At 42.2% G+C, this 72,089-nt stretch overlaps 1 protein-coding gene across 1 annotated transcript; it reads right to left on the reverse strand.

Moving 5' to 3' along the window:
• Nucleotides 1-19,216: 19,216 nt before the first annotated feature.
• Nucleotides 19,217-57,075, reverse strand: ADAMTS15 (ADAM metallopeptidase with thrombospondin type 1 motif 15). Its single transcript, XM_027835268.1, has 8 exons — nt 55,635-57,075; nt 37,393-37,525; nt 36,407-36,574; nt 32,545-32,828; nt 28,723-28,900; nt 27,843-28,024; nt 27,537-27,712; nt 19,217-23,104 (listed from the first exon to the last, which is right to left on the reverse strand). Exons 1-8 carry the CDS (start codon nt 56,589-56,591, stop codon nt 22,330-22,332), a joined length of 2,853 nt encoding a protein of 950 aa, XP_027691069.1. The 5' UTR covers nt 56,592-57,075; the 3' UTR covers nt 19,217-22,329.
• Nucleotides 57,076-72,089: the final 15,014 nt, after the last annotated feature.

A 72,089-nucleotide genomic window follows, 5' to 3' on the forward strand; every position in this document is an offset into this window, starting at 1 on the left:
AATTCCAGTGACTCTCTTGCCTCCACAAACAAATATAATCCTGTTTGGCTTTTAAAGCCTTTCATAACCTGGTCCCTTCTTAACTCTTCCAGTCTTCATCAACTCACTCCCCGTCCTCTCCGCAGCTGCCTCCCCCCAACCCACTGCATACTCTGGCCTCCAGTCAAAACGATCTCCTTTGTGTACTTCACACATGAAACTCTATCTTCCCACCCCAGGCATTTTCATTGACAGCATACTCCTCATTTCTGCCTCCTGCTTCCCTGACTTCCTTCCTTCCTTCCTTCAATTCCTCAGCTAATGTCCCAACTTTTACGAGAAGCTTTTCTCAGTCTGCCTTAATCTTAGTCCGACTTCCCTTGGAGATTATCTCCAATTTATTCTTTACATATCTTATTTGTACCTAGCTCCTAGTAAACAGAGAATGGTTTTGTTGTTGTTCGTTTGTTTTGTTTTGTTTTGCCTTTTTTTGTATCCCCAGTGCTTAGTAGAGTGCCTGGCACATAGTAAATGCTTAATAAATGCCTGTTGACCTGAATTGATCCTATAGTCCTGTAAGATTTAAGAAGCAGCTAAGAGTGTATTGGAGATCTTCTCATTATTAAACATGCAGCTTCCATTTTCATTCACAGATTGGGTCCCCAGAAGATGGACAACACCTCAGGTTCAAGATTGAGTGCCCACTTTTAACACTACAGTTCATAATTCACCCACCCCATTGTATTTCCTATTAATAATTAGCCAATAGACATAACTGACTCTCAAAAGAGGCATTTGTGAAAATGGCAGAGTATAACAGTAGCTACAAAACATTTCCCCACACACCTGAATTATACTCTCGCATAAACGCAGAGTCCATAGAAAGAGTGGGCTCAAACTTAGAGCACAATGATAGTGAGGCACACGTGTAAGATACATATTTTTAGGGCCTGGAAGCCTTTGATCTCTTCAGAGTCCTCACATAGCTCTAATTGGTTGCAGCATCTCAGCTTGATAGGTTGATCTACTGAGTTCCAAGGGTCTGTTCCTCTCCATAGTTAACTCTTTTCTCTGCTGCCACTGGTTCTGTTCCTTGAAGGTCCTTGTCCTTGCACTCTCAAGTGACTACCTTTCTGTATCCATCTGTCTGTTTTCTCAATTATGTTTAAACTCTATCAAACCAAAGAATTACTGAACTGCTGGATGGGGCATTTCCCCTTCTGCTGCTAGATGTGGAAGAGGGGAAAGGAAATCCCTACCTCTTCCCACCCACACCATCAAGAGCAAATGAATTCCTTTCAAAGGACCAGGTTCTTCTACTACTGTCATGATCTGACACACTCTGTCTTGGGCTAAACTACTTAAAACCCGCAAAGATGCCCCTTTCTTTTTTTCTCACCAAATGAGGCTATTCCTTTTAATTCCATCAGAGAAAGGGGTTCACATTTCACAAATGGCTCACCAGGGGTATCTTCCATTTTAAAATTAGTTTAACATCTTGTTGCCACATTAAAATCTCATCATGGGGGCAGCTAAGTGGTGCAGTGGATAGAACACTAGCCCTGGAGTCAGGAGGACCTGAGTTCAAATCTAGCCTCAGACACTTGACACTTACTAGCTGTGTGACCTTGGGCAAGTCACTTAACCCTGATTGCCTCACCAAAAAAAAAAAAACCTCATCATGTGTGATTAAATCTTGTAACTACACCAACTCTGGTGGGGAAGGGAATCATACTGCCCTTATATACATGCACACATGCAGAAATGCATACATCAACTTTACCAACTAAGAAAGAACAGAACTAGCTAAGCTCTATCACTAGATAGAGCTAGACTTATGTGAAGGCTTAGATGGTGTTCCTATCAAGTTTTCAGATGACACAAAACTAGGAGGGATATTTACCATCTTGAAGGAGAAAATCAAGATTTTTAAAAAAAAGTCTCAGCATGCTAGAATGAAAGACTGATCTAATGAGGGAATAGTACAAGCCCATTGATTTTACCGATACAGAGAATTTACAAGAAAGGAGACTCCTTCTGCCAGTGCAGTGTAGGTCAGCTCCTTCTTAGAGAGTTAGGGAAGTGAGAGGTGTAGTGACTTGCTCAGAGTCCTACAACCAGCATGTGTCAGAGGACGGACATGAACCCAGATCTTCCTGGCTCCAAGGCCAGCTTTCTAACCACTGTGGAACACCACCTCTTTTGGGATAAAATAAAACAGAGATAAATGAAAGTCCTCCATTTGTATTTGAAACAGTTGCATAAATATAAGATGGAGGAGGCTTATTTAGAGAACAGCTTGTGTGAAAAAAATGGAAAGATTTTGGAAACTCAAAATGAGTCAGCAGTAAAGTCATAAAGAGGCACAGTTCAATATAATTTAAGAAGAAAAAATAAAACTCCCTAACAAGGAGAGCCATCCAAAATTAGAGTGAGTTGCCTTGAAAGGTAAAGTGTTCAGCCTCCCTAGAGGTCTTCTTCAATTAAAGGCCAGATGACCAGTTGTCAAGGTGTTTATGTATGAATTAGATCAGATAGCTTCTGAGGTCCCCTATTCACTACCACTCTGAAATTTAGTGACACATCCCCAATAAGCTGATTCTCAATTTTATCCTCATTCTCCTACCTCAATAATTTGTACCTTGAGCACATTCTTTCCTCAACCCAGTTTATTTAAGTCAATTCAATTCAACAAGCTGTATTAAAGGCTTCCTCTGTACAAAGCACTGGGCTAAACATTGAGTATGCAAAGATGAAAATGAATGCACAGATGAGTAAATAAAAATATGTAAAAAGTAAATACAAAGTAATTTGGTGATGGGTAGAACAATAACTAGGTGAAACAGGAAATATCTCAAATAGTACCTGACCTGAGCTTTAGAAGAAGCTATGGATTCCAAGAGACCACAGTGAATAGGGAGTGCAACCCAGCCAAAGGGATTGGCATGTAAAAGACTATTGAAATACTTCTCATCTTTCAAGTGTCAGCTCAGCGCTATTCGCTCCATGAAGTCTTCCCTGACACCTACATCTGAAATTGATCCCTCCTTAAATTTTCCCAAAATGCTTTGTCTGGGTCTCTCCTTTGTCTTTATTCCATCAGAGAAAAGGGTTCACCTTTCATAAATGGCTTACCAGAGGTAGCTTCCATCAAACTTACTTGTACATATGTCATATTCCTACTATTAGACTAAAAATTCCTTGAGCTCAGGAATCAACTCTTTTTTGAAATAATCTTTGTATCGCCAACACTGCGCCTTTCACAAAATAGACCTTTAATCAAAGTTATTGTTAGTTGGATGAGGGGGAATAAAAACCAACCAGTAACATTGTACCCCCCAACATAGCTCTGTCATGGATCTACTCCCATCCTTCACATACCCCTACACTTGAATTGTCCTTCCCATCCCCTCTCCTGTTTCATTTCACTTTATTGAAGATTTTGATAAATTCAAAGAGAACTATACCATTAGGACTCCTGTACAAGTGAGTGTCTTCCTGTTGGGGACTCAAGGCCCTGCACTTAAAAATGCCATCATATGATTGCCCAAAAGAGCAAGTTCAGAGAGTTACAGGATTCCCATATATTTAGTTTAAGTTAGGCAAGTGGTACAGTGGATAGAGCACTGGACTTGGAATCAGGGAGACTCATCTTCATGAGTTCAAATGTGGCCTCAAACACTTTACTAGCTGTATGACCTTGAGCAAGTCACTTAACCCTGTTTGCCTCAGTTCCTCATCTGTACAATGAATTGGAGGAGGAAATGGTGACCCACTCCAGTATCTTTGCCAAGAAAACCCCAAAATGAAGTCACAGAGAGTCAGATGTGACTGAACAACAACTTGGCCTCCTTGTTCCTCATTTACTGAGTTCTCTGTTTTGTTTTTTAGATCATAGCTGACCTTCTTTACAGAGACAAAATTAAATAAGTAAATAAATAAAATCATCCTGGTGCTCAGAGCTGGAAGAAAACTGAGAATCCTAGCCTGAATCCTCTTCTGTCTTTAATTTCTGTTTGGGAAGGGTCATCTTCTGGTTTCATTAAATAAGGCCTCTAAACATGTAGAGGCCAAATTGCCTGGAAAGTGATGTTATCCTAACAATTTGCTTGTTATCATTGCTAAAATCCCTCCAGGAATATTTCTTGGTGGAGAAATGCAAAGGCACAGCATCAGTGGAAAGTTTTCCAGAGCTGCTTTCAAGTAGTTTAAAAGGGAAAGAGATCTTCACTCATGCAAAAACTTGTTACTTATGTAGGTTATATTAGAATACTTGTTGTCTCTCACCTCACTACCGCAACCAAGAAAAGAACAACACACAAAATATTACTTTCATCACATCACTCTCCTATTCTAAAACCTTCAATGGCTCCCAACTGCCTTCAAAATAAAGTCAAAATTTATCAGCGAGGTTTTCAGAGTTTTCCATGATCTAGTTTGACCAAGCCCATGCAGGCTTATTTTCCCATAATTCCCAAAAGCAAACCTTCCCAGATGTCTAATCACTGCCTCTCAAACAGACCGTGTTCATCTTGTTCATACTAATTAATATCAATTCCCATCCCATACTTGCCCTCTATAGCCAATGCCCTCCCCTCTCTCTACTCATTCCACAAAGTATAGCTTATCTAACTTCCTCCATGAAGTCTTCCCTGATGTCTTCATTCCCATTTGTTCTCCACATCTCTGAATTTTTACTACATTGCCTTTACCACTCCACCTTTTTACTTAATTATATCTTGTATTGTTATCATTCAAGTAGTTCCTGAATATATAAACTATTTTTTTAGGTACAATGGTATAACCATAAGAGTAGGAATTTTGTCTTCTATTTTTATGGAACCCTACACCCTTATACAGGAAAACACTTACTGAAATTGAATTGAAAACACTAACCAGCAATTTTTATAAACATACATATGTGTGTATGTGTGACATATCACACACACACACACACACACACACAATGCCTTTGAACACACATCCTTGAATGTAAGCTTCTTAAAGGTAGTGATTATGTCACATTTTATCTTTGTATCAACAAGCACAGTGCCTTATACACTGTAGGAATTTAAATGTTTGTTGAATTGTCTGATGCTTAAGATGGAGTAGTAGTTAAAACTGAGACTGAAGTAATGACAGCTGTTCAGATGTCCAAAGAAAAGATTCCCTCTCAATTGCCTTCAAGCCTGAAGTCACCCTTAACTCAAAAAAAAAAAAAAAATCTGACTCCTTCCCCCAAGATTTGATACAATGAGAATGCAGTGGTTCAGGACACCACTGGGGGTCAGTGCAGAGCTCCAAAATGGTTTGGATTTCACCAATGCCTTACCAATAAATGTCCCAATATCAGTTCACAGGATATAAAATTGGAAGGAACTTTGAAGATCATCTAGTCAACCCCTTATTTTTCATATAAGGAAACTAAAACCAGAGAAGTTAAATGTTTAGATGTTAAATTACTTACCCAATCAACTTCACCCAGGAGTAGGTAGCAGAAATGGAATTCAAACCTAAATTATCTGACTCTAAACCCAGAATTATTTCCACTATGAAATCTACTTCTAGCAGTTCAATTGAATTCAATTCAATAAACATTTATTATTAAACATCTACTGTGAACAGATCACTGTAGTAGCTACTGGGAGAGATACAAAATTCAGATAAGATGAAGACCCTGTCCTCATGGACCTTATGGTGTAGTAACTATGATGCATGATAAGTGAATCAGAGGGACATTGGAACAAAATGCTCCATAAGGTCTTTGAACACTTTGGTTCTCATTTTAACCTAAGAAACACCAAAGGCAACACCCAAGCCACATATTGAATTTCCCTAAGACATTTTCTTAACTCACTCTTCAACCAGAGATTGACTAGAGATGGAGAAATTAAGAAGGTAAACTTCTCATGGAGAATTCTCCACATCAACTCCAAAAGAGTTTGGAAGTCACCAAGTCACGAAGTTATGTCTTTGCTGATTCCTCTCTGAGCTCGGACTGGGAACGACTCTTGGTAAACCCCTTAGGATTGAAATGCAGACTTCATAGAATCATAGTGCTAGAAAGCAGTCAAAAGACCTAGGATGTAATCCGATTCTGCTTCTCATTAGCTTGTATGAGCTTAAGCAAATAACTGCACCTGTCATAGTGGATAAATATAGTGGCAAACTTTTGGTCAAAAAGATCTGAGTTAATGGGCTGTCTACCCCATGCATGTGAAGACTTCCCATGGCAGATAGGTGGATAAGAACAATTTGTTTCATCAGCCATAAAGGCGGCTGAAACAGATGTTGTCCAACACTTAGAGCTTAGATATAAAAAATACCAAGGTCATCCGCTGCATTCCAGGCCATCACCAGTTGCCTTGACTTTTGTCCTGCCACTGGACTTCAATGACTCTGGAAGAGAAGGTGAGGCTGATAACTTTGTGCGATGCTGCCTTACTTAAATTCAATTCACAGGCAAGCTAAGACATCACCTGTGATGTTATTGGTCCTCTTCAAAAACGAAGGACAAACAACAGTTGTGTGATGGTGAACAAGTTATAACCTCAAAGAGATTTTTGGTGTCTCTATTTTATGTGTGCTGCCACTTCACAGGATCATTGGTAGGAAAACACTTGCGAATTGAGGGACTGAACTATATGATCCTCCAATTCTAACATTCTATGATTTGGAGACCTTAGAGATTATTATTCCAAGTCCTTCAATTTATAGATAAGAAAATTGAGGTCTAGGTCTAGAATCCTGATCCCTTGACTCCCAGTTTTCACTTTCCATCTCACCACAATGTCTCTAGTCCTTCCTAGAGACCCTTGCTCTACTCAGAAATGGTGTTTGAAGGAGAATAGCAAAATTATCATAGAGTTATTTGTTTCATAAAATACTGATATAGCACAATGACAAAAGTATGGCATGGTGGCCAAAAAAAATAAAAACAGTTAGGGTCTGAAGCTGCCTTGATAAGAATGTCCCACTGGTCACATCACATCTGGAGCAGTATATTCATTCGGAGTGACCCATTTTAGGAAGGACATTGGAAAGCTGCAGCCTGCTCAGGGGAGAATGACCAGGATTGGTGAGAGGATTGTAGAACAAGCCATATGAAGTTCATTTGAAGAAACTGGAACTCTCTACCCTAGAGAAGACTGAGTAGGGAAATGATAGTTGCATCTTTGTATGTGAAAGCCTGTCAAGTGGAAGACTTATTTTGCTTTTCCCCAGAAGGCAAAACTAGAAGCAGCAGGTGGAATTTGTAGAAGGCCAGATTTCAGCTCAATATAACAAAAAATTCTCTGATAATTAGAGCCATCCAAAAGTGGAACAGACTGCCTCTGGGGCTAGTGGTTTCTCTGTCACTGGAAGTCTTCAATGAGAGTAGAGATGAATATTTGTAACCTGCATTCTTCTCAACTCTAGATTCACGAGAATTATTGGTTTCGATGGAGGCTAATTTTGGAAATGTATGCCTCAGTTGGCTTAAGCTCCCATCTCAGCTCCCCTTGAAACCATTAAAATCATCTGTACTCACTTTGCACCTTACTAGGAGACCAGACAAGGAACATGCATTTTTAAACTATAATATTTAATGGAAATACTTAAATCCCTGCACGTGACATTCCTTCCTCCTCTCCTACATTCTTGCAAGGCCCTCACCAGAAATGCTCTTCCTCCTCACCTCCACCTCTTGGAATGCCTAGACCCCTTCAAGTCTCAGCTCAAGCATCACTTTCTATGGGAGGCCTTTCCTGATTCCTCCAATTGTGAGCACTTCTTTCCACAGAAATTGCTTTGTATTTACTTAGCTATATACATGTTGTAGCCCTCCAGTATAATGTAAACTTCCTGAGGGCAGGGACTTACTTTTTTAAATTTTGTTTTTAAAGTGCCAAAGCTACAGACATACTCTGTGTGTGTGTGTGTGTGTGTGTGTGTGTGTGTGTGTGTGTGTGTGTGTCTGGGTATGCTTTGTAGCATCCAGCACAACATCTGGCACATAATATGTGTTTAATAAATGCTTGTTATTGTTAACACCCACAACCTTATAAAGACAAACTCATCTCCAATTCTCACCAGAGTTTCCTGGGAAAGCAGCATTTCCTCTAAAACGAGGAAAGGACTCTCTTTTAAATCAACATAAGATGTGCATTTAGGCTTCAATGCAGACATCCTAGAACTTGAAAAATTGCTACAGCCACCTGATTGACTCATGCTCTCAGGTGGTGAAAGGTCTGGCATTTTTGCATGTGACTGGACTGAGTCTGAGCAGCTCCATCCATGAAGCAATTTTTTCTCCAATTGGAGCATTATTTTTTTTTCCTTGCTCTAACACTTGATCTTTTGTTCCTCTTCTGCAGAATGAGGGGATAGGAAAAGATAACCTCTAACATCCCTTTGACTTCTTGTTGACTTAGATGAAATCTGGGCTCTATTTTATTGCATTTCAGTTCAATCTAAAGTTCATGAAAACTTCAATAGTCTTACTTCCTCTGTAACCTGGGGCAAGTAAGTCTCCTCTCTTGGGCTTCAGTGCATTCCTCTTTAAATTCACGGAGTTGGACTAGCAGATCTCTAAGATTCTTTCCAGTTCTAACAGAATACTCTGGCTATTATTTGGTTTTGTTTTTATTCTAAAGGGAAGGAGAATTGATTTCTGCTTATTTCACTCAGCAGCTGATAATCTGAATTTTAAGTCTCTTTAGATAATTACAGCCCTGCTTAAAGTGAGTTTACTTGACTGGTAGAGGGTTTACCTGGAATGGTAATGAGAATTAAAAAATGAATCTTTGTTTCATGTCCAAAGATTGAGTTTTCTCAGTGAGCTGTTTTGAATTGTCCAGCTCTTGTCATACCTTTCTACATTGGGTGGAGAATATAATATAATAAGTGCTATAATAGCAAAACCTTACTTTTTATGGCAACTCCTGTAATAGTGCTTTCACATACCCACTTCTTTTTTTTTATTGTACAATATTTCTTTATTAAATTTTTTTTGTAAGCTCATGCTCATTTCTATTTTTAAAATTATTTATTTTTAATTTTTAACATTTACTTCCATAAGATTTAGAGTTTTAAATGTTCTCCCCCTCCCTCCTCAAGATGGCATACAATCTGATATAGGCTCTACACATACATTCCTATTAAACATATTTTCACATTAGTCATGTTGTAAAGAAGAATTAGAACCAATGTATCCTCATTTTACAATTGAGGGAAACTGAGGTTACATGATTTGCCCCTGGTCACACAGTATCAGAAGCCCCACTTGAACTTGGGTTTTCCAGTTCTTCCTGACTTTAGACCCAGAGCGCTACCCACTGCACTGCCTAGCTGCCTTTGAGAATACCCAGAGTCCATAAAGGATTCAGAGGAAAGAAAGGATACATTTGGCAGAGGGCATCAAGGAAAACTTCTCAGAGGAGGTGGCATTTGAGCCTGACGTGGAGTAGTTGGGCAGGACATGGGAGGCATGGATAAAAGGTGGGCTGTGCAGGTAGAAGGAATATCAGCTAAAGGCCAGGGCATGTACTCCAATGCCTTCTCCAAGTTTGTTTCCTGGTTCTGGAACTGGAGGATAAAGGTTTGAATCCCAGCTACCTTTGTGACCTTGGGCCAGTCCCTTGTGGGGCCTCAGTTCCTCCATCTCTTCATGTTCCACTCGAGTCTTGTATTTGAAAATCTTCTATTCAACTCTGGTCTTTTCATCAAGAATGCTTGAAAGTCCTCTATTTCATTGAATGACCATTTTTTCCCTTGCAGGAGTATACTCAGTTTTGCTGGGTAGGTGATTCTTGGTTGTAATCCTATCTCCTTTGCTCTCCAGAATATTATATTCCATGCTCTGTGGTCCCTTAATGTAGAAGCAACTAAATCTTATGTTATCCTGATTGTGTTTCCACAATACTTGAATTGTTTCTTTCTGACTGCTTGAAATATTTTCTCCTTGACCTGGGAACTCTGGAATTTGGCTACAATATTCCTAGGAGTTTTCCTTTGGGGATCTCTCAGGAGGAGATCAGTGGATTCTTTCAATTTCTATTTTGCCCTCTGGTTCTAAAATATCAGGACAGTTTTCCTTGATAATTTCTTGAAAGATGATGTCTAGGCTCTTTTTTTGATCATGGCTTTCAGATAGTCCAATAATTTTTAAATTCTCTCTCCTGGATCTGTTTTCCAGGTCAGTTGTTTTTCCAATGAGATATTTCACATTGTTTTCTAATTCTTCATTCTTTTGGATTTGTTTTACAGTGTCTTGATTTCTCATAAAGTCACTAGCTTCCAATTGCTCTATTCTAATTTTTAAGGAAGTATTTTCTTCAGTAATCTTTTGGACTTCCTTTTCCATTTGGACAATTTTGCTTTTTAGGGCATTCTTCTCTTCATTGGCTTTTTGGACCTCTTTTGCCATTTGGGTTAGGCTATTTTTTAAGGTGTTATTTTCTTCAGTATTTTTTTGGGTCTCCTTTAGCAAGCTGTTGACTTGTTTTTCATTATTTTCTTGCATCACTCTCAGTTTTTCCTCTCCTTCTCTTACTTGCTTCTCAAAATCCCTTTTGAGCTCTTCCAAGGCCTAGGACTGATTCATATTTTTCTTGGAGGCTTTGGATGTAGGAGCTTTGGCTTTGTTGTCTTCTTCTGGTTGTATGTTTTGATCTTCTTTGTCACCAAAGTAAGATAATATAATCTGACTCTTTTTGTGCTGCTTACTCATGATCCTGGCCAATTACTTGAGTTTTAAACTCTTTGTTAAGGTAAAAGTCTGCTTCCAATGTGGAGAGTGTACTGTCCCAAGCTTCGGGGATTTGTACAGCTGTTTTCAGAGATACTTCTAGGGACCTGTAAATTTTCAGTTCTTCCAAGGTGGTATGGTAAGGGGTGAGGTGTTTTCTCTCCACCGCCAGAACAAGCTCCACCACACCAGAATTCCTCCTCACCCAGGACCACCCCTCAGAACTGTGACCCAGATCCAAGCACCGGTAAAGCAAGAGATTCCTGCCTCAGCACTGGCAAAGAGATCCCTACAATCCCCCTCTGATCAGCCACTCGATTCCCCCTCAGTCTGTGGGCCAGAAGCTCAGGAAAAAACCGCAGCCCCAGGCCGCGCTCAGGACTTGCGGCTGAGACCTAGCTCCTCTCTCACCGCAGTAACAGACTTTTCCCACTGACCTTCTAAGTTGTCTTTGGCGTTTCTGGGTTGAAAAGTCTGGAAACCACTACAGCTGCCCGTGATTCAGTCCTCTGAGGCCTGCTCCAGGTTTGCTGCGGCCTACACGCCCACACCGAACTGCGCTCCTCTCCCCGCCCGGTGCAATATGCTTTTCTGATCAAACATCCAGGCTGTCTTTGGCTGGAAATTTGTTTCACTCTGTCTTTTTGTGGGTTCTGCTGCTTTAGAATTTGTTTAGAGCCATTTTTTATAGGTATTTGGAGGGCTTTGGGAGAGAGCTCAAGACAGTCACTGCTTTCCCTCTGCTGTCTTGGCTCCGCCCCCCAATTGGAGCATTCTTTGTCTTGTCACCCCTCCACAGGCTAAATGTTTCATCTCATTGCTCTATAGGTGTCTCAAGAATATGTCAGAACTCATAGGCCTCCTGGACACTATTACTGTCTATCCCTAAAGGATTGTAGATTTTCTTTTCTTCTCCCATCCTAACAGTTTTGGTTACCCTCCTGTTACAAGCATCCCTATGAGGCAGTATCTCCCTGAAAATCTCATCCTGAGAATTTCAACTGAACTTGTCCTTGAGGCCCAGAGGCTCAAAGCAATAAACCAAGAGTCTGAGCCTTCAATCAGACATGGCCCTATTACACCATTTACTAGGGATGATGTAGAGAGAATTCCTGTTTATGTATGAATTAGATTAGATAAGCTCTAATGTCTCTTCTAATAGAGATTTGTGACTCTGTGTTAGAGCAGCCTTGTGTTTGCCTGGTTTCCTATAAGGCAACCTGTACTTTTAAACTCTTTTTCCAGGACAGTGTCAAGAAAATAACAGCAATCTTTTCCTTTAGAAATTCTGCTTGTATAATAGTTTGGCAACATGGGGATTCCCCTGTGCCCTTTGCGACAGTTCATTCATTCTGATACAGTATATGTTCAAGAGAACTTATTTTTCTCTGCCCATCTCCAACATGCTCTTCCATTCAAGCCCAGTATATTAAAGCCTTGGATCCATTATGGGTAACATGTGTTGTTGAAGCACACATAGTCATAATACCCCATAACCCAATGATGCTGTCCCTGGAGTTAATATAACTTTGTTTAACATATGTTTCTGCTATTCCTATCCTGAGATATGTGCATTGAAATATATTATATACAATGCATGTATGACTGAAAGATACAGGGGGTATATTAAAAAATAAACCTCTTTATATGGCCTATGCTGAAATATATTTTAAATACCATGTAGTTGCTTTCACACTAACGTCTGTGGACAATCTTTCCACCTTCTCCCACCAATCTATTTTGTTTTTAGGCTCCGTTGCCCTTTATGATTGTGGCTTCTTGGTTCCAAGATATCCATAAAATGCTCAGTTTGGAGTGGAAGAGGGGAGTAAGATAATGTATTTATTGTCAGGACTTGAAGAGACTATTAGCCAAGAGGACAGAAGGTATTAACTGAAAAATCAGTAGCAACTAGTTTATTTCCCTGGCTTGAGGCAGAATCAAACTTTTAAATGCCAGTTCTCCCAACATAAAAATTTTTGAAAACCAGATTAATGTTGAAAGTATTGATATCTAATCTGTACTACCAGAAATGTCCAAGTCACCCTTCCTTGGATTCCTTTGCCTCAGAGGGATATTAGCATATTGCAAAGTACTTCTCATGGCTATGCCTCCAACCCACCACCAATAATCTCTCTCTAATCCTTTCATAACTGTAATATTGAAATTGCATCCCACTATGGGGTGAGCAAGCTAATATGAGTTAACAATACTAATATGACAACCAAAAAAAACCAATGGAAAGAACAATGGCTCTAGAATGAGAAGACATGGGTTCCAATCCCACTTCTGAAGCTTACTACCTGCGGGACCTCAGATATTGGCCTATGAGGTCCCTCCATATCTAGACCTATGACCTTATGTTACATTAAAAGAATAGTGAAGACTATAAAGCTGTGCATGCCTTTTGATCCAGCAATATCACCACTAGGTCTGTATCCCAAAGAGATGCAAAAAAAAGGGGAAAAGGACTTATTTGTACAAAAATATTTATAGCAGCTCTTTTTTTGTGATGACAAAGAACCAGAGATCAAGGGGATGTCCATCAATTGGGGAATGGCTGAACAAGTTGTGGTATAAGATAGTAATGGAATACTATTGTACTGCAAGAAATGACAAGCAGACTTACACGAACTGATTCAAAGTGAAGTGAGCAGAACCAGGAGAACATTGTACACAGTAACAGCAATATTGTGTGATGACCAACCATGAATGCCTTAGCCATTCTCAGTAATGTAATGATCCAATACAGTTTCAAAGGATTTATGATGAAAAAATGCTGTCTACCTCCAGAGAGAGAGAACTGATGGAAATTGCAGATTGAGGCATACTATTTTTCACTTTATTTTTTTCATGGGTTTGTTTTTGTTTTTTTTTGGTCTATGTTTTCTTTTATAACATGACTAATATGGAAATATATTTTGCATGATTGCACAGATATAACCTATATCAAATTGTTTTCCATCTCAAGGAGGGGGAAAAGGAGGTAGGAAGAGAATTTGGAACTCAAAAATTTTTTAAATGAATGTTAAAAATTGTTTTTACATTTAATTGGGGAAAATCCTGTTTTACTTGACCTTATCAGATCACATCTGGAAAGTGTTTGTTATAGAAAGGATATCAATAAACTGGAGTATATCCGAAGGAGGGCAACCAAGATAATGAAGGACAATGCTTTATGATGGTCTTAGCCTGGAAAACAGAAGATTTAGATGGGAAATGGGAAGAGGTAGGAGACAAGATAACTACCTTCAAGCATTTGAAGGGATATCATGAAGAAGGCCCATACTTGTTCTGCTTAACCCCGAAAGGGGGTTAAAAACAACGAGTGGAAGTTGTGAATTTATTCTTCATGTCAAGGGGAAATCTTCCTATTTATAGGTATATGAAAGTGAAATGGGCAGCCTTGGATACTAGTGGGTGTCCCCTTACTAGAAGTGTTCAGAGAGGCTGAATGACTAGTTGTCAGGTATGTCATGGAGGGGATTTTTGTCCTAGTAAAGGCTAGACTAGATGACCTCTGAAGTCCTTACCAACTGAGATTCAGAAATTGATTTTGAAGATTAGATTGCAAGCTCCTTGAGGGCAGGTACTGTCTTTTGCATTTTTTTTATCTCCAACATTTCGCACAGTATCTGGCACATAGTAAGTGCTTAATAAATGTTTGTTAATTGACTGACTGACTGACTCCTTCCATCTCCCAACCTAGATGTTCTTTAAGGTCCCATCCAGGTCTAGTATTTTATAGTTTTCAAATAACCTTTTAATAATAATAAATAAGGTTTAATTAAGAATAATAAGTTTATTAATCTTTTACCTTCTATATTGACTAAAGCTTTTTGAGGTTCAATCTTTTAGCTCTTCCCACCCTAATCACATCTGTGTGGTAACTAGTCAGTTTAGGCTTTGAATGTCATGCCCAAGGTCCTTAGGAGAAGCCCCAAAACGCAACAAACCAAGAGTGAACATTTCCTATTAAGAAAAGATTCAGGTAAAGTTTGGCTATTTTCTGTCAGCTGAAGGTGGATGGGAAAAAATGTTTTTTAAGAAGCAGGGAACATTGCATCCTCTGAAATAGCCAAGTAACCTTTCATGGCAGCCCAGGAACTGACAATAATAATGCTAGCCTTTCCCAGGAACATGGAATCCACTTCCTTCTAATCTATTGGTGGTGACCTTGGGCAAGTCAATTTTTAAAAATCATTCCAAACTTAAAAACATCAAACTAAATGAGCATTTCCATATGCAAAGTACAGTCAAAAAAAAGACAGTTGTCCGTGAAAGTATGACTCTCTATTACATATAGCTTGTTTTTCTTTTTAAGTATATAATAAATTCAACATGTAACTTTCTAAACTGTCCTGCTTGTCTGTGGATTTTCTGGCCTTCCTTCTGTTCTTTTTTGTGCATTTTTTGAGATTTCTTTAGCACCCTCTACACACCACCCCCCAACTTTGGGGCATACTCAGTTGTCATTTCGTGTAGTCTACAAGTACATGGAAAAACTATATGGAAGCTATTCATGTAGTTCACAACTAAATGGAAACTTGGAATGGACAGGTACTACGATGGAAGGGATCTCCCCCCAATATACACATTTCAGAGCATGTGCAGAGATCCTCTGACTAATTCCTGTCAACTGTGATAACTAAGGGGTTCCTACTATATAGTAACAAAAAAATCTTTTAATTGACTGCTAAACCAGGACTTGGTGTAGAGAATAAAGGAGTAACCTCCACTCCTCAGCCGTCCTGTTCCCTGGGTGGATTTTCAGTGAGGAAGAAGCTGGGTGCTTCTTTCCCCTACCCTGACATCATTTATCACTGAACAAATTATATCTCTGTTTCTTTTGTCTTTATTCTTTCCTGGTGTTAAGCAAACCAAGTATCCAGAAAAGAGAGTGTCCAAGTGATTGATGAGACCCAAATACCCATCAAAGCTCTCAGAGACGTCTCACTGGCAACTAGAACTGGTAGTAGCAGCAGCAGCAGCAGCCCAACAGTGTCTAGCTGAGCAAAGTAGTCATTGGTTCATCACCTGTACTACCCACTCCCCAAAGAGACCCTGGTAGGAACTCAATACCCCAAGGGTTGAGAGAGACCAAGGGAGTGTTACATTCTAACAACAATCCTTTCTTTCTTTTCCTTTCCTTTTTTTTTTTTTTTGGCAACACTATGATTAGCTCACCTTTTGCCTCTCTCACCCTCCTAGTTGGAAAAAAAAAAAGGAAAATCAAAGCCCTTTAAACAAATATGCACAGTTAAAAAAAATTTCCATGTTGGTTATATCTGAAAATACATTGCATTCTGCATCTTGAGTCCACCACCTGTCAACAGGTAGGTAAAATGTTTGATCATTGACCCTCTGGAGTCATGTTTGGTCATCGCATTGATAAGAGTTCTTAAGTTTTTCAAAGTTGTTTTTCTTTACAGCATTGTTGTTATTATATAAATTGTTCTGGTTTTGTTCACCTTGTTCTTCTTCAGTTCTCACAAGTATTTTGAGCAAATCATTCCACAACCTTGGGTTCCAGTTTTTTTCTCTGAAAAATGGGGAGGCTGTACTAGAAGTCATCTCTAAGGCCTCTCCCAGCTCTAAATCCTATTTTTCTTTGTCTTAAGAGATAGGCTAATTTCTCCCATTTATTATGACGGATACTTCCAGTGAAATCCCTCCCTGCTCTCTTGCCCAGGCTTCCACAACAGTAGATAGAGATGCAGGCAGATGCTCTATGAGATCATTTGATCTTCATGGACACCTCTGCTCCCTTAAAGGTAAAAGAGTTCCTTCCCAAAAATCATTGTTACATGTAGCCAAATAAATGGTCTGGTTGTGTTGCCAGCAGTTACCTGGTCTGCCCTCCTCTGGACCCAAAGCTTAAAGTCCTACACCACCACCCCTCCTAGTTAACTGGGCAGATGGCCCATGATCTGTGGAAGGATCTGTACTTTCCCTGAAGAAAAGGAAACAAGAGTGACCTGAGTCCCAAGAGAGTGACACCAGTGAGGTCATCTCACCCTATCAGAGCTGTTCATTGGAACTACATAGCACTAGCCCTACTCTGCCCAAATCTGCAAGGACTTTGTTGCAAGGACACTTCCTGCATCTTTTGTCTCCTTCTACCCTCTTTTCCTCCAAATCTGTGCTCTTTTGGAGACAAATCGGTCTGCCTGTTCCTTGGAATGCCTCTAGAAGCCAAGAACTCTTATCTCCTTCAGCATTCTGGTCTGCATTAGGAATGTGGTTTGCAAATAAACCCAGAAGAGAAGGAGACCTCAAAAACTGAAATGGAAGTATTTCCTGCGCAGAGGGGGGAGGAGGAAAGGGGCAGCAGAAGTCATCTGATTGTCTTGAGTGGGAGAGGATGGATGGATGGCTGTTGGGTTATTGGCACTGCAACTGGGTTTGCAACATAATTTGATTCTCTTGCAGTCACGTGCTTTGGAAAGTTAGAAGATCTTGTTTGAAACTATTTTTTGCTGCCATTGGCTCATGGGGGAGTCTCCAAAGAGGCCAAAAGGAAGACGCTTTGCTCTTCTAGCGCTTGTTGGTGGGACTTGAAGCACTGTGGCTGACTCATTCAGCAAGAACTGGGGAGGAGCCAACAAGAAATGGAGAGACTATTCGGGGTCACACACATTGCAGATTGGCGTGCCAACTCAGGCTGCTAAGCATGTTGCCAGGACTTGACTTGGCCACAAGAGCACTATCGAGGGAGGAAAAAAAAAAGCCTTTTTTGCAATCACCAAATCTACATCTCTCCTGGGGCAAAGGAAGCATCCCCCACTGGAGTATGAATTACAGAGCAAATTGTTCCTGCCTCCTTCCAAGATCCAGCCATGATTAGGAAACTTCTCTCTGCTCCTGGAGTGATTTCAAAACAAGGCCTTCTCATCTGTTTGAGATGGTCTGAGTATTATCCTGCCTGGAGGCATGGAGATGATCTACTCAAAAACCTCAAGATCTCTTTCCAGGCCTAGGATTATCCAGTTACTACGGTGATATTTTCCAAAGCACCCTCCCCCCTAAAAAAAAAAAATCAGGGTACATGGAATGACAAAGGCTATTACTTTGGCAAAACCTAAATTATAATATAATTATTAGCAACTTAATTAAATGTTATTAATATTTAATAATATTAAATTATATTATTTAATATAATATTAAACTGTTGATTTTATATAATTAATATATAACATTAACTATGTGTGTTAATAATAGCTAACATACATAGCACTTTTAAAGTTTACAAAGCATTTTACATAGATGATCTTATTTCATCCTCACAATGACTCTGTGAGGTAAGTGCTTCTTATTCCCATTTAACAGACAAGGAATCAGTGTAGAAGTTAAGTCACTCATCCAGGGCCAAAGACCTATTAAAAGTCTGCGACAGTATTCCAACTCGGGTCTACATCACCCTGAGTTTGGCACACCCCACAACATCACCTAGCTGGCCTAGTAAATGGCCACGGTCAGAGCAGTACATACGGCCATCAGGCCCACAGTACTATGACTACATCGATGAAGGACCTTATAGCCTCTGTTTTTGAAGGCTCCCTCTCACAAAAGGCCAAAGAAACCCTGGTCTCTTGTGTCTGATGGCTAGGAATAAGAAAATGAGCCTGAGCCCTCAGATGCTGGAGTTTAGGAGCAGGAATTGGAGCCCAAACTGTGATTTTAAAACAAATTACTACATTTGCCTGTTGAACTTCCCAGAGATGTCTTTTCAGATACTTTATTTCGGTGTGGGAATGACCTTGAGTTTCCAAAGGCTATGTAAAAGGAAGCTCTAGCAGCTTCTGCCACCACCTGATAGTAACCACTGCAGCAATAGACCTTTTCTGCTATCTGGAGACTGGCTTAGCTGAGTACAAAAGGCTCATCCATAAGTTAGCTATGGGTGATGAAATTTTTCATCATGGTAACTCCTTAAAATAAACGAATATATAACATATACACATACATATATACAAACAAGGTATATGTGCATATGTACACATGCATATATACACACACGTACATGTTTTTATATAAATGTTGTTTGTTTTTTTTTGCTGAATCAAAGGGTTTTCTTGGTTGTTTTGTTTTTCAGAGTCACCTAGTTAACCAGTATGAACCAGAATAGAATCTATATATTTTTCCTAACCCCTCTTAACGTACTAGTGCCTTGCCTTCTACTGATTACCTCCAATTTATCCTGTCCATAGTCATGCATAGTTTTTTGTGCATTTTTGTACAGTTTTGTTGCATAGTTCTTTGCATGCTGTCTTCCCTATTAGACCATGAGGTCTTGACAATAGAGACTATTTTTCCTTTTTTTGTAGCCCTGGCACTTTTAGCCTAGCGCATAGTAGGTACTTCATAAATGCTTATTGACTGATTGATTTTTTAAAATATGCTATACTAGAACTAAATTAGAACATCAACATATTCTCCCAACTGAATAGATCCTTCATTCAGCTTTGGGAAATGTCTAATGAAGAGATAAAAACAGTGAGACCGGGCAAAGATTTTAAATCCTTACAACTTTATTAGGAGTGGCTGTTCACAATTCATTAGCCAACTCCCAGGTATACACAGTATACATAGCCCAGCCAGTACCTAGGCTCTGCTGTCCTTCTGCAGTACGCAGGGCGTAAACAAAGCAAACTTACCACACACACAAACACACACACATACCCCACCCCCCCCCAAAGGGAACAAAAACAAAAACAAATTCCACAAGTGACAGTAACAAGTTCCGGTATTTTGGGGGAGCCGGTCATCAGGTGGAGGAACACAAACAGCCCCTTAGGATGCCCCCTTGCAACCTCCACCCTGTCCCACAGCACAAGGTCAGTAAGGTGAGTGCTAGGGTAAGGCTCCTACAGTCAGTGCACAGGAAGGAGAAAAGGGATGAGACCGAGCTAAACCCAATTCCTATTTGTCTCCAAACCAATGGAAAAAAACTTGGCTTTTTGAGGGGCCCTCCTAGACCTGATCTCCAAAAATCTGTCTCAAGTTCAATCTCTGCTCAGTCCTGGAAGACATAGTTTGATTAGTGGAATGTTCATAGTCAAGGGCAACTTCTAAATAAGCTACCTTGGTCATATTTTTTTTAGTAAGAAAGAAGAAAAAATACCAACAACTAGGGAAAAAAAACTTCTGGATCTGGTTTGTGTCAGGAACAAGAAAGTATGTTCCTCCTTAAAGACCCACATGAAGTGAAAGATAGTAAGGATTCTCCTTCTAAGAGGTCAGTCACCCTGGTGAAAGCCTCATCCATGCCCCTGCCTCTTCTTCACAGCACCCACTCCACCCCTGACTCCTAGTGAGATGCACTAAGAATGAAGTGTCCTGCTCTGTCATTTAAGTCTCCATCTCAGTTCTTGTACTCCTTGTCCCCATTAAAGGTCTCTACTTTTCATCACCCAATCGGTCATGGATATTTTTCCCCTCCTAAAGGAATTCTACCCTTCAGTTCAAGCCCTAAGGAGAGGCTAGAGGGGAGGAGTTCATTTAGTGGTTGATTGATTGGTTGGAGGAATCAAAATCCTCTCCCTAGGAACCCCACCTTCTTTAATCCCATTTGGGGAACCCCACTACTTGGATCTGGATCTCAACTCTAAGGAGCTCATCACTGAGCAATCAGACATAGGAGACCCTATAACTTGTACTGGGATGACTTTATTCTGTAGGAGAATGCTATGTAGTTAGGAATAAGCTTCCATCCCTAACACCACAGTCTTCTCTCTAACCCACAGTCAGCCAAGTCTCTTTAGGGCCCGGGGAACCATGGAATATAAGCATAGTTTCTATTTCCCCGGCATAGGTCACCTGAGCCATCTGATTTGTAGACTCTGAATTCAGCTGAAATGCCTTCCCTCAAGGCTACAAACATTCTTAATTAAAAAAAAAAAGTCAGGGGAATTCATGTTGTGGGTTCAGATTGGACTAGATGGCTTCTCAGGGATCTGTCAACTCTGAAATTCTATCATGGGTGAAACTACAAGCTTCATGATATTATCCTCTAAGGAAACCTGGATTGGGGTTAGGGAGGGATCCTGTCTCAAAACTGGGAGGCCTGCCTGGTGAAAGGTTCTGACATTTCCCCCAAAGACATCCACTCATCTTCATGGTCCATACAGCATGACCTTCTGAGAAGGGCACTCAGCTCCGGGATAGTAGGGTCACCACTGCCTAGTGTGTGGTAAGGAGGTGGAAGAAAGGAGAATAGGGGTACCCAGAAAGCAAAACCTGAGGTAGAATTAACCCCATTTAACAGGTGGGGAAACTGAGGTCCAGGGAGGCAAATAAACATACCAAAGGCCACACAGCAGTCTTGATATCAGGGAAAGCACCTCAATGCTCAGCACCTTGCCCTAAGCGCTCTCTGGTTCTGACCAGTGGGCCACACCATCCGTCCTCTGAGGCATCACCGTCTCCAGGGATATGAAGCTATGGTCACGCTGAGGGCAGTTTGGGCTAACAGAGAAGGTGAAGCTAGGTACCCTTTGTGGGCCCCTCTGGAGAGAAAGGGCCATTCACTCTGGGGGAATAGCACCTTTTCTGGGTGAGACCCAGAAGAATCTTAAAGCAAAGAGATCCCGGAGATACATATAGGCCAGCCTCCAACCCCAGTGACAGCAGCTTCCTGTCTGGAATTTACCCCTTAGGTTTCCTTCCACTGGCCATTGGCTCTGGTACAATTTCCAGGATCCTGAAGCTGATTTTCTTTTTTCAGCCCAATCCCTCTTTCATGAGGATCTAGACTTTCTCAACTTCCATATTCTCATGCTATTCTCAACACAAAGGACTTTTCATCCCTACAAAGCTATAGAGGTTATTCCTCAAAGATGACTTCCACACCCCACCCACAGCTCCAAATGAATACAATACTTTATAAACCCGGAGGGTTTGAGAGGAGGGGAATGTTTTGGGGGACCATGAAGGAGTAAGGAAAGTTGGGAGATTCCCTGAAGACTCCCTCTATATCCCCATCCCCCCATGATGAAAATGACCTCACCATTATGGTATCTAATTATTTCCCCCTTTCCCTTAAGGTCTCCTTATCCTGCAAAGTTTTGAGTTTGTTGGGTTAGGGTTTTTGTTTTTTTGGTTTTTTTTCCCATTACCAGTCAGAAAAGAAAAGGGAAGTGGGTTGCAAGCACCGTGAAAACCTGCATTGTTCAGAGATGGTGCAAGAGCCCTCAGGGCCCCCTGAGGGTGCCAGGCTGCCAGCCTTGGCTCTTCCCGCAGCCTGCGGCCTCCTTTGAGGGAGTGCCACAGTACCTGAAGTTCTGCCCTGGAGATGCCCATTCTCCAGGTCTCTTTTTAAACTGGGCTCCAATCCTTCCAAGCCCAGTATGCTCTTCTCTCAGGTTCTCCCACCTATCCCCCCCGCACCTGGGCACTGGAGGAGCCTGGCACGAGGTAGACTGTGAGTTTAGTACCACTCTGCTCAAGTGAGGGAGGGTGAGGAAAACCTCTCACCCCTGTTCAATAGTCCTTAGCTCCTGGATGTGAGCTGGGTCCTGAGGTGACCCCCCTGGCCAGTGCCCACCGTGCCAGCTGACCAGAATGCTGATGGCCCTAATGTGAGGGTGGGGAGAGTGAGGGGGTGGCAGAAAGAGCCTGATTCAACATGGTCTCAGGGTGCAGAAATCCAACTCCTGGGGTTTCCGACGAAGGTTGCATTGGTCTCTGGCCAGCAGCCGTCCCCCATGGCCTAGACACCTCAGTGGTCGTCTCTTAAATCCCCGGCCACAGCTCTTGGAGCAGGGAGACCAGGCACCTGTCTCCCAAGTTGGACAGGGCTCCCCACAGGGCCTTGTCTCTGTTGGCCTCTGGACCGTGTCACAGGCAGAAGCAGCAAGATGTCCTGGGGAGCCCCGGCAATCCACCACACGTTTCTGCAGTCCACTCCCGCAGCTTACAGAGCAGCTCCCCCAGCTGCCCACCACCCAACGAGCTGAAGGCCTGTTATCCTGTTGTTCCACCTGGTTAGAGAGACTGAGGACGCTGTTGTTGAGCACAGAAAATCCCCGGTTGTCCTTGCGATAGGCAGACTTGTCCTCCCGGGGTTCCTTGGGTAGATAGAAAGAGTATCGGATGCGAGGTGGGGTCATCTTGCCAACAGAGAGTACCTCCACAGTTAAAGGTTCCAGGATGGGCCTTGATGCCTGCAACCTCTCTACTGCTGTGCTGGTCCCGCTGTAACGGACCAGGCTGCCCTTCACCATTAGGTCCCGTTCCACAGCAGACACCACAAAGTGCCCATTGAGCAGGTACTTGCCTTGCCCATTCTTCAGGGCCAAGTAGTTGTCATCACTGATCAAGCCTTGGTAACCCCGCTGGCGGATGTCAATGCTTGAGGCTCCTGCTGGAATAGCCACCACAAAGTTATAGCCATGCCTGTGTGAGAAAAAAAAAGAGAGAGATAGAGAAAGAACAGGAGTTAGAGATAAGCTTTGATAGGGTCAGGGTTCACAGAATCACTCAATTTAACAGTTGGAGGGAGCCTCAGAAGCAGTCTAATCCAACCCATACATGGAAGGAATCCCCACTGTAATCCACCTGACAACTGGTTTGTCCAACTTCTGTTTAATTCAGGTCAATTCTGAAGAAAAAATTCAGACCACTTCACAGACTTGACCTCAGAGCCCATCCAGTCCATCCTATACTAGAACACTGTACCCAATAGGTAATCAAGCCTTTTCTTAAAGAGCTCCATTAAAGGGAAACCTAACAGCCTATAGTAGACATTTCCAATTTTGGATAATTCTCATTTAAATTAAGCTTTGTTCATGACCAAAGGCTGCATGATATGATGAAGTCAGGAAAATCTGGGATCAGCTTCCATCTCTGACACATTATATATGGCGGGCCCCCTGGCAACTCTAAGACTATAAATTGCAGATAAGACATAAATTGCTGATCTGCATTGGTGGAGGCAATTTTAAACAGAGGCTTTGCTCCATACCAATGATATCATAAGTCTCAACAAAAGAAAAAAATTATTCAGGATATAGTAAAAAGAACCTTGAACTTTGAGTCAGGAGACCTGAGTTCAAAATCTAGCTCCAACACTTTGGAATATAGGATTTGGAGCTCAGAGATTACTTCTTAGCTGTGTGACTATGAACAAGTCCTCCAGCCTTTCTGAGCCTCAATTCCTTCATCTGTAACTGAGATAATAATATTTGCACTACCTACCTCATAGGGTTGTTGTAAGAATCAAATGTGATAATGTGTAATTTGCAAATCTTAAAGGGTCATTTATGTAAATGATGTTACAAATGAATTGACAAGCATTTATTAAGCACCAGCTCTGTACCTGGTATTATGATATCCCTAAATTGAGGCAGCATGGCATGGTGGATAGAAAGTGGGTCTCAAAGTAAAGAAGACCTGGGTTCAAATCCCACTTCTGACATTACTTGTCTGTGTAATTCTGATCAAGTCACTTAATCTTGAAATGCTCTAGGCACCTATCTAAAACTGTAAGTTGCAGAGAAGGTCCCATCATGCATTGGTATAAAAAAAAGCATGGACCCAATCCACATTCACCTATTCCTATGATTTTTTGTTGTTGTTGTTGTTGTTCAGTTGTTTCAGTTATGTCCAGCTCTTCTGACCCAATTTGGGGTTTTTTTTGCAGAGACATTGGAGTGCTTTGCCATTTCCTTCTCCAGCTAATTTTACAGATTAGGAAGCTGAGACAAACAGGGTTAAGTGACTTGCCCAGGTCACATAACTAGTAAATATCTGAGGCTGGATTTGAACTCAGGAGAATGAGTCTTCCTGATTTCAAGACCCAGAGCTTTATCCACTATGCCACCTAGCTGCCCTATTCCTATGATCACTTGCCTCTTTGTAAAGATAGCTAGGTTGGAAGCATCCCTAACCCTACAGCCTTCCCAAACTAACCAGTCCTAAACTGACCAGTCATTGCAACAATCACACCCCAGCATTCATTACTATCACCTCTTCATATCTATGCTGATGATCTGAAGCTTGCATTACACAGAATTTTGGATAATTAAATATTAATTTTCCATTTGTTTTGACTTACAGTTTTTGTTGTGGGGCGGGGGGGATCAGTTGGTTTGGATATTGTTGTTTCTGCAACCCTGGATTTACCTTCTTGACTGTGGCTTGGTTAGTCTAAGACTAAAAGGCATTTGTAGTTGCAGAACCAAGTATCAACTAGGGAAGATGATTCACAGGCAGAATTTCTCATGGCTAAATCATGCCAGAGACCATCCTTGAGATGGATAATTTCCATGCAGGTCAGTCTATGTAACTCCCTATGGTTCTTGTTTGTGTATTGCTTGCTACATATATGGTTTGGCCCTGTTAGCTTCCTGAATACAGCAACCAAATGTCCTCTCACTTCAAGTCTGCACACAGAGAGGGCTCAGTCCGAAGGGCAATTGAGTCACCTCTCAGAGAGACTCAGCCAGGGGTAGCCCTCCAAGACCTAAGTTCTCAGTGTCAATGTATTCCTTGTCAACCTTTGTGTCCCTCCCCTTGTCAAAAAACAGAAAACAAAAACAAAAACAGAGTTTGATAGCAAAAGGGGAGAGACTGTCAAAGAACAGACTTTTTCCCAGACTTGAACTTGAGATAAGTAACTGTTCTTGGCATTAGTGTATTCACTTGAACACAGAAGGCAGGCCCTCTAGACTCTAGAGGTTCTCAAAGTGAGTGATACCACCCCCTAGGGAAGTACAGAAATGATCCAGGGGGTGTTAGTAGCCTTGGGTGCAATTGGGGGGTGTTGAATAAAAATAAGAAGGTAATAGAAGCATAAGGAAAGAAGAGAAGAAAATTTTGAAAAACTGTTCATACATGTTTCATCTGTTGTATAACAGAGTTAAAGTCATAGTGATTACAAGATTTTCCAAATAAACACACAAAATGCACATTATATCCTATCAATGGTCAAGTCCACCAACAGGTCTTAACAAGCAAGTGTTGGCAGGAGAGCAAGTTGTACATTGTGGGAAGTCCAGCATACATCAGCAGGAATGTGTATGTAATGACTTGTTTACAATATGATACTCTATGGTTACATGATGCAATATTGCATCATCAAAATTTCAATGCAGAAAAACCCCACAAATCTACAATAAATTATTAAATTTAAGATGTATCATTTTTTTTAAAATATATTTTATATGTTTGTGAAATTATGCAAATTTTTAAAAAACCATTAAAGGGTTAAAGAAAGTAGATTTTCAGGGGGGCACTGAGTAATTTTTTTTTTGAAAAGGGGTAGGTAGGCCGAATAAGCTTGGGAACCTCTGCCCCAGAGAACTGGAGTCAACAGGCTCCATACGTCCAAGATCTTAGAGGAAACCAGGGATTCAAGTCACAGTTTTCTAGGCAATGAAAATCCACATCACTCATTGGTCCCTATTCCAAAGCTACTCTTCCAATTCATATCCACTCTCTTACATCAAACCTTCCCCCAAACCTGAAGAAATGTCAAGAAGCCTAGGAGAAAGACCGGAGCCTTTATAAGAGGACACACCCTCTGTCCTATGTCACCTGTGTGCTCACCTTATCTCCCAATGTGCCTTGTTTGGTTTTTGTTTGTTTTTTAATCACATGAAGCACCCACAATAGTACCTTGCAAATAGTAGGCATTCAATAAATACTTGTGAAATTTACGTCAGAGATTTGGGGATAAGGGAAGCACTACGTGCTAGGCAGCGAGGTGGCAAAGTATGTATACAGAACGCTCGACATGGAATCCAGAAGACTTGAGTCCATAACTTGCCTCAGACTTTGCTAGCTGTTTAACCTGGTCGAGTGCTTTAACCTCTTTCAGTTTCCTTATCCATAAAATGGGCATGATAATAGCACCTATCTCACAGGGCCATCATGAGGTTCAAATGAACGCTTTGTAAATTTTAAAGTGCTATACAAATGCTGCTATTATTATTGTTATGGCTTGGGGTATTGGGTAGGGTCTGGAATCTGTCTCAGTCATTCTAGAGCTCCTTAATTCACAGCTGAGGTACAGGAAGAGAGAGGGGGAAAGTGCTTCTCTTCTTTACTACCCCCTCCAATAGCCGCTACCTTTCCAGGCCTAAAATTCACATACTAGAGGGACTTTGGGAAATCAGGCACATTCATGCATTCTTGGTAGAGTGATGAATTGGTACAGCTATTTTGAAAAGCAGTTTGGAAATATGTCCCCAAAGTTACTAAACTGCATACTCGTTGACCCGGTGGTATCACTACTAGGCCTATACCCCAAAGAAATCAAAGAGAAAAAGATGTTATAGATACCAAAATATTTATAGCAACTCATTTTGTGGTGGCAAAAAACTGAAAACTAAGAGGAGCAAGAGGGATTAACTGGGGAATGGCTGAACAAAGTATGATGTATAAATGTAACAGAACAATATGGCATAAGAAAGGATGGAGATGATTTCAGAGAAATCTGGCAAGACTTGAATAAACTGATGAAAAATAAAGTGAGCAGAACCAGGAGAACAATATCATAAAAACAAACAATTTAAAAAGATCTAAGATTTCTGTGTCAGCCACAAATCTAAAGGACTGATAATGAAGTATGCTACCCACCTCCTGACAGAGAGAGGTGATAAACTCAGGGTACAGAATACATTTTTGGACATGGCCAACACGGGATTTTATTTTTTCGCTTGACTACGCATTTTTGTTGCAGGGATTTTGTTGCCATTATTTTTCCCCCAGTGGGCCCATGGGATTTTGGAGGAAGAGAAAATAAATGTTCGTTACAAAATAAAAAAACTTTAAATTAGAATTGTCGATTATAGCCTTATTATATTCAAACCAACAAAAAACTCACATGGGTTTCGTGAAGAGTCCTGTGACCCTCTTGCAGCTCTTATTGTCTCCCCCGCACACTCCACATTTGTCAAATTTCTTCTTGGAGCCCAAATTCCCGTCACAGCCTGCCTTGATGCATTTGCCCTGGACACAAACTGAAGTGGAATCCGGAGTGCACGGGGTACCATCCACCACCTACGGAGTCGCCATGGGGAGGGAAGAAGAGAGAGAGAGAGAGACACGTGGATGAGCCGGCACATCCCCTCAGCTTTTCTCTATAGAAAGCCACCCTTGTCGTTATCTCCCCTCTCCAGTCTCCACTCACCTTGGGCGCAAGCACGTAGAAGTAGCCAGTGCCGCTGGCTCGGCAGATGAGCTTGCATTTGTCCCGAGGCGAGATGCCCGAGTACTTGGGCACCCAGGCCATGGTGAGGGTGAGCCGATTGGTGCTATGGTTGTAGCCATTGAAAGCCTCACACTGCTCCTCCCGGAAGCTCTTGCCAGAGACTAGGGTGGGGGAAGCAAATGCAGGAGTCTCAGAAAGAGGTCTGGATGGGATAGGAGGGCAGGCCGAGACTCCTAGGGGATTTTTAGCCGTGGGAAATTCATTCTTTGCATTCAGCCTTCCCTATCATTCTCCCCCATTTGACAGAAAACTAAAACCGAGTCTAAGAGAACTGATATAAACTAACCCAAAAATATTTGGGAAAGAGATGAATTAGATTCCCCAGGGTCACTCTTCCTAATTCTCCAGGTCCAGATGCCGCTAGAATTTCCATCTTCACATCCAATGTGGTGGTCCTTTCCAACAGTCTCTCTTCTACTACAAGAATATGGAAACCTTAGTGCCCTTAACTAAGAGAGGTTCTGGCATTGCCCTCCACAGAACTTTTAAAAGTAGGCCAGATTTGGTGACTCACTATGTAGCGGAGGGAGAGGGACAGATTTGCGAATGAAGGGGGTGAAAAATAAAAGACATCATTTTTTAAAATTTAAGTAGGCCGGAGACCCTTCATGCTCAGTATAGAAGCCCTCTTCCCAGAGGCAGGAGAAGGGATATCAGAAGAACCCTTTGAGCATTGCCAATTGTAGGGTCGACATCTTGGATAGAGTCATTTTAATGCTTTGGTTTTAATGTTTTAGAGGATGAGCATCCAGACCCAACTCCCACCTTCCCAAGACAGGATATCCCGGCTCCTCAGTACCTGAGCTGGGGCATGTCTCCAGGTTACAGGATCGATATTTGACTCTCACTCCCTCACAATATTTGCCCCCATTGGCAGGTGCAGGGTTGCTACACTCCCGTCGGGCCAACTGCACACCTCCACCACAGGTCCGCGAGCAGGGGCCATAAGGTTCCCATTTGGCCCAGGAACCATCCACCTGGAAAGACCAAGACTGCTTAGTATCTGTGAAATTCCTTGACTCAACAACCTACCAGTGCATTTATCCTGAAGTAAAGCGATATTAGTTTTTAGACTCCACTGGTTCAAAATTTCCTAGAATTCCCATGTGCTGGGCTGGAAGAAGGCGTCTGCTCAGGCCAACTCAAACAAGATTGTTAAATTTTCAGTGTGAATATTTGCACCTCAGAAATCAGCAAATGCTACAAATCAGAGCTTCATTTATTGTTTTGTTGATTATCTAGGCTTCAAAAAGTGATAGGGGGCAGTTAGATAGTGGATAGTGCAGTAGATAGAGCATCAGCCCTGGAGTCAGGAGGACCTGAGTTCAAACCTGGCCTCAGACATTTTTTATTAGCTGTGTGACCCTGGGCAAATCACTTAACCCTGATTGCTTCAAAGAAAAGTGAGGGAGAAAATGTTAATAATGCAAATTAAACTTAAAAATATGTCCTGCATACTTTTTTTTTTCCAGAGAGTCAGTTGTGAAAACATTTACCAGCACATTCCTGGTTAGAAGTTATCTTTGCACTCTCTATAGAAAAAAAAAAAAAAAGGTTAGCTAAGCAAATTAAGAATGTAACCTTGGCAAATGACTACGCTTTTTAAAAACTAAAACCAACATCACATTCATAGGCTTGAATACAAACTGCCAATAGTTATATCATGTCCTGTCTTTCCTAATATTCTCCTTTTCCCCCATTAACATTCTGTCTTAAAGTAGGTGCCCATCAATTGGGAAATTGCTGAATAAATGGTGACAGAAGAATATAATGGATGACTGTGCTGCAAGAACATATATATGAAGAATTAAGGGAAACTTAAGAGGATTTGTACGAACTGATACAATGTAAAGTAAGTGGAAACAGAAGAACAATTTATACAATGACCACAACAGTGTAAAGGGAAACAACATTTAAACTCATTAGAACTCCAAAAAATGCAGTGACCAATAGAGACTGCAGTGAACTGTTGACAAAACAGGCCTGCCTCCTCTCAGTGGAGAGGTTGTAAACTACAGATGTGGGATGAAGGATACATTGTCAGACAAGCTTAACCTGTTGATTTATTTTGCATAGTTATATTTTTATTCTCCTAGGATTGACACTGATGTAAAAGGAGAAAAAATAGTGTGACCTTATGAATCTAAAAGTACTTCTCTAAATAGATTAAATATTTTAATTATAACACTAAGTCAACCCGGCCTCCTTGCCCCACACCATCTGGGTTAAGTTGCTAGATTGTACCATATAGTCTAATCCACTAATGGATGGGATTAGTGATACTGACAATATTTAGCTTCCCACACTCCTAAAATCATTTCAACTTTGAGCTAGATTATGGAATGAGGGTTTGATTTTGTTTAGGGCCCAGCGAGAAAGGAAATAGTAAATTTAGCCTCCAAATCATGTTTCCTGGCATTTTAATATTTTCAAATGAGTTTGCAATCCCTGAGCACATACCATCTGACCAACACTGCGCTAGCCTGGAATGTAAAATATTATACAAAAATAGAAAGTACTCTGATTTCATCAGAATAGGGAAGTCCTGGAATGGGATCATTTTGCTCTTATGAAGATTATAGCCTGTCTGTGACTTATAAGGCAATGTCCTAAGGAATGATCTGAGGCACACAGAGGATCAAGTGACTCGTCCAAAGTCACAGAGCTAGCAAGTATAAGATGCGTGATTGAAAACCACTTCTTCCTAACCCCAAGCCCAATACTCTTTCTACCCTGCCGAGCTGTCTCTCTTCGGCTTAAATTATATGTAATAGATCCTAGGATCAGAAAGTTAGAGCTGGAAGGGGCCTCAAAGATCATATCATTCAACTTAAAGAAATTTCTTAAATAACATAACAGCAGCCACCCCTTGAAGACCCCCCAGGGAGGGAGATCCTGCCACCTCAGAAACAACACATTCCCAGGAACTCCAATGTAGTAAGGGTCACATGTTTATCTGGCAACCTAGACTCCCACCCCAGCTCAGATAAGGAGAAGCCAGAAGCCAGCTATCCTGGGAGTGGAGGGGGAAGTGGGGAAGAGGATTGAGGCTAAGGAGAACTAACTGTTAGGAAGTAGGTTCTTACGTGGAGCTAAAACGTGCCTTTCATCGACATGTATTAGCTGTTTACCTGACCTCCTAGGGCCAAGCAAAACAACCCTAATCCCTCTTCTACATGACGTGACTTTCCCCACCCGAAGAGAAAGGCTTCAACCTTTTTGTGTGCTTATTCAACATATTTATTCTATTCCTCTCTCTGTCCTTCGGCAAACACACCTCTCACTCAGACTACAAACCCCGAAGAGGGCAGGGCTATGTCTAAATCGCTCTGTATAACTTCCAGGTCAATATAAGCAACTGGTCCCTAAGTGTTTTTGGTGAACAAGCCTCACTCTCCCATCAAATAGAGCCAAGCCCTCACTCAGTAACCCAGAAGGGTGTCCTAACATGACAAAGAAGAGAGTGGATTCATTGTGGGGCTTCCCTTGGGGGTCATGAAGTCCTTTACTAGCCAGAGACATGAAGCGAATGAGGTGGTGACTTACAAGCAAGGTAATGTTCTGATCTGAAAGGTTGGAGCAGGATTGCAAAGGGTGGAGGGGAATTCCAGGTCAGTAAAAATCAATTATGACCTTTGGTTCTGGGTTCAGCAAACCTACTGAGATTCATTCAGGTTTTTTACTCATAGCTCAATTTAAGTTCCTGTCACTAGCAGCCTACTAAACTGGAAGCTCCTTGAGGACAGACCCACAGCTGGTATAGTTTTGTACAGCACAGCACAGCACCCAGGAGAGTGTGTGGCACCTAATAAGTGTTTAATAAATATTTATTCATTGAATTATGAATGAATGAATGAATCCCAACTTGATGACATTAATGGGGAAAGAGCATCCCTGAAGGGTTATAGGTCAAGCTTAGGGTTCCTCAAGGTAGAAAGATAAGACTCAGAAATATGAGGTCCTAACACCTACTCCCTCTGGAAGGTTCTTTTGTCAAGTCATTCAATAAAACCCATTAAGTTCCTTCATCTCCTCTCCCTACTCCTTAAAAGTTAAGAAGCAGAGAGGAATAGATAGATAGATATAGATATAGATAGATAGAAGAACTGAGGTCCAGAGAAAAAATACACTATCCCTAAGGTCATACAATGAATTAGTAGAAGAAATAGAATCTAGGTCCCCCAGTTCTCATATGGGGACCCTTGTTTCTTCCTAGACACTGGATCCCTACAGAAGGGAATTACACCTTCTGGGGAGATGGGAGAAAAAAGAACAAAGTAAGAAGTACACAGCAGAGAACAAAAGAAAACTTACAAGGAAGCAAAGAAAAGGTGGGCAGCTCTCAACACAATGCATAGTATTTATTATATAGGCTTTCTTGAAATGGAAATTTATTGCTGTATATTCTGAACCCTCTCTCAACATTCTGCTATGCATATGGTAATACTTTTTTTCTTATTTTGTAACATTTTAGTATTAAGTTTGTTTCCTTTTTCTTTTCTTATTTTGTATTTAAGTTTAAAATTAAAAAACTTACAAATAAAAAAGGAGGGAAAAGAAGGTACCCCACCCTTCCCCCACTCACTGGCATCCCCAGCAAAGAGCAGGCTATGGTACTCACCCTGTACTTACTGATGTTATGCCTCTCCACACATGCCCCCTTCAGGCAAAACTTGCCATCTCCACACCCAGTGCCATCTGCCCAGGGAAAGTGGCGGGTCTGGCAAACCATCTGGCCCTTTGCCTTGCCCGTGCACCACAGCTTGGTACAGTACTGCATGTAGGGGCAAGGTTTGGAGCCCACACCGAAGGCTAGCTCGCACTGCTGGTTCAGGGTGTAGCTGGATCCTGGTAGATCTTCAGGCAGTGAAATGGGCTTGCTGGGTTGGTCCAAGAGGCAGTCACCTGTGGAGAGCCAAGGGGATTGAGAAGAGGGGAGGTGAGAAAGGCCAGGGCTGCTGGATGCTTGGGATGAATTAGCGGCAGTCAAGGGCTACTTCCCAAAAGAGGAAGAGGCAAAAAGAGTTTTCCGCCCCTACACCCTTTATATTTAAAAATCTAGAAACAAAAGTTGTTATTAGAGCTCTTTTAGTCCATTACCCTGCCTCCATTCAACCTGTTCCTGGGACACGCTTTCACTATCAAAGCACTCTCTTTCCTATCATATCATTCTGGCCTCATAATCATATGAGGTATAGAGGATAGGAACAGTTCTAACCATATTATAGACAAGGAAGCCAAAGTCTTACAAAGGTGAGATTTAGTGTTTTACCAAGAGAGATGGCAAGTGAAGTGCTTGTCATTGTTGTTATTCTGTTGTTTCAGTCATGTCTGACTCTTCATGACCTCATTTGGGGTTTTCTTGGCAAAGATCCTGGAGTGGTTTGCTATTTCCTTCTCCAGCTCATTTTACAGATGAGGAAACTGAGGCAAGCAGGGTTAAGTGACTTGCCCAGCATCACACAGCTAGTAAGTGTCTGAAGTCGGATTTGAATTCAGGAAGATGAGTCTTCCTGATTCTAAGACTCAGCACTCTATCTTCTGTGCCACATAGCTGCCTCAGTAAAGCCCTTAACTAGAGCTATAAGTCAATTCTCCTAACTCAGGATCCCAGAATCTGAGAGTTGGAATAATAGCTAGCATTCACAGAGCACTTGAAGGTTTGCAAAGCACACATTTGATCTTTCAGTAGTTGGGATATAGTTTATCTAGGTCTGGTGAGTTGAACACATCAAGAGCAGCAAGGAGTTCAATCACCCTACTTATCTCAGGTATTAAGTCCCTATTGGCTATTTCTGCTCTGTCCTTTGCAATCCAAAGATTATCCTTCTTTGCAGAGAAAACAGAAACAAAATATAGAGTAGAACAACTCTGCTTTCACTCTATCATCTGTTATCATTATCACATATACACCTAAATAGCTATCCTATCCCTTCTTTGACCTTCCTTTTTCTCCCAAATATAGCTTTAAACTTTTTTATTGTTCTTAGTATCCCTCACCAGTCTCAGCTCATTACAAGCTTTAGCAATTCTGTCACAATTCTAATAGGATCATGTTGTTGTTCAGTTATTTCAGTCATGTCAGACTCTTCATGACCCCATGTGGGGTTTTCTTGGCAAAGAAACTGGAGTGGTTTGCCATTTACTTTTTTTTTTTTTTTTTTTTTTTGCTTTTTAGTGAGGCAATCAGGGTTAAGTGACTTGCCCAGGGTCACACAGCCAGTAAGTGCCATGTGTCTGAGACTAGATTTGAGACTAGAGACTAGAACTCATGTCTTCCTGACTTCAAGGCCAGAGCTCTATCCACTGCACCACCTAGCTGCCCCAGCCATTTCCTTTTCCAGCTCATTTTGCAAATAAAGAAACTGAGGCAAACAGGATTAAGCAACTTGCCCAGATTCACACAGATAGTAAGTTTCTGAGGCCAGATTTGAACTCAGGGAAATGAGTCTTCTTGACTCCAGGTCTGGTGCTCTATCCACCTAGCCACCCTAACTGCCCTAGATGCTCTACCAGGAGCATACTACACTTTCATATTTATCCCCATTACCTATCCTTGCTTCCATCTTCTGGACATTTTTTTAAAATCTAAGTTGATCAGAGAGTTCTTTGTGCATCCACATTGGATTCTGTAGACAATTCCCTCTTTTTTTTCTCGTTGGAATTGCTTCTTCTTATGTCTTCAGAATTTTATCTTGAGAGCTTCCCATTACTCATGGGCTAATTTCCACTGTAGAATTTTAGTTAATGGCATCCTTCTTCTTATCTTTTCTCCGAATCCTTTGAGATCTGCTCTCTCAGAAATGTCGGGTACATATCACACTATTCTTGGCTTCCTTTTCTCTATCACAAATTAAAAAATAAAATGGTAGTTTCCCCCTAGGTTTTCATCATTTTCACCCCAGTACCTCATAACTTTTTGATGGTCAGAATCAAATCCAGAATAAAATTTCCTTTTGTTGGTACCTCTACCTTCTAAAGGATAGAATTCTACTTAAGGCAAGATGAGAAACTATTAGCTGCTCTGCTTTTGGTAGAGAGAGAACTCCAACAGATAAGCAGATAATTAAAGTCTCCCACCATCGATACGTCAGGCCTCTGTGCCAAGCTTGTGCTGTATCTTCCATACTCTTCATCTATTTCCTTTCTGTCCAGGTGAGCTGTAGTATATTCAGATGACAACATTGCTCCTGCTTTGGCCACTAATGATCTTCACCATGCCTCCTTCCAACCACTTCCTTGGTTTCTAGATTTCTTCACATGAGCATAACTTTTTAATATATAATGCTATTCCACATCCTGGCATCCCACACAGAGACACACACTTGCCCTGTTCTTCTGAACTGTGTCTCTCCCCCCAGAGCTCTATCCCAGTCATTGGGCCTATTCCAGCAAGTCTCAGCGGTACTTGTGGTAAAATCTGCCACCTTATATTAAGATCTCTAGTTCAACTTTCTTGTAAGCCATACTTTTGCCATCTCTGTAGAGCCCAAGGATTTTTATTCCTGGCTCCTATTTTTATTTGTTTACTTTTTTCTTTCATTATTTTATTTTTCTACCTGGTCCCTATTTTTTATTTTAACTTTTATAAACATCTGTGTGTTTACTGCTGTTATTCATCCTACATCATAACTACTCCCTCTAGCAAGGTGAACACACGTAAATTATTTTCTTCTCCTGATTCCTGGGAAGATCTTTTATAAGAGATTCCATCATAAAGAAGAGCTTTCTTCTTGCAAAAGAAACTATCCTGGGCTATTACTAGGAACTAATTAAGTCTTGAACTCTGTCTCCAGAACAGAGGCACAATATACCAAAAGATGACTGACCACTGCCTAAAATCATACAATCGTAGATCTAGGGTGGACCTCAGAGAACATCTCGTCCAACTCCACTTTACAGATGAAGAAGCAGAGGCCCGAAGAGATTCAGCAACTTGCCAAGGTCATCCAGGTAGTAAGAGTCAGGGGTAGGATTTGAACCCAGGTCCTCATATTGCAAAAGGGGTGCAGTGGATACAGTGGTGGGCCTAGAGTCAGGAAGACTCCTCTTCCTGAGTTCAAATCTGGCCTCAGACATTTACTAGCTATGTAACCCTGGGCAAGTCACTAAACCCTGTTTGTCTCAGTTTCCTCATCTGTAAAATGAACTGGAGAAGGAAATAGCAAATCACTCCAATATATCTGCCAAGGAAACCCCAAGTAGGGTCACAAAGAGTCAGACACGACTGAAAAATGACTGAACATACCTCTTACTCCAAAGATGGTGTTCTTTTCACTGTTCCCTAACACCTACTACTATTGTCCAAAGCCCACAGTTGGGGATCAGAACTCTGGTCCAACAAGCTATCTAGTAACAATAATAGCTCCTATTTATATGGCATTTTTCAATTTATAAAATGGTCTCCTCATTGCAACCCTTCAGTAATAACACATGGCCTCCCATGGCCTTCCTTCCTCCCTCCTTTAATACCCCCTGCTCACCATGTCCACTCTCCAGGAAGTCAGTGATGATGGCAGCGCTGCAGGCTGACCAGGGGTTGGCACGGTCGATCTGGATAAGTGTAGGGGACATCATGTGGTTGGCCCGTAGCTTCCCAAACACCTCCTCACACACCTTCACATTGTCATGGGGCATGTTGAACACATGACCTGGGTGGGTAAAACAAGAGAAAGTGGTTGTTTAGGCTAGGGAAGCAGACCACTCAGAGGACAGACAGGCAGAGATAAGAACAAATGTAGTGCAAAAGTGAAAAATAGCCTTCTGGGGGAGGGACCCCACAAAGCTGGTGCCAGGGGCAGAAAGTTGGGCCAGGAACCAGCCTGGAGGAACTGAGAAGCATGGGGTGATAGCTGAAAAAGATGGTGTAATCCTCACATACTCAGTCCCTCTCCTTCCCTCAAGTCATTTACACTTGTTTCCATATTGCTTTATAAGTGTTCTCAGGTTCTTTTTATGCCTGCAGCCAATCTTTCTCCCTGCCATTCCCAATCAGGCTGTGTGTTCCCCCTTTTTTTGCATCTCCTCACAGTGTCCCAAAAAGCAGGTGGCAATAAATTTTTAAAAAGAAACTCCCATCAAATCTTCCTTCATCTCAGAGAGCTAGACCTTTAGCTAACTGAACACCAAGCAAAAACTTTCCTGTACATGCCAGATGAGTGCTTTTTTTAGGTGCCCATTCAGTGCCACAGGTGCACATGTTGAAAAGGGTCCCCCTTGAGCCCAAATGCTAAAAGAGAGCAGAGACTTCAACAGAGCAGAGGCTAATATCTGAGCCTTGAAAACATTCAGAGCAAAGCCAGCTAAGCCCAGGAGCAGAAGACAAGAATTCCTCATTCTCATTCTCTCTCTCTCTCTCTCTCTCTCTCTCTCTCTCTCTCTCTCTCTCTCTCCCTCTCTCTCTCTCTCTCTCTCTCTCTCTCTCTCTCTCTCTCTCTCTCTCTCTTTCTCTCTCTCTCCTCAGCCTTACCTAGCTCATGGGCAGTGGTGAAGGCGGATGGAAGCCCATCATCCTCAATGACCGAGCAGCTTCTCTTGGGGTCACACATAGTGCCCACATCAGCCATTCCCAGGGTATCGCAGGTGGTGGCACCACATAGATCCTGCAATGGAGAAGGGAGAAGCAGAGATCCAGAAGTTAGAGACAACAGTGACCTCGGGGAAGGGAGTAGGGGAGAAGAAATAAAATCACCTAGAATATATCTGCTTACTGTCATTCCTGCCCCTAACAAATCCAATATCTTTCCCCATACGTCCATTCCTAGACAGGTTATTTTCTGCCTTCTGCCAAGAGGGACGGAGAAGCTACTACAGAGATGTCAAGGGGGTCAGGCCAAACTAGAGAGATGGCTGGCCCTAGGATGGATGCTTTGTGGCATGCCAAGGAAGCTCTGCCTACTTTCTGTCTGGGGCACTATTCTTGGAGAAAATTAAGAGGTTTAAAACAAATCCAGAGGGTCAATTTTATGTAGAGAAAGCCCTCCTAGCTTACTGGTGCAATGGCTCTTCAGCTAGGTGAGGTGTTGGTGTCCAAAGAGACAGGACAAGGTAGAAAGAAGGGTATGCTCCCCTTCCACAGTCAACATTTGGCTGTAGAGCTCCTTTTGCATCGAAGCATACTCTTTATACTTTCTTTATTTTTTTCCATAGTTTTTTCCTTTTGTTCTGTTTCTTCCTTCACAACATGACTAATATGTAAATATGTTTTACTTGATTTACATGATCAAATTGTTTACCATCTTAGGGAGGAGGGAAAAGAGAGACAGAGAAAATTTGAAACTAAAAAATTTATTTAAAAAAAGAATGTTGGGGCAGCTAGGTGGCGCAGTGGATAGAGCACCAGCCCTGGAGTCAGGAGGACCTGAGTTCAAATCCAGCCTCAAACACATAATACTTATGTGTGACTCTGGGCAAGTCACTTAACCCCAATTGCCTCACTAAAATAAATAAATGAATAAATAAATAAATAGATAGATAGATAGATAGATAGATAGATAAAAGAATGTTAAAAAATAAAAAAACAAATGTTTAAAAAGAAACTCCTGTCAGATCTTCATCTCTTGGAGAGCTAGACCTTAAGCCAGCTGAACACCAAGCAAAAACTTTCCTGTACATGCCAGATGAGGCTTTAGTTCAGTTAAAACAGAGGCCAGGATCAAGGGAAGCCAACAGTGAGGGATAATTCCACTTGGCTATAGGAGTTTAAGAAAATCATTTTTTAATTAGATTATAACAAGAAATGATGAATTATGACCTGGGCAGTGCACTTGGCAGGAAAGTCATCTCTGTTTGCATTAGGATTTAAGATCTAAGGATCATAGACTTAGAACTAAAAAGTACTTTAGAAGTCAAATTCTCTCATTTAACAGATGAGGAAACAAAGGTCTATAAAGGTTAGATGACTTGCTCAAGGTCACACAGTAATTGATGGAGCTAAGAGTTGAATCTCTGTCCTCTGACTACAGATAGCTAAGTTCTTCTAGCAGTCAGCTCTGTCTAAGAAGTCAGCAGCTAGGTGACGCAGTGGATACAGTGCCAGGTCTGGAGTCAGTAAGACTCATCTACATGTATCTACTCTCTACCCTCTCTGAGAAACATTCATGCACTCTATGGTTCAGTCAAACAGACTTACTGCTTTTCATTCACAACATTCATCTCCCATCTCCAACCCTTTGCACTAGCTGTGCCCCATGTCTGGAATGCACTGCCTTCTTCTCCTCTCCCCTACCTACATCTCTAAGATTCCCTAGCTTTCTTCAATGTTCAGCACAAATGCCACTTTCTACATAAAGCAGAAAGTTTTCCTGACAGCTCCCCACCCAAATACTCCCCAAATGACCTCACATCTGTTCTAAACATACCTATATGCACACGTTTTCTTCCCCCTTTCCCCCAGTCATAAGGCAACTATATGAAGACTGTTCCCCACTTCTACATCAGGTAGCCACCCTCACGTGGCTAGAATATAAGTTCCTTGAGGGCAAGGCCTCATGCTACTTTCATCTTTGTTTCCATATCATCTAGCACAATGCCTGATACATAGTAGGTGTTTAATAAATGCTAGTTTGTTGATTTAATTGATGCAAGTTGTATACAACAGTTTGCTGTCCAATCCCTTCAGTCATGTCTGACTCTTCATGACCTCATTTGGGGTTTTCTTGGCAAAGATACTAGAGTGGTTTGCCATTTCCTTCCTCCAGCTCATTTTATAGATGAGGAAACTGAGGCAAACATAGTTAGGTGACTTGTCCAGTGACTTACCCAGCTGGTAAGTGTCTGAGGCCAGATTTGAACTCAGAGAGATGAGTCTTCCTGACTCCAGGCCAAGCCCTCTAACCATTGTGCCACCTAGCTGCCCCGTATACAACATATCAATTCATCAAAATCAAATCAAAATCCAAAATCAAAATCAAATACATATCCATTTCTCTGAAATTCCTTTTTTTTTCCTCTATGGAAAGAGAATTAGGAGGGATATGCACTTCATTTACATACACAGCTATTCCCTACTGGGAGTCCAAAGTACAGTCACACAGCTGTCTTCACTGCAGTTATGCTAATTGCCCTTCTTCTGGTTCCTTAATCCTATTTTCCTTTTAAGCTTTGCCTTACTGCAGCAGGGGGAGCCAGAAGAGGCATATATCATGATTTAATTTGAGTTTCTCCAAGTTTTATCACTTGAGCTGTCAAACTTGGGTTCACATGATCATGTGCTAGTCATACTTTCTAATGACTCAACTGCCCCTGAATATAGACAAAAGGAGAGTATATCTTGAAGCAGACTCTTTGGTGGCTTATGCACAGCAATCTACGGACCCCACAGCTAGAGTCCTTACAACCCGAGAGCTTCTCATGCTCGGGAAGTCTCTGCTGGAATCAGCATCCCAAGGGGGAAGTCACATGAAGAAGTACAGCAGGGGAAGACAGCTATTGAACAAATGACAGAAAGGAGATAACACAGACCAGGCTGTCAAGAGTCTCCTGGAGCAGAGCTGGGATAAGGCATTTGGGAGCCCGAGGCAAGGGCTGGAAAGTGTGCTCCCCGCATGTGACTATCGTCGGAAGGTTCTGAGTCTTCACAGTCCCCTGCTGTGGCCTGACATCATAAAGAAAATCCCTCTATGTCATGAAGAATGCAATCTTTCCTGGCATTAAAAATGTGTGCATTTATAAAAGTCACATCAAAAGTGTCTCTCACTGAACTAACTCCCCTGCATGTTACTCCCAACTGCCAATCTAGCCAGCCCTTAGACCTAGATAATATCCCAAAGTCGGGAAGAGAGAGGAAGGAAAGGATGTGGCAGAATGGAGGGATGAAAGAAGCAGCACAGGCTAGTAGAAAAAATGCTGGCTAAGGAATTAGGACACCTGGATTCTAAGTCATTTGCTATTGTTGTTCAGTTGTTCCCGCCCCTTCGTGACCTCATTTGGGATTTTCTTGGTAGATATACTGGAATGGTTTGCCATTCCCTTCTTCAGCTCATTTTGCAGAGAAGCTGAGGCAAACAGGGTCAAATGACTTGCCCAGGGTCACACAGCTAATAAGTGTCTGAGAACAGATTTGAACATGGGAAGATAAGTCTTCCTGACTCCAGGCCCAGTACTCTATCCATCGTTCCACCTAGCTTCCCATTCTAAGTCATAGGATCATAGAAATAAGTCTGGAAAAGACCTCAGAGTCCCAGAGAGGTTATGAGATCTGGCAACAGTTATACAAATAGCAAGCAGCAGTTATTACTTCTTCCACCGCACCATTCTCAGGCTAACCTTAGGCTTGTAATTCTTCCTTTCTAGACCTCTGTAAGAAGAAGGGGTTCAACGAGAAAGTCTTCAGGGTCCCTGAAAGTTCTAACATTCTCTTATTCTTCATCACTCGCCCACTGCTGGTTTTTCTTTGTCCCCTTTCCAATGAAAGTGGCTTGAAATAGAGTTTTGTATTTTTAGGGAAGAAGGGGAGGAGCTCGTTTTCAGCAAGCCTCTTGGCCACATCAGACTCTAAGTCCTCTTGGGATGCCTGCTCCTCTGCCCCTCCCCTCGGCAACCCATCTCAGCCTGCCCCTGAATAGAGACAGATGGAAACCTCCAGGATCACTTGAGAACTAAGAAGATGGAAACAGATATTGGAATTCAGAATTCTCCTATCTCTTTTGCAGAGACTCTAAAAAAGAAAACTCTCCTTTCCTGTCATAGTGGAGAAAAGATTCCACCCATCCACAGGCAAGTTGCAACCCAGAATTCAAGCACACTCAATTGTCACAGAGTATTCTTGAGTAGGTCTACACATATGGTTATTCATATGTAGAAAAACCATCACCTGCTAACCATTTAAAACCCTGGACCGGTTCATGGTCTCTTCTTTCCCCCCACCCCACCACACACACACTCACACATTCACACTCATATACACCACAAACATGTATTAACTAATCATTATGTGAAGAATACTTTGCTAGGATCCAGGGGAGATATAGTTTACATAACACAGTCCCTACCCTCATGGAATTTAGAGTCTAGTTGGGAAATAAGACACAAATATAGGGATAGGGAGTAAGCCTGTGATTTCATTGACATAAGGGGTATGCTGCTCATATAGGTTATCTGTATGTCCACATGGGATTTCTATACATTTAGATACGCAGTTCTTGAGAAGCATGACTAAACAGTGCAGTGCTTAGCAAATAGCTGGCACTTAATAAACGCTGATTGATTGATCTGGACTGCCCCTGAGGAAAGGAGGAAAGCCAATAAGATAACTAAGGAGGAGAGGCAGGAAAGCCCTAGGAATAAGGCCAGGTGCTTTCTTCTAGTCTACAAAGGGGTACTGGACTAGAATTATATCTATCTGCTTCTAAATATTGCTGTTCTAGAGATACAATCATTTCCAAAACAAAAAAACCACTTTCCTAATAGCTCACATGAGAGTAGGGTTGCCAAGGTAGATTGCCAAGATTATACTCACCAGCTTGAGCCCTTCTCACCAACACTGGTTAAACAAAAGACCAATCACAAATAGTGAATAGTGAGCAAAGCCATTTATCCAAGCAGATAGTAAACAGAAACTAGAGACATTAGACAGATTAAAATATACTAGAAAACACACAAGAAGAGTGAGATGAGATCTCAGCTCAACCAAGAGAGAGGCCCCGATCTCATTCAGGAGAAAATTCCCGAGGTCTCTAGGGAGACAAGATGGAAATCAGGGACATTTTGAGGAGTTGACTTCCCCTACATGTCTGCAGCTTGCGCCGTCTTTCTCTCCTCTCTATGTGTCTGGAATTTGTCGTGAAGAGAGACTTGGGACCATGTGTGAATCTTGAAGAAAGAATGAGAAATGTCTTTCCTCTCCAAAGCTCTAGGAACAGCGCTACCCTTCACATAGTCACACAGCCCTGTGTCACCATTCTTTCCACCGATACAGAGTCCCACCTAAGCAGAAGCATCCAAAAGACCCCAGGTTTAGTTGGAAACTTGGGTTACATTCATATAGGGAACTCCTGAGTGAGGAAACTACCTCGGCTGATGCAGGTCACTTGCAAGGGTTACTTGACCAGTATGTGTCACAGGTGGGATGTGAACCCAGATCTTCCTGTTGGAGCTGGATAAGGGAGAGCCTTGAATGCCAGGCAGAAAAGTTTGTACCTTATGTGTTGGGGAATAAGGAACCACTTAAGATTTTTGAGCAGGGGAGTGTTAAGACCAGACCTATACAGAACAAAGATTCTTCTGGTTGCTACAAAACTAGAAATTACATCAGGTTCCTCAGCTGTAAAGTAGGGATAATAATAGCACTTAACTCCCAGGGATGTTGTAAGGATCAAATGAGGTATTTGTAAAAAGCTTAGCACAGTGAATGGCACATGGTAGGCACTTAATAAGTGCTTTTTCCCTCCTCTCCTTCATTCCTATCCTCCCTCCTTCCTTCCTTCCCACCTTCCCTCCTTCCTTCCCACCTTCCCTTTCTCTCTCCTTTCCCTTCCTCCCTCCTAACTTCCCTCCTTCCTCTTTATCCCCCTTTCCTTCCCTTCCTCCTTCTTTCCTTTCTTCCCTCCTTCCTTCCCTTCTTCCCTCCTTCCTTCCTTCCCTCCTTTCTTCCCTACTTCCCTACTCCCCTCCCCTTTCCCTATTTTCTTTCCTCCTTTGCTCCCTTGTTCCTTCCTTCCTTCCTTTCCTCCTTCCTTCCGTCTTTTCTTCCCTCCCTTTTCCTTCTCTTCTTCCTCTTTCCCTCTCCTATCCTTCCCTTCTTCCTTCCCTCCTTCCTGTACAAGAGGATGAGAGTCAGGGGACAGCAGAGGCAGGAAAGCCTATTAGAAAGCCATTGCAATAGTGCAGGCAGGTGCAAATGAGGGCCTGTACTAGGGTGGTGGTGGTGGGAAATAAAGAGACAAAAGAAAGCTTGGCCATGGAGGGAATAAAAATCACTTCCCACGTTGCCCTCATGAATTCCGCTTAGACTAAGTATGCTGGGAGAAATAAACAAATGATAACACAATGTGCTCCCGGCCCAAATATCAAAGATTTGGGGATTATCTGCTATTTTGGATTTTCCATGCTCTGTCTCTTCTATTAGGACAAATCAACCAAGTTTTGTCTCTAGAAGCAGCCTCAGGGCACTGAAGGCAGGAAAAGAGGTTTCCTGTTCTGCCATAAGAGCCTTCCTGGCTGGTGAGCAACCTGTTGTTCTTTCTATCAAGAAATCCTCGTTCCCACGGCTCAAACCAGGGTATGAGGAAGAGCTCGGCCGGTTTCATGAGGGCTGCTGTCCATCAACAACTCATGTCATCAGAGGGAGCGGCACCAGTTTGGGGCCCAGGCTCTAGATTGCCCTGCTTTGGGGGATATGACAGACAAGCACAAAGCCTTGTGCGCTCTCAACGCCTACAGCGCTTGTACGGAGTCCCAGGAGCACCCAGTTCCAGTTCTTCCTCACATATAGCATCGAATGCCTCCACCCAGCTGGACTGAACTCCAGATGCACTCTGGTTTCTTTAACCCCCTCGGTCTGCTCCCAGGTCTTCAGGAATGGAATCTGTTACGGCTCCCACGGGCTGGCAGAAACCTTCCCTGACAATCCTCCTGCTCGCTTCACTTACCATTTATCTTCCCTGCTACTGCTGCTGTCCCCTTCTCAGGATGGCCCCATCAGGAGCAGTCCAGACAGGATGGTTTTTCCATCTCAGCTGAGAACTCCACTGTTCGTGTATCATCCATTTATCCAGTCCTTCCTTGTAAGGCCCCTGGTGACCAGGGAGTCTACACAGCTCTGAAACATCATTTTTCAAAGGCTCTTCTTATTTGGCTACAATCTATTCATCAGCACAGCCCAACTTTCTCAGGGTCCCCCCCCACACACACACACACACATACACACACATATTTTCTCCTGCACATTCCCATCCTGGACTTAGGACACAAGCATTTGCCTCCAGCAAACACTTCTAGTCAGCCACTCTCCCATCCCTAGATATGTTAGCTCTTTTGATCTTTACAACATCCTTGGGAGGTTGATGCTATTATTATCCCCATTTTTCAGATGAAGAAACTGAGGCTGCAAGAGGTTAAGTGACTTGCTCAGGGTCACACTGTTACTAAGCGTTTGAGATCAGATCTGAACTCAAATTTTCCAGACTCCAAGTCCTGAGTTCTAGCCATTGTATCACCTAGCTGCCCAACTATGCATCATTATGGCTTACACCAGTAATTCAGGATCCCCCGAAGCAGATCAAAATTGAACTCGTTCTCTTTCCTCCCCAAACAAAAATCCCTCCTCTCTTCCTGTCTTCCTATCACTATTGAGTAGGCATCACCCAATCAGCCAGGCTTCCAACCAAGCTGCCATACTAAACCCTTCAGTGTCTCACCTACCACATCTAATCAGTTGGCAAAGTCCTATCACTTCTACCTTCCCAACATCTCTCATAGACAACCCCTCTTTTCCTCTGACACTTCCCCCACCCTGGTGCAGGCCCCCACTACCTCACACTCGAACTATTTCTATAACCTACAAATTGGTCTCCTTTCCTCAAGTCTCTCACTCCTCCAGTCCATCCTCCACTCACTCAAACAGATCTTCCCAAATAGCAAAAGTCTGACCATGTCACCCCCCTCCCATTTGATCAACTCCAGTGAGTCCCAGCTGCCTCCATGATCAAATATAAAATTCTCTGTTTGGCTTTAAAAGCCCTTTATATCCTGGCCTGTTCCTACATTTCTAGTCTTCTTACATCTTACACCCCACCTCTATTCACTATATGCTTTGTGACCCAGTAGCGTCTGCCTCCTTGCTGTGTCTTATATAAGATTCCATTTACCAACTCGGGGCATTTTCCCTAGTGTCCTCCATGCCTGAATCTCTCCCCCTCTTCACTTTCCTGGCTCCCTTCAAGTCTCAGTTGAAGTCTCACTTTCTACAAGAAGCCTTTCCTGATTTCTCTTAGTGCTAATGCCTTCCCTTTGTTGAAGTGAAATCTCCAATATGTCCTCTGCACATTTTGTATGTGCATAGCTGTTTGAAAGTCATCTCCATTAAACTGTAAGCTCCTTAAGAGCAGGGCTTGTCTTTTGCCTCCCTTAGCATTAGTATTCCCAGCCCTTAGCACAGTGCCTAACATTTCATCATCATCATCATTGATGACATTTATATAGTGTCTACTACAGACAGTTCTCACTTTACAAAGTGGACCAGTCTGAGTAAAGTGATTTTTACATAATGTGAGTTTGCTGGAAGACGTGGGGAAGGGAAAGAGAGGGAAGTAGGAATAGGGCTCCACCTCAGTGGAGGAAGGGGGCAGGCACACAGTTCATGGACAACCTGCAAAGCCTGGGACAGAGAAGCAAGGAGGAGTCAACGGTCTCCTCTCTCAGCACTAGAGTTCTCAAGCCAAGTACTCAATCTGGCAGCAGTGGCGGTCTCTCCCTGCATCCATTCTTCCGCTTTCACTTGAAGGATTTTGTTTTAGGGTTGGGTTTTTTTGTTGTTGGGGGCAGGGGAGACTGTGGGGTACCAAGCAGAAAGGCAGAAGCAGAGAGAGATAACACAGTACTGTACAGTAAAATTAATATAGGTGGGTTTTTTTGGAATGCAGATTTCTTTCAGAATTCTTTACATAAAGTAGAATTCACATAATGTGAATGTATATAAATTGAGAACTGTCTATGTATGCCAGGCACTGAGCTAAATGCCCTACAAATATTATCTTATTTGATGATAAGGCCTACATAGTAGGCCCTTAATTGTAGGCTAATTGTAGGCTAAAAAGTAGGCTAATTGACAGCTTGTCTTACCTTACAGAATGGTCTTCCTGAGTTGCTATCGATGGAAAAACTGATCATCCCACAGTAGTCCTTCAGTTGATGAACCTCTCTAAATTTAGTCAGACTGGTCTTCATATGACAAATTATCATCAGTCACTGGCCAGTTCTCAAGGTCTTTCCTAGCTTAGTGGTCCCTGCCAGAACTCATGTTCTACTAGCTAAGCCTTCAGCATTTAGTATAGTGAGCTAAGTCACTCACAGCTTTGGAGCTCCTGCCCTGGGGTAGAGCTGTCTTGAGTGATAAGTGAATGAGTGAGTACAGATTCACCTGGCCCACTATATCTAGGCAATGCTTAACATTCCATCTAATCCAGGTGCCATCTTGCCAGCTTCTCAACTGCCAAGCATTTACTCTCTTCCCCTTCCACTTCTTGCTCTAGGCACAATAATCAAATCAATAATACCATTGTTTCTGGAAAGAGTGTATCAATCAACTCTGTCAATCAACTGATAATCTCCATGACTTCCCAAAGCAAAATTCACTTCTTTAGCCATCATTCCCATGCATCATTTCCCCCACTAAAATGGAAACTCCTTGACTGTAAGGACTATCTCTCATTTGTATTTGTGTTTCTAGCAATTGGCACAGTTCTTGGCTCATAGCAAAGACTTTCATTCATTTATTCACCAAAAAAAGAAAAAAGTATTGGTTGAATTGAATCAACAGATTAGCCACTTAACTTATAACATCCTGAAGCAAGACTTAAGTAGAAGACCATTACTACTTACTGAATTTTCGTTTCTTTTCCTCTGCTCCTCCAAAAGGAAAAAAGTGTGAGAAACTAATTGTGTCCACTGATTGAACAAATTTGGAGAAAGCAAATTAATTCCAGAAATCAGAGTACCCCTAGACTACACACTTCAGGAACTGCCCAGAGACTACCCAGAGTAATATCAATGGAATAAATTGAATGAATGGAATCAACTGAAAACAGAAATCTTCCTTCCTATCTCTTTCCCAGGTAACAAGGTAGACCATGTACATCGGGCAGCCACACTTACCTGAAGCTTTCTTTTCTATCCATCACAACTTACCTAGCCTATGCATCCCCCTAAACCTAGCCCTCCCTCTAACTTCCTAGTTTCTGTTGAAGATGCTTCTGGTTTTGCTGGTTCACTACCTCAGAGACTGTCAACTGTTTATCCCACTCCCACCCCTGTATCCGATCATTTGCCAAGCCTTATCTATTCTACCTCCTTGACCTCTCTCCCAGCTCTCTCCCCTTCATTCATCTTCCTAATTCCAGCCCTCATCATCTCAACTGGATAACTGTAATCACCTTATCACCGTTCTCTCTGTTTTGTGTTTCTCCACTTTCCAAACCATACTCCACATATACTGTTCCCAAATAGATATTCCTGAAACCTAGTTCTGACCATCACACCCCTAATGCTCATTACTTGTGGGACTTTGAGAAGAGTATTTACCTTCCTTGAGACCCAATTCCCTCCCTTATAAAATGAAGTTATTAGACTAAATGGCCATTGAGTTCCCTTCCATAAGATCTGTCATCCTTTGACCCTCTGTCACTCCCCTGCTCAAGAAGCTTCAGTGATTCCCAATTACCTCTAGAATAAAATGCAAATGCCTCTGACATTTAAAACTCTTCATAATTTGGTTCCAGCCTATCTTCCCAGGCTGATTACACATTACTCCCCCCTACAACTTCTGTAATTCAACCTAACTGGCCTCCTTTCTGTTTCCCAGATACAACACTTCATCTCTGACCTCCATGCCTTTGCACAGGCAGTGTTCCATTCCTGGGATGCTCTTCCTCCCCGGCTCTACTCTTGGAACTCTTGCTCCCTTCAGGGCTCAGCTCAAGTGCCAACTCCTTCAAGAGGCCTTTTCTGATTCTTCTAGCTGTTAGCGCAACCCCAAAAGTTATTTTTACTTATTTTGTACATATCCTATGTTTATTTTTGAAGGCACTGTATCCCCCTAATAGAATCTAAGATCCTTGAGATCAGTCAGTCAACTAGCACTTATCAAGTAAGTACCTACTGTGTGCCAGGCACCGTGCTAAGAACATTTACATTTTTATCCCCCAGAGCCTAATACATCTCTGGCAAGTGTCATAAGTTTAATAAATGCCCATTGATTTATTCATTCACTTAACTCTATTTGACTTGCATTAAAATGTTAGGGTCAGGGAGGAACTTCCATCCCCAGTAATTTGCCCTAGACCTCTACCTACTTAGGGATGCCCCTTCCAGTAAAACACTAGAATGTCTAAGTATATATACCTCTTCAGCTCCTTCCAATATGAATTTCTACCCAGCACCTGTACATTTCCTTATCTAAGTCCCAAAAAGCACATTCCCTTTTCTGTTTGTAATTCTTAAGGAAGGATGGTCATTGCCTGTTAGAAGAAAAGAATTCTATAATTCCTTATTGGCTGGGGTTAAGGGAAGAAGGAAAGTGGGAGATAGATAGTTCACCCCAAAGAACAGGATTAAGTTACTTCTATCAGAGGGTCAGTTTTCATTGGCATTTAAATCACTGATACTCAGAACTGTACCATAGGGAAGTGGTTGAAATAAATAAGACAGCAAAGATTACTAGAGTGAGAAAGTGAAGAATGAAGAACAGCCCAAGTGTCCTCTGGGAAAGTACTTTGGCAAGGGTGAGCACCAAAGATAGGTTGGTCTGTAAAGGCATCTCTTAAGGAATGCCCCCTTGACCTTCCTCTTGGAAAAGAAAATGGGAATGGAAATCAGAAGCTTACTAGGGATGACTCTGATTTCCCTCCCCTCCCCATACACATGCTAGTGCTGGTTAAATAGCTGAGGGTTGAGTCCTGGGGAAAGAGGAATGGGAGGATTAGTCAGTAAGCATAGACTCTGCACACCATCCACGCTTCTCCAGTTAGCCAAGTTCCTGGCTTCTTGCCCAACACCTGTACTGACACACTGACCCCGTTTACTGCAATGAACCTCATCTGCTAACTTCAGGGATGGTTTAAACAAGCTATTCTCCTGAGCCCCTCCCTTCCCTGGGGCCTTTGGTATGGGCCCCAGTGGCAGAGTGCCCGGTTCACTTTCTAAAGTGCCAAAAATGCCCCAGACCTCAACCCAACCCCCTCCACTCAATAGGCTGACTCAACTCCAAAGAGTTGAGTGAAGGATCTGTTGAAGGGGGAAAAGCTATACTATCACCCAAACAACAACAAATAGTGCAAGACACTGTACTGGAAGCTGGGAATACCAAGACGGAAAATGGCATCAAGGCTCTGCCCCTGAGGAACCTTATTGGAAATGGAGAAGATAACACATGCACAAGTAAGTGCATTTACAAAGTAATCTGGAGAGGAAGAGGACCCTAAAAATGGGCAGGGGAGAGGAAGAGGTGGGTGAAGGCTTCAGGGAGGAAGTGGAACCTGATCTAAGCCTTGGAGGGAGATAAGGACTCCAAAAGATGAAGAGGAAGTACATTCAAAGAATGGAGCATGGCATATATGAATACACATGGGCAGGAAATGGAATGTCCAGGGAAGCAAAGAGCTTATGGACCCATTTGGACCAAAGAAGACACATCACAGAAAGCTTTAAATGCCAGGCTAAGGGATCTTAATTTTATCCTAGGGGCAATAGAGATTCACTAAAGGTCTTTGAGTAGAGCAGTGACATGTTCAGAACTGTGCCTTAACAAGGCAGTTTTTGGAGTGGTTTCTTGAGATTCGATCTCCCTATCTTGCTCTGAACGGTACAGTGGTCACTCCCAGACTCAATCCCAATATCAAGTGACACAGAAGCTTTAACCTGCTCCCTTTTTCCAATCTGAACTAATTTGCCTCTCCTAAAGTAACCTGGTGGCTCTCCTTGAGCCCATGAAATTGGTGTAGACCTTTATACAGACACCAAATCATCTTTAGCTCTACTGCAGCTCAGTACTTCTGAACTCAAGCAATCCCCCAGCTTCGGCCTCCCCAGCAGCATGGTCTGCATGCATGTGACAATGTGCTCAGCAGCAAGACTTAATTGGGAATTGAGAATTGGGAGACAGCAGTATCACAAAAGCCAAGGAGAAGAGAAAGTACTCAGGGTGGCAAGAGCTAGTGAGAGGACATAGAGGAAAAGGCCTGAGAAACTTCCATCCAATTTAAAAGATGAAATCATTGGTAACCTTTGAAAGATTAGTTTCAGTAAAGTTTTTGAACAATCATTTTCAGGCATGTCCAATTCTTCATGACCCAGTTTGGGGTTTTCTTGGCAGAGATATCGTGGTTCACCATTTCCTTCTCCAGTTCATGTTACAAATGAGGAAACTGAGGCAAATAAGGTTAAGTGACTTACCCAGCTAATAAGCGTCTGAGGCCAAATTTGAACTCAGGAAAAGGAGTCTTTCTGACTCCAGGCCCGGTGTTCTATCCACTGTGCCACCTAGGACTGGGGTCAAAAGGCAGAAAGCAAACTGATGATAGAGATATAAAGGCAGTGAAAGTAGCTAGCTCTTCCTAAGAGTTTGACAGTGAGAAGAAGAAATAGAAGACAACAACTTGGGAAGACAGTAAGGCCAGTGCAGGTTTGCTTTTGTTTTTTTAAAGATGCCAGGGGAAGGACATGGGTATGTGTTTGAACAGCGGGAAGGGAGTAAATACAGAGATTGAAAATAAGATAAGAGGTAGGTGAAATGATCCCCTCTGGGAAAAGCTCCCAGAGAATACAGGAAGAGATGAAATCAAGGACACAAGTAGAAAAGTGAGCCCTGACAAGAAAGAAGGTCACCAAAAACTACCATTGATTCATTCAATAGTCACTGAGCACCTAATGAACCAAGTGCAAGGTCCTGTCCTGACTGACTGCTGTAGAAAATCTAAAGACACATTCTGCACTCTAGGAGCTTACAATCTCATAAGCAAAATAAGGCATATACACAAATAGCTAAGGGAAGTGAGGTGGGGCAGCAGATAAAGGACCAGGCTTGGATTCAGGAAGACCTGAGTATAAATCTAGCCCCAGACACTTACTAGCTCTGTGACCCTGGGCAAGTCACTTAACCTGTTTGCCTCAGTCTCTTTAACTGCAAAATGGAGATAATAAAGCACCTATCCTCAAAGGGTTGTTGTAAGGATCAAATGAGATAATATTTGTAAAAAGTGCTTAGCACAGTGCCTGGCACACAGTAGATGCTTTCCAAATGGTTATTCCCTTCCCCCATTCCCAACAAGCACCCAGGGAAGCAGAGCACTTCCTGCTGCCCACCCCTTTAGTACATGTTTCCCATGGCTACATCCAAAGTCAACAGAGATTAACAATAGATACCAAGCTTTAATAAATGGTCTACCTATGTGGCATTAGATTAATGTTTAGCCTTAAGTAAAAGGAGAAGACAGAAGCACACCTAGCTGAGTCAGTAGTGACTCCACACTTTCCAATACTCCAAAGAGAGATGAAAAACTCTCTTCCCTTTAGGGAAATTTTCATCCAGAATGACTGCAGCACTACTCCTCACCTGGTCAAAGTCAGAGGATGACCCCACCTGGCTTCAGTCACTGCAAAAATGGGGAAAAGTTAGTTCTGACAGTGTGACCCACAAGGAGAACATCTGTGGTTCCTTCTGCAACATCAGATGTGTGACATTTGTCCACCAAGCTGTCTTCACTCTGAATATTTGCCACCATCTGCTGATATGTTTATTCCATTATCAGTCATTCAAAATGTCTCCAGACCCTTCCAAGGTCTTCTCTTCCCAGTGGTTATGCTGCCCACAGCCCAAAAAGGCAATAGCCTCTGTCAGGATACCCACCCCATCATCTTTAAATACAGAAGCTTTGGCTTTTATTCAAGGGAAGTTCCTACTACAAGCAAATCATAATTTAGTCAGTCATCTGTTATACCTAGGAGACCACTAGCTGCTGCTCACATCTTCTTCACAAGAGAAAGATGTGAACCCTAAGCATGCCAGTCACCTCACCAACCCATCTCAGAACAAATAAGGGTCATTAGTCAGCTTTTTAATTCCCTTGGGATATGAAAGAGTTGGCCATCAATCTGGCAATTCTAAGCAGGGAAGGGAAGACCATGTTTATATCCAGCTCCATCAAATATGCTTTTGTATTGTTCAGCTGTCTCTGTCTAGAAAGATAAAATTTCAAGGGAGAAAAATACAAAACATTTAGAAGAGTTAGTATTGGAGACCAAGTTATCTTTAAAAAAAAGAGAGAGAGAACTTCATCCAAATATAAATATGCTGCTAATACCACAAGAGCCTAAAAGAAGGACTGCAGAACTCAGACAGAGGACCAGTCCATTTGACTTGAACAATGCAAGTGATCCTTACAAAGGAAAACACAAGTCTCACTTCTTATATTGGAGTATTTTTGGTAGTAGGATCAATCCCCTAGTTTCTGGAGACTTTGGCTGCCAGAGTCCAAAAAGCACAGCTGTGTATGAGTTCTCATCTCATACTGTACTTGACCTGGGGGGTTCAGGAATGAGGGGCTTGGTAAGGCCCTTAGAATGCAGCAAGCTCTTAAGTATTTGCTGGGAACAGGGTTACTCTAATCTCAGGCACATACCTTGATGACCAAACAGCCAACCGAGCTTCTTCTCTCTCCAGCCCTGCCCTCTAGACTCCTGGGGAAAGGCAGCTTTGGAAAACCACATACACTGTAAGCCACAGTTATAGACCTAAGTGATCCTGAATCTTGTATTCATTATTCAAGGTCAACATGACATCCTGGGGTCAAGTCATGGGTGTAACACATCACTGAGAAGCCCTCAATCCATTCAGTTTGATTTCTTTTCCTTCAAAGGACAGGATCCCTCTGTCTTGCATGGTCTAAATTCCCAGAAGGACTTGTGCTCTCCAAATTGATTCCAAAAAATCTGTTTTGGCTCTGAACTACAGAGAAGGATCTTCATTGCTTTAGAGCACGTAACTGACCTCCACAGGGGATAGCAAGAGTTAATGAGTTGGAGACACAGAAGCAAAAGTAACTATTGCTTCATGGTACATTACAGGAATCCTCATCTTGGCCTTGCTTCAGTTCTCACCAAACTGAGGGCAGAGATGGGTTTTATGAATGGGTCACGGAGACTGCCTGTATGGTCTCCCAAGATGAGTCAGTACTGTAGGAGCCCAGCAGATGCAGCAAACAGACTTCCCTAGTCTGGAAGAATTTGTGTAAGACAACTACCACAGGCCAAGCATCCCCCAAGAGAAGCCAGGTGGTGGGAGGAGGATGCCAAGAGAATAGAAGTTCTCATCCACAGATATTCTGGCCAGTAGTGGAAGCACAGTATAATAGATAGAATGACACTAAAAATCAGAAAAACAGGTTCAAGCCCACCCTCTGACACCTACTGGCTTGTGTGACACTGGGCTTGATACCACTTGGTACCCCAAAGTAACTCTCTAAGACTGAAGGCTGTAGAACAATTGCCAGTTCTTGAACTGGTAGAGGGAATTTCTCATAGAGAAAATGTCCTCACTTGGGAGTTACCCTATACCAATTAAATCATATATCAAAAAAAAAAGTATTTCTATAGGAAGTGAGAGAAACGTTAGTGATGGTAAAGTTACTGCCCAAAGATTGCAACAGAGAAGACCTGAGTCAGCCCCCAGGGTATGGGAAGCCTTAAGAAAGAGCTGAGTTCTTGCAAGCATCAGCAATGTCAAATTTGGATCTGATTGTTGCTCCCTGAAGACACCAGTAGATGCAGAACCTCTAGTTTAGCCTGGGGATTTCAAAGTCCAAAACTAGACGCTCTAATCCACAGGGTGACTTTCCTGACCTATGAGTATCTCTGCTCCCTTTCAGGCATCCCCTCCCCTTCCCTCCAACTATACCTCCCCAAGCAAGTTTTTTCTTCCATCTGTCCTCTTCAAATGCTGGTGCAAACAAAGGCAGCAGTTTTTTGGCTTTGATGTTAAAAGCAGGACTACTGTGCCCTGTGGAGCCAAAGTCAGGGCTGAACCTGCCACAGAGGTGAGCTGATGGAATCAGACGGAATTTCCCCAACTTCCACTGTTAAGTGGGGTCCTGAAGCAGAGCCCAGGCACACCAGCTCCCAAACAGGTGCCTTAGCTAGAAAGCCTGCTTTTAGCGAGACACATCCTTTAAAAAAAGAAACAGACTCACCCACAAGATGCCAGGTCAAGAGAAAGCAGCAGCAGAAGACTTGAGCCTGACAGAGTTCCCAAAGCCCTAAGAAGGAATTGTCCTTTTGCCTTGACTGATTCCCAGAAGACACAAAGGATGCCAGCAACTCTTTCCATCTGAATCCTATGTAAGCAGGATGCCCTACTAGTCCCAACATTGAAGAAGGCCCAACTTGCAGATACTGGGATTGTCATTCTCCAGTCTTTTGACCAAAGTAAGGAGACCGGCCAGGGCGAGGACTTTTGCACCCCCACATTAACAGCTCCAGCACTTGAAAGATCTCCACCAACCATCCTCAGAGCGCCTCCTCTCGACCTCAGTGAGAATTGGAGACTAGCCAACCGTTTTCCCAAATTCCAGCCCACCGAGTTCCCTGGTTTGCTCCGACGCTGATTGGCCACTTGGGGCAACACCTCCCTAAAGCACCAACCCTCCCTAAAGCTCGTTGCCAAAACGTGACCTGGGGACTCAACCTAGTTGGAGGGCGGAAGCAAAGTAGAGACTGAGGTGGTAGCAAGATTCAGAAATAAGCGGAAATCCCTTTCTTCCCCCTCTCCTCCCCAAGCCCTTGGGGATTATGTGGCTGTAAACCGAACAAGAGAGAATTGGATAGGGTCACACATAGTAAGCTTTATGCAAACAGCAGAAATGAATTTGATGAATGGGGAAGGGGGGGGGGTCTGAAGAGGACGTCTGAAGTTCAAAGGGATTAAAAAGGCAATTAAAAGAAACTTGCAAGTAGCCCTGGGATGACGGAAATATTTTGGATTAATGAGAAGCCAACCGTACTCACCTGCCGGGTGAAGAGGATGGCAGTATCCCAGTATTCAGGGTGCTTATCGCTTACTTTGTTAAGTTTCTTCTGCCAGGCGCAAAAGTTGCGCAAGGTCATCGCCGCGTTGCCTGTGACCTTGGGTCCCTTGTCCCTATCCGCGAGGACCAACACCTTGACCACTGCTATGTTGATGGGGTTGAGGATGCTGGGATGGTGGTAGAGCCTCGCGGCAGTGGCCAGGAGGGTCAGTAAGTAATGTTCTAGGTCCGCACCGTGGAACTTCACCATCGACTCATCGGCCACCACTAGCGTTTCCACGTAGCGCGGGATGGACACAAAACGTTTGGCTCGCCCTGCTCTTCGGGGTGGCCGGCTCTCACCCGAGCCTGCCCGAAGGGATTTAAAGGGGTCCAGGGCACGCAGGATGGCCGGATTCCAGCCCGACGCCACCCCGCAGCGGGAGGTAGGGTCCCCTGGTGTCCGGTCAGGGTCGCCTCTGCGCTGGAGAAGATGTGCACCTTGGCTGTTGCGCTGCGCTTCAGGCGCGCTGACGTTGGGCAAGGGACTAATGACATACTCTACGCCCCGATAGCCGAAGGCACCACGAAGACCCCCGCATAGGCTCAGAGCTGCAAATGAGTCCCGCTCGGCATTTACATCCCCTGAGTAGAAGCAGCGGCGGAGGTCGGGTGAGCCCCCAGACACTCCGGCCTGGAACACACCCAGATGCTCAGTGGCAAACGCGGGCGCTAGAAACTGGGCATCAGGAGCCAGGTGTAAGTAGAAGTCCTCCTGGAAGGCAGTGATCTGGAAGATGAGTCTCTGGTCCCCGGAGTCCTCGGGACCCCGCCGGTAATAGTGGCGCCCGTTGATGTCCGGGTCCAGCCGGATGGGAACCACAATTTCCTGTTCAGGGTCCGAACCGCAAGCGGGGGCCGCAACAAGGGCCAGGGCAAGGATGCCTAACAAGAGCATGGCTCCAGGGGCTGTGCACAGAAGGGCTCCTAGAAAAGAGCACTACCCTGCTCTTGGGCACGGTGCTATGGCTGCACCCAGCCGGAGGGACAACAGCTTTTGGGCTGGTAAAGGAAGAGCGGGGTTAAATGCTCACTAGGCAGCGAGCGCACACTGTGCTCCCCCCTGACTCCTACCTGTATCTCCCGAAGCAGCGCGCGCTCTGGGAGCTTTATATACAATCGCTGTCAAGTGCAGAAGACTAAGATTTGTGGCCCAGGGCCTGGCGGGGAGGCGCTGGGACGCTTATTGGAGCCTCCGCAGCCACTAGTAGAGGGGCAGACCCTGGCGGCGCTGCACAAGACGAGCCCTCTTAAAGGGCCCGCACCGCTTCGGAGTACACAGCTTGCGTCCCTCCCCTCCCCTCTCCTTTCCTAACTTGCAGCCCCCAAGCTATCTGGGGCGGCTGAAGAACTGGGCCCCTCCTACACAAGCTGAGAGGCTCTTGGCCTCTTCTGTTCTGCCGGGAGGGTGGGGAGACCAGCAGGAAGTGTGGACTAGGGGTAAATTAGTTGGTTGCTATGATGCTGCCTTAACTCCCATTTTCCCTAGATAATAGCCCACTAGACCCGGGTAGGTGTTTCACTTCTGCCATGGAATGGCACTTCCTGAGCTTTGGGGACATTCCTCTTGTTATGGTCCTAAAACAGTAATATCTCCTTGCAACCAGGGACATCACATAACACCCAGCACAAGGATGGAAAGAGGGAGGGCACCAAAAGAGAAGCAGACTATTGCATTCTTCCCTTCCAGAGAGGGAAGTGGCAGAAAGATGTGTGTGTGTGTGTGTGATTGTTCTCTGTAATCCTCCCTCCTCAGAGCATATGCAGAATATAGAGTTCCGTCTAGAGTATCAACTACATTTTAAGGACATTGTTAAGTTAGAGATGAAGCTATTCAGTGTAGTGGGAGTAATAAATTACTGTGGGAGCCTAATCTACACCAGAAAAGGCCAGGGAAATCCTGATTTCAGGGATCAGTCCCTAAGGTCATCTATCTGCCCCTGGAATTGTCCACCATTTGTAGATCAGTCTAAGAAAAAGAAGTGGGAAGAAAGGAGATATTGGAGAGAGCACTTAACCTCCATGAGGCCTAAATAGTCTTTCAGAGGGTAGATTGCCTTTGAAGTGATTCAAGAATGTCAAAACACTGATGAAGAACCAAAAAGAAAAAGGACAGTGCCTCCGCGCGTAACAGAAGGTATGGGAGAAGCGCTAGAGGTAGATGTGCAAAATAATCACAAAGGCTTCATAATGTACCTACTGTATCTGCTCTATGAACACCTGGATGGAAGAAGGAACAGTAGAGGCCTCGCTAACTAAGCCAAGACAGCTTTTTCCTTAGTAAATTTTATCATCAAAGGAACCTACATATGAATGGAGACTAATTCGGTAAGCCATGGTGAAAAAGAGAGATTCTGTAGATTCTAGAATCCTATCCCTTTTGGAGGGATAAGGGGCTGAAATCTAGTATGTGAGTAAGAGACCAATGTTGACATGCTATGAGAGAGAAAGGGAGGGAGAGAGGGAAGAAGAGAGAGGAAGAGGGGGAGAGAGAAAGAGAAGAAGAAGAATGAGGAGGAGGAGGAAGAGGAGAGAGAAGGGGGAAAGAGAAAAAGAAGAGAGAGAATGTATGTATGCTCAGGAGAATTAGTCTATACAAGGCGGAATTTAAATTTACAAAGGTCCTGTGTGTTTGTATGTTTAAAAGGTGCCTATAATTAAAAAGAAATCCAGAGTACCAAGGGCAGTCATAAGTCACTTATTTAGGGCAAGTGATTGCTTTCCTACACCCAGTGGTTTAAATGGTAGGTTACAAAGTTTCCAAAGAAATTCTCCTTTTGCTCTGATTTCAAGGAGTTTGGGGTTGTCTCTGGAAGAGTGAACTGGGGCAACAGCCCCAGGAAGGGTGAGACTCTTTCTGACCTAAATGACCTCCTTCCTCTCCCCCTCCCCAAGTCTGCTCTCCCTTTTGAGTACAAACTCATTAAGAAGACAGGTGGACTTGCATTCGGATATTCTTAGTGGAATAAGCAGTTTGGAGAAGGAGTAGGCTCCCTTTCACTAGATAGAGCTCTTCAAGCAGACTGGATGACAATTTACTGAGTGTGTTGTAGAGTCAGTTTTTGATTCTGGTATGAGTTGAATTCAATCACTTCTAATATCCCATCGAGCTCCAAGATTCCTTGACTTTCCAAGGGAGTTATCCAAATACCTGCTCAAGATCCTATAAGGGTGCCTTATTGACTATGCCAGAGGGTCCCCAACTAGTAAGTTGGGATAATAATAATTATAGCTAACATTTATATAGTGTTTACTATGTGCCAAGAAAATCAAATCCATAGGATCACAAAGAGTCAGACACAACTGAACACCAACAAGAAGAGGGGGTGTGCATGCAAGTTCCTTAAATTACAAAAACATAAATATTTTTGCCACTACTTCTTGCAGTCTCATGGCAATATGGACTCTTCTTCAAAAGAAGGGCCTTTTTTTTTTTTTGGTGAGGCAATTGGGGTTAAGTGACTTGCCCAGAGTCACACAAGCTAGTGTTATGTATCTGAGGCCACATTTGAACTCAGGTCCTTATGACTCCAGTACCAGTGCTCTATCCACTGCACCACCTAGCTGCCCCAGTAAAGGCATTTTTGAGTTCTCTTCTTTCACCTCCTATTCTTCTTATCCCATTTCTTTTGTTACCTCTTCTCTCCATCCTGGTCTTCCTCCTGAGAGTTCTCTAGAAATCCAAATGCCCAGAAGAATCTGCCTCTTTTTTCTGAAAAGAAACAAACTGGATTGCTGCTGGTTTAGCCAAATCAAGTGGTTGAAAAGTCAATTATTTTAGTTTCTACTTTCTACTCTTCCATGTTTTTAATGTTCACCCTTCCACAAAGTGCCTTTCTTTTGCACTAGCATCCAGCTTTCTCATCCACACTCCTTCCAAAGAGATTTCTCCTTCATCTGTTTCATTCCAAGTTGGAAGATCCCAGTATCATTAAAGACACAGAGAATGAATGAATGATGCAAGAGAAAGGGATCAAAAAAGATTAAGTAGCAGGCTCCAGGCTTGCTTGGGAGAGTTAAGACAGAAGAATGAGGGGCAGCTAGGTGGCTCAGTGGATAGAGCTATGGCCCTGGAGTCAGGAGGCCCTCAGTTCAAATCTGGCCTCAGACACATAACGATCACTAGCTGTGTGACCCTGGGCAAGTCACTTAACCCCATTGCCTAGCCCAAAAACAAACCAAAAAAAAAGACTTCTAGAATAATGGAGAGAGAAAGGGGATGGGTTGCTAAAAGGAGTCCTAACTGATTAGATAAATAATTCTATTTCATGTATCTATTATATGGGAATTTATATTGGGCCCTACATAATAATGTGAAGTATGATTGAGAATGTATCTTCAGCTGAGGTCTGTTTTTAAAATTGGTCATCGCCAGGAGCATAAAGAGCCCCCAACGTAGTAGGTGACCCAGATTACTCAGTTTGACCCTGATTAAGCCACAGAGGTTAACAAGGAATGTGAGCCATAACGCTTTAGGGAGTGGCCTGGGGACTTCAGGGGCTGCTTTGTCCTCCAACTGCATTGTCTGTTGACCATCACTACTGGCTGAGCTCCTAGCCCATATTCCTCCAGATGTGGAAACAGCTGGAGCAACTAGAGACCCTGCTAAGGCCCCATGAATTATAAACCTGGGCCACAGGTCAGAGAAAATGTTAACTCTGTCTTCTCTATCTCCTCCACTCAGCCTTTTATATTCTCTGGGTCAATGTGTTTAAAGAAAAGATACTCTAGAGCAGGGGTGGGGAACCTGCTCTAGAACATCATACTACAAAGAAATAGTAGGTTTTGTTTTTGTATACAATGGAAGCTTAGTACAGAAGTTCCCCAACTGGACCCTATGGGGAGGGGAGCATTCATCAATGGAAGATAATTAGATTCAAGATACACACCATCTCTGTACCAAGCATCCCTCCCTCAACCAGTCTAAGTGCAAAAGATTTGGAACTTCCCCATTATACTGAAGACTGGAAGAAAACAAAAAACGTAGAGAATACTCTGTATTTAAAGAAAAAGATGTACGATGTAGACCTCAAGAACACCAGCAGACAGGGAAGAAGACAGGGAAGAAAACCTGCTTTTTATTATGATTTCACTTGTCTCCTATCAATCAATCAGTCATCAAGCATTTATTAAGCACCTTCTATGTGCCAGGCTCTGTGCTGTGTGTTAGGGTTATAAATACAATGAACTAAATAATCCCTCTTCATGAGGAGCTTATGGAGGAGATAACTATGTGTGTGTGCACATACATTTCCTTTATCTCTGTCGTTAAATATTTATGTGTGTGATACGTGTGTATATACATTTACTTTATCTGTACTTTCATACTTTTATCTCGTTATTACACATATATGTACATTTTGCATAAATTTCCTTTATATCTTTATACCTTATCTCTATTTATATATATACATATGTGTGTGTCCATGTACATACATACATACATAAATGCATACGTACGTGTGTGTATGTAATGAGTTTTACTTCATGCACAGACCTCATCAGTTTACTGGATTGATGCAATCTCTCCACGTGGAGGATTCGAGGGAGCTTTCTTCCAGAATGATGATGACATTGAAGTGAATGCCTGGAGAGACTATGGAACATGCATAAATATTCTACAACTGGTTCCAGTTGACTAACTGCCTCATGAAGAAGAAACTCTTAAATTGGCATCAGGAATATTCAAAAAGGCCTGTCAGGACCTGGAACAGATTGTTTTTAAAACAATCATATTGGGACAGTTTCTTTCCAACTATTTCCTGAGAGGGAAGCTTTTCCCAAGCTCCCTTAATTCTAGTTTCTTCTCTTTCTTATTTCCCATTTATCCTGTATGTATCTTATTTGTGTATATTTATTTGCTTGTAGTCACTCCAATTAGACTGTGAGCAACTTGAGGGCAAAAATTGTCTTTTGCCTTTCTTTGTGCCCCTAGGCTGGCACATAGTAGGTACTTAATAAATGTTCCTGATGGAGAAGAAAAAAGGGCCTGTCAGCATCAGCCATCTCCCCTTTTGCCTCAGTTGCTCTTGGAGGAGCTTAATGGCTTTTGCTTATGGTATCTGGTAACCATGTGATAAGGGGAAAGACCTTGGGGCCTCTCCCACTCTGAAGCCATATGGTCTGAGAAGGGCCTTTATGTCTGTCTTTTTCCATTCTGGGTGAAAAGAGTCAACAGTATAGAGGGTGCCTGCACTTCCCAGCATTCCAAAGTCCACAGCTTTGCAGCCGTAGACAGCATCAATGCCTCAAAGAGCAAGAAGTGACCTTTTTTAGGTCACTAAAGGCAAGAGATGCCTTTTTTAATGTGAACTGGATGGGATCAATATTCTAGGAACTGAACTAAGTTTTGGACCTACCCCTCCAGAGATTGAGATATAATTGGAGAGAGTGCTCTGAGGTGTTAGAAAGGAGAAGTGAGAAATGCTTGTACTGTGTTCTAGCTGTATCTTCAAAGTAACCATCCCTTTGTAAAATGTAATTGATGTTAAGTGGTTAAATGGAACTGGGAGGTTAATCATAGGACCCTAACCAAAGAGGAAACACAGCCAGTAGGAGATCAAGCTGATGGTGGTAGAGAGGAGAAACACTTCAACCCCTCTGAGTTACTCTGAAGGAAACCCTGAGGAATAAAAGTAGCAACCTGGCTCTGAGCGAGGGGGTGGGGTGGGGTGGGGAGAGAGAGAGAGAGCTGGCATGTACATGTTACATATGTGTGTGTGTATACATGTATCTACATACTTATATTGTACATGTGTGTGTTTAGATATATGTATTTGGTATACATGTGTATACCAAATAAATAGAAAGAGAATAAGTAGAAATGTGTTGCCTACAAAATAGTTTGGGAACAAGGAAAGGCATTAGGGAAAGGTGCATGTAGAAAGTGAGCTGAATCTTAAAGGAAGAGAAAGGTTCTGTAAGGCAGAGGTAGGAAGGAGTATCTTCAGGCAAAGACATGGAGAGCAGAGATTGAGCACGTGAATAAGGAATAGAAAGAAAATCATGTTGGCTAGAGATGAGGGGGGCTAGGGTGGGGGGAGGAGTAGGAATCTACAAGGAGACTGAAAAGATGGTTTGGTGCAAGGTTGTGAAAGGCTTCAAAAGCTAAACAGAAGTTTATATTATATTTTACTATTTTTCAGACTATCAATGCTGGGCCTTGGCCCACTCCCCAAATATAAAATCAAGGCAAGGAGTATTTAGTAAGCACCTACTATGTGCCAGGCATTGTTCTTACTATTTAAGATGCAAATACAAGAAAAAGATAGTTGTGATGTATAAAAAGTTCAAGAGATATAGTTTCTGGGTAATTAATCATTTTGTTAATAATGCTAGCAAATTATCAATAAAAGGATGGTAAAAGGCTGTCTCTCTTAGGCCAAAAATGAATCATGGAACCCAATCAGTGCTTACATGTCCTTGGAAGCATGGGTGTTCCTGTGGGTGGAAATCAACTCTAGTTAACAAACAAGGAGAAGAATTAATGTTATAAAGAGAGGTGGCAGTTAGGAAAGGCCTTGTGTAGGCGGTAACACTTGGGTCTTGAAGGGAGCTAGGGATTCCAAGCAGCAGAAATGAGGAAGAGCATTCCAGGTAATGGGGGTAAGGAGGGATGGGAGGGAGGTCAGGGAAATCTGTGCAAAGAAGAGATAGAATGTTCTGTGCCAGGAACAGCAAATTAGCCACTTTGGAAGAGAGAGTATATGAAAGGGAGGACTATGAGATCAGTCTTTTCAAAATGCATACCCATTCCTATTGAAGTTTAAAAACAGTTTACCAAGAACCAATTGACTTCTAATCTAGGTCTGTGCTAGGCCTCTTATTCACTTTGTGGCCCCCACTCATCCCCCGAAAAAGTATTCGGCCCTGCTGTCTCTAGATAGTTTGTTTTGTGAAAAAAGAGTCGCAGTCACAGAAGCGGTAAATTTTATCTGCATTACTGCTAGGGTTAGCATAGCATAATGGATAGAAGGCCAGCCTTGGTACCAAGAAGATTTAAATTAAAGCCCTGCCAATGACACATACTAGCTGGGTGGCCACTGGCAAGTCATTTAACCCTTCAGTGCCTCCAAGACTAGAAGTTGCAGAGGAGGTGCCAAGTTGCAACAGTGGAGAGAATTTCCACACATGGAGTCCTGCTACTCTGAAGAAGCCACATTCTCAGATGCACCCACCATCACCATAAACAAAAATGCTGCATTAATTTTCACTTGAAATCCCTCTCTTTTCCCTATCTATTTCTCAGACCCAAGAACCATTTGGCATAGAAGGTTTTGCTCATACCCAAAGAAACTAAATTTTCATCAAAAACAGAATGACTGAAATATTGCAAGACTTAAGAGTAGGAAAGGAGAGAACCAAGACATAAACCATCTTGGCATGAATCTCATTTCTTTTTGCAAAGAGAGGATAGAAAAGAGAAGTAAGATCTCAATGAACAAAATTAAAGACTAGGAAGCCAAAACCCACTCTTTTCTATGCAAGTAAGCAAATGACCTTATCTGCTGATGCAATCATTTCTCTTCCCAGATGAAATAAAACAAACATTGTCATTATCATCAAATAAGGACTGATTGAGCTCCTGGAGGACACAGCAGTTTATTAGATGCTTGTGTATAAAGAGTAAAGTTGAGACATGAGTTCTGCCCTAGAAAAAAATGTGGTTGACGCCACCATGCAAAACTGATGAGAAGTATAAGCAGAAACGCACTTCCCACTACCAGTTTATACAGGTGCCCCCAATTCCTTACTGCTACCTTCTTCCTCTTCCTAATGAAGCCCTAGATCATATCACTTCTGTAACCAAATACCTTCAGTGGTTCTCTTAATTACCGAACAAAGCATACTTTTCTGATCTTGACATTCAAGGCTCTTCAGTGTGAATCCAGCTCATGATTACATCCTTATCTAATATTACTCACCTTTACATATGTAATCTATACTCCATCCAACCTAGACAACTCTTTACTGTCCATCCCTTCCCCCTCACTTTTAACCTATCCTTTTCTGTCACTGCTTTGTCCCCAATTTCTGCCCAGTGAAATCACAACCTTCCTTCAAGACACAATTCAAGTGACACCCTCATTACCTTTCTCTTCCTCTTCCTTCAATAATTTTCTAATTTCTCATGGTACTTTTCCTAGATCTCTCCTTTGTACCATTAAAAGGAAAATTGTTTGGGCTTTTGCTCTGATTAAGAAGACAAAACTTAGGACAAAGAGAATTAAAAGGAGTTTATTAAAAATATGACAAACTAGCAACATGTTGACTGACTGATCACTGGAGATCAGCAATGGCTTCAAGATGGAGCCAGCTTTTATTGCTAACTTTTGTAATAAGATAAAAACAATTCAGATAGGTCCACATCAGCAAAATGGGACGGGCAATTGCATCTCACTTCCTCCCCAAGGTAGCAAGTATGTGACAATTTCCAGGTACAAACAGGTGGGGTGGGGTGACTTACTACATAATGAATATTAGGTAATGAAAAGCTACAGATTGAGCGATGCTCCCCCCCCCCCCCCCCCCCGGCAACATTGATTGACAAGCAGGTCTGGGAACAATTGGTTGCTGAGTCAGCATAACTTTCAATAACAGTTACAATGATCTCCCTTGGATGATAGTTATCAGTATTCTTGTCTTTCCTCAAATTCAATATAAGCTTCTTGAGAGGAGAAAATGTGTGTTCTTTCATTTCTATATCCCTAAGCCTAGGGCAGCTAGGATAGAGCACCAGCCCTGAAGTCAGGAGGACCTGAGTTCAAATCCGGCCTCAGACCGAACACTTGACACTTACTAGGTGTGTGACCCTGGGCAAGTCACTTAACCCCAGTTGCCTAAAAATAAAAAAAGAAATATATCCCTAAGCCTAGCACAGAACAGGTCTTTTATTAAAATACACACACACACATACATGCACACACACACACACACACATATATATATGCATAAATATATATCAGAGGTAGGTGACCCAGTGGATAGGGTGCTGGATCTCAAGTCAGGAAGACTCTTCTTCCTGAATTCAAGTCTGTTCTCAGACACTTACTAGTCGTGTGACCCTGGGCAAGTCACTTAACCCTGTTTGCCTCAGTTTTTTCATTTGTAAAATGAGTTGGAGAAGGAAATAGCAAACCACTCCAGTATCTTTGCCAAGAAATTCCCAAATTGGCCATGAAGAGTTGGATACAACTGAAACAACTGAACAACAACAACAATATGTATAGATATACACATACACATATATACATACATATATATGCATATTATATATGTTTGTTTATTTGAAATAAATTGAATACACATTCTAAGCAAAACTGTAGGAAAATACAGTAGTACCCTCTAGTGTTTTCGTTCTCTACCTTTCCTCCTTGATGGTGTCCCCTTCCCTAGACTCTAGGTTCCTAGTGCCCCCATTTCTATCCGTCTCACTATAAAAACTTTTGTAAAAGCCTTTATTCGCAATAAGGTATATAATAAATAAATGTGATACTTCCCATGATCAATTTCATTTTTAACAGATCAAATAAATCTTAAGGTAAAGGAATGAAACTTTGAGGATGGAATTTCTGGGTAGTATCATAGGTGTCAGCCCACAGGAAGCCTGAAGTTAAGTGGAGAGAGAGGAAGGCTATAGGAAATGGTAACAAGGATAATGTGAGTAAACAGTTATACTAATATAGTCTTCCCTGAAACACAATTCATAAAGCATGGCTAACTGTCTGACTATGCCAAGTTGAAAGTTGATCTCAGATCCTCATTCATACTAAAGTATAAATGACTGATGATAGTTTGAAATGTTTGTAGTAGCCTACTTATAAAGCTCTTCCCTTTTCTATTATATTTCCTCCTGTACCAGCTCCAAATCATCTGAGAAGGAAGGGCTAATCAAATTTAGTCAATGGCTCTCAAATTTTCTGTCCTAGGAAGAAAATGTTTTGTTGACCACCTATTTCTATTCCTCATCGTCACTCTCAAATAACTGTGCAAACAGAAATACCCTTTGACCCTTCTTGGTGACCTATCTCATCATTTTACACTAAAAGAGATGGACAAGCAGAACGATCTTTGGAAGAGGGAATTTCCTGAAGAAATGGCTGCTATCTTCATGCTCCACACCCTCTAAAGCCCTAAAAAAAGTATGATATGGTCTGCTTCATAGACGCTTTTCACACTTTGCCTTCCATTGCCTCTACCTCTCTGTACCTCTAGGAAGGCTCCCTGGCCATAGATCAAAAGCCAAGAAATGACGAAATCTCCTTATGTCCACATTTTAGCCAGCCCAGCATCACCTTACCTCTAATTTTCCAAGGCCTTCGAGCAGTGGTTGGTTAGTTTCCAGTAGTAAAGTCAATCTACAAACAGTTTTAAATGCTATGTGTCAGGCACTGTGCCAAGTGCCAGAAATACCAAAGTGCAAAAGACAGGCCCTGCCCTCAATAAGCCCACAATCTAAAGGGGGAGACAAAGTAGGGATTCTCAATTCTTCTACCTCCACTTTTCCTTTTCTTCTACAAACTACCTGGAAGAGCCTTTACCTTTTGAGGGGAATATAATGAATATTGTATTTATGAGTATCTATGAGTATTTTGTAATCTTGAGCATTTTCTGTGAAGAAGGAAATGAACTGTTGTTTTATGTCTGATATTCATATTTTTAGGGATGCATTATTGGACATTGTTATGGTCCCTGTTATCCAGATTTTGCAGAAATTCTAGATATAAGCTGTGCCCAAGTTTTGTTTTTAGAGACTTCTCCGAGTTTGATTCCAGGGTAGGAACAATGAACCAGAAAAGCACAGAGAAATCTAGCCTCCTTCTTTGAGATCAGACTTCTAAGATGAAACCAGGTCTGTGTTAGTCTAGTATGGGGGGGGAAGGAGCCCCCGGTATTGGGGTCACATCTTGTCTTCTGGACTCACAGAACACATTGAGGAACAATGAATTAAGTAAATCAAAAACTGAGTGATGTTACTACCTCTGATCATATACCAGGTGTAAGGAGAAGAAAATACTTAGTAAAAGTACTGGTTGTAGTAGAAAATTTCTACCAATCTCCTTCAAGTCTGAAAAGTAAAGAAGGTAGAAAAAGGAAAAGATTTTTTAAATATGGATGGGATTGAGAAGGGTAATAGAAACATTTGAGCAGCAAGACTCTAAGAAAAATTAAAACATAGTAATTGAGCTGTATTTCATTTCACCTCCTACATGTACTCTATGCTCCACTCACACTGGACTATTCTTTGCACTATGACCCCCCCAAAAAAAAAAATAAACATTCCTTGTGCTCTCCCAGTTCTGTGCCTTTAATTCAGTTCTTCTTTATGCCTAGAATACTCTTCTTCCCCTTCTTGGCCTCCTGATCTTCCACCCACCCATTAAAACCCAATTCAAATAACACCTCCCAAGAGAAACACTCTTTCATTCAAAAAGCATTTGTTTAACTTCTTACCACATGGAAGCCACTGTACTAGGCACTGAGAATACAAATCAAAATGAACAGTCCCTGCCTTCAAGGAAATTACATTCTACTGGAGCCTTCACTGATCCCCCATTAATAATATCCTTCCCTCTAAGACCTCACAGAGTACCTATTGCATTCATCATATAATATTGTCTATTGTCTGTGTTAATTTCTTACTCCTTTACCAAACTGTAAGCTCCATGAGAGCAGGGCTATGTTTTATCTAAACTCTATGTTTCAGCAGCACCATCATCTTCACTGCTTAACGATACGTGTGGTTGTCTTACTGAGGATCTAAATTACAAAGGAAATGAAGGAAGAAGAATGAGTTAACTTTCAGAAAGAGAAGAAAACTGCAGATCAAGGACTTGAGAACTGGAGAATGAGACACAGAGATGACAAGATGAAAAAAGGAGAAAGTGGACTGCCCCATTCCTAACCCAAGAATAAAGAAAAGTAAGACCAGAAAAGATTCCACAAAATTTTAATATTACTGTTTAAAGGCTTTCCATATGCCAATCCTTGATGCCTTCTCTCTCTTCCTCCTTAACAGACTGCTCTCAACAGCTAACTTCCATAAGACTTTTTCTGATTATTTATGCATTTATGTTATTTTTAGGTGCAAAGTGAGGAGACTTTCATAACCCCATAACGGGTAGTTTGTCACACTGCATCACATCATAGCCTACTTAACTTGCCCAATTTAATTTTTTATTCCTTTCTTTTAATAGAAGGCTATTTTGTGAGGGGAAAGAAGATATCTGAAGAAGGAAAGCCTTGAAATAATAGTCACCTCAGGTTTAAAGAGTCCTTTTGAAGCCATCTAGTCCAACCAAAACTTGAATAAATCCTCCCAAAACTACCCCATGGTCATCATTGTCTACTTGAAGACCTCCAGAGGTAGTCAACTCCTCTTGAAGCCAGTCCACTCAATACAGGTCTAATTGTTAGGAGGTTTTTCCTTATATGGAACCAAAATATGTCTCATCTCTACCCACTGCTCTTAGTTCTGCCTTCCTGGGCCAAGTATCATCAGTCAAAAGCTCTAAATGTTTGAAGACAGCTATCCCGTGCTCAATTCATGTACCCCTCCTCCTTTGCCTCTTATGACAAATTCCTAGATCCTCCATTCACATTAAGGTACTAATGACTGATAAAAGGTCAATGATGATGATGATCATGATGCTAACAATAATAATAATAGCTAGCATTTATATAAAGCCAACTATGTGTCAGGAATTATGCTAAGCATTTTATAAATATTATCTCATTTGATCCTCACAACAACCCGGGAGGGGGTGGTTGGTGCTATTATTATCCCCATTTTACAGATGAGGAAACTGAGACAGACAGAGGTTAAATGACTTTCCCAGTATCACATAGCAGTAAGTATCTGAGGCTAGATTTGAAATCAGGTCTTCCTGACTCCAGGCTCAGTGCTCTATCCACTGTGCCACCTATCTGCCTAATGGTAGAAAAGTAGTTGTAATTTAATATGTGCTGAGTTAGGAGATCTAGATTCTATTTCCAGTTCTAAAGCAAACTAGCTGAGTGGCCTTAGACATAACATCTAACATTTATATAGTACTTCATATATTTATTATCTCTTTTTAACATCAAAACAATACTGTGAAGTAGGTACTACAGGTATTATTATTGTTATCTCCATCTTACAGATGAAGATATTAGATCTCAGAGATTTATCTATGGTCTCCCTCAGTAAGAGGCAGAGAGAAGATCTGAACCCAGGTCTTCCTGCAGCTAAGTCTGGCATACTATCTACCATCTTGGGGCCCATCACCAGTCATCTTGATCTATGTCTTGCCACTGGACTCCAATGACTCTGGACGAGCAAGTGGGGCTGATGACTTTACACAGCTCTGCCTCTCTCATATCCAATTCTCTTGCAAGTCAAGACATCACCCTTCTGATGTCATTGGTCTTCTTCGAAAATGAAGGACAAACAACAACAATCTACTACCTTATATTGACTCTCAACCATTCACCAACCTGTTAATAACCTCTCTGGGTCCTCAGCTCTTCACCTGAAAAAAAATGAGAAACCTTGTTCCAGTGATCTTCAAGATCTCTTCTTACTCTCAATTCAGAAACTACCCCCACAAGAGGGGTTCTTAACCAAGAATCATAGATGTACCACCACCATCCTCACCGCCACCAAAGGGCTCATGGATAGATTTCAGTCCATGAATTTGGGTAAGAAAAAAAAATACATCTTTATTTCAATATAATTGGTTTCCTATGTATTTCATTTTATATATTCATATGTAATTTCTATATTTTTATTTTATACATTTAATAAAACTTTATTCTGAGAAGGGGTCCATAGTCTTCACCAGACTGTTGAAGAGGGTCACAAACCAAAAACAAACAAACAAACAAAAAAAAAAGATTAAGAATCCCTATTCTGCAACAACCTCATCCTTTATTTGAATATTTTCAGTAACAGAGGAGTCACTACTTCCACAAAGTCTCCCTGTCCCCCCTCAACCAAAAACATCTCCCAACCTAGGGTCACAATGTTTGAAATTTCACCATTAGAAGAATATTTAAGATTGTAAGACCATAGATTTGAAAAAGATCTTAGAAGTCTTCTAGTCCAACCTCTCCCCATTTTACACATCAGGAAGTTTAGACACAGAAGGGCCACATGACTTGCCCAGTTCCTTATAGTTGGCAGAATCTAAATTTGAATGTATATCTTATGACTCTGAATCCATCAATCTGGCTTCCTCTCCAAATCCTGCAAACACTCCTAGGAGGGTTAGGCATTAAACCAGGCTGTTAATGACTTATTAGATCCAGCCCAACACCTCTTCCCCAGGGAAAAGGAAAAAGGAGACAGAAATAAGAGTGGGAGTGGCACCCAAATCAAAATTTGCCTCCTTAATAACTTTCCCTTCAATCATCACTACTCCAGAGGAGTTGGGTAAGTACAAAATTGAACACATTGGTCCAGACCTATCATTTCAAATGGTGCAAGGAGCTACCAGTGAGGAAACTCCCTCCATCAATACAGACTGGCACTATCCTGCAATTTGCCATTTTAGAGAGTTGCCAAGGTCCTAAGAGGCTAAAGGATTTGACCAACCTCAGAAACAGTACTTGAGTTAAAGTACTGATGTTGGTTCCCTATCCATTATGAACTCATTACCTCTTTTATGAACATTGAGTAGAGAGTAAAGAAAACCTGAATGTCATTCACAGACATTCCCCCACAGAAGGTTTTCCTAAGAGATATGATTTTCCAACATCATTAGTGCATTATAACTGAACCACTCCATTTTGTGGTTGTCATTATTCAGTCATGTCCAACTCTCTGTTGACCCTATTTGAGATTTTCTTGGCAAAGATACTGAAGTGGTTTGTCATTCCCTTCTCCAGCTCATTTTACAAGTGAGGAAACTGAGGCAAACAGGGTTAAGTGACTTGCCCAGGGTCACATAGCTAATAAGGCCAGATTTGACTCCAGACCTAGCACTATCCACTTCTCTACCTAGCGGCAGTGTCTCATAGAGTTTCCTAAAACTTGGCTGACAGAAGGAGTCCATCAATGAATCAGTAAGTATTTATTAACTACTTATTTTGTGCTAGGCTTCTGTACTGGGCACTAGGGGATATAAAGGCAAAAAAATGAAATAAGCCTTACCCTCAAGGAGCTTACAATTTAGTAAGAAACATGGGCATAATGGGTATATCAATAACATCTGGATACGAGATAAGGGGAAGAAACACTAACAGCCAAAAACGATGAGTAAAGGCACCCTATTAAAGGTGGCACTGTAGCTGAGCCCTGAAGGAAGCTGGGAATTCTAAGAGGCAGATGGAAAGAAGGAGTTCAATCCAGGCATGGAGGAAGATAGGTAAAAATATAAAACACTGTGTGTAAGGAAACCATAAGTCAGTTTGACCT

Source organism: Vombatus ursinus, unplaced genomic scaffold (assembly GCF_900497805.2).
Source record: "Vombatus ursinus unplaced genomic scaffold, bare-nosed wombat genome assembly UNPS02014813.1, whole genome shotgun sequence".
In the NCBI taxonomy this organism is placed as follows: Eukaryota; Metazoa; Chordata; class Mammalia; order Diprotodontia; family Vombatidae; genus Vombatus; species Vombatus ursinus.

Coding starts and splice junctions, on each gene's coding strand:
- ADAMTS15 (XM_027835268.1), bottom strand. CDS start 56,591: ATGCTCTTGTTAGGCATCCTTGCCCTGGCCCTTGTTGCGGCCCCCGCT. Junction 36,575..37,392: donor CACCACTGCCCATGAGCTAG/GTAAGGCTGAGG, acceptor TTACCCACCCAG/GTCATGTGTTCAACATGCCC. Junction 27,713..27,842: donor TCTACGTGCTTGCGCCCAAG/GTGAGTGGAGAC, acceptor GCGACTCCGTAG/GTGGTGGATGGTACCCCGTG.